Genomic DNA, 72,089 nt, shown 5'->3' with positions numbered 1-72,089 from the left:
TAACAATTGGAATTAGTTAAATATAGATACTATGCTTTTTCTTGTTAACAGACAGGATTATTAGAAGGTATTAACTATTCACTTAAGAAACATTGAAATGTTGGCTGTATTCAGATACAATTATTAGAGGAATCATTAGCTATGTATTTTATATTTAAATTCATTGAGATAACAGTTTGATGTTATTTTTGATGAAATGGATATTCCACAATACTAGTTACCTGAACAAGAAAGGATATTTGTTTACAAGTTGAAATTACCCTCAGTAATGCAATTAGTTTGGTTTTTAAAATATTGACTAGTCTCTTGGTAAGATCTTTAAAGTTGATTGTCAATAAACTGCAAAAAGCATCAATCAACATGAACACAGTAGAGTTTGCATCTTAAATAACTTAATACCTTGGGATTTAATATCATTTGGCCTACCAGTGATTAATTTATGCAAGTTGTGGAGCCATTCAAATAAAGAATGTAATAATTAGTCCTCCTATTCACTGAGATAATATGGCAGATAGGACAAGGGCCTCCAGAGATGTCCACATTCTAATCCCTGGGACATCTGCATATATTGCATCACAAGGCAAAGGGACCTTGCACAGGTGATCAAGGTTTTACATCCTGAGAAAGAGACATTATTCGGGTTTGGCAAATCTAATCACAAGAGCTCTTAAAAAAGAAAGAGAAGGAAAGATGGAATGTGTTCAAAGAACACATCTCCTGGCGGGACACAGGGGACATGCCTGTAATCCCCATTGCTCCAGAGGCTGAAACAGGAGAATCACGAGTTCAAAGCTGCCTTAGCAATGGGGAGGTGTTAAGCAGCTCAGTGGGACTTTGTCTCCTAGTTCAATACAAAATAAGACTCTGGATGTGGCACAGTGGTCCAGTGCCTCCAAGTTCAATATGGGACACACACACACACACACACACACACACACACATGCAAAAAAAAAAAAAAAAGACACTCTTAAGGTGGGAGATCTTATCCAGTCATTGGATGGAGCCCCACTGAGAAAGAGAGGACTCTCTTAGCCTGATTGGTTTCAAACTAGAGCATCAGTGTTTGGGTTGGAACCAAGACACAAGCTTCTCAGGGGTCTCAAGTCTGCTAAACTTTCAACAGAACTTCCATATCTGTTCTTTAGGTTCTGAGGTCTTCGTATTAATATCAGAATAAAATCATTTGTTCTTCTTATTCTCAAATTAACCAATACACCATGCAAAAGTTAGGATTTACTAGATTTATAATAACATAGACAATGTCCTATAAAAATGCAAGCAATTATTATTCATACACATGAATACCGAAATTTAGTGTATTTATATATGTATATAAATAACCTGATTCTATGTGTTCTGACAATCAGTGTGTTGATAAGACCTTTCCATGATTTGCTCATGCTGGATACTTTGATTCCCAATTACATTTCATTATTTTGCATGTATTCCAATTCCTTGGTAAATTCCTTCACTTAAATTCCACAATTAATTCTTCTTATCATTATTTATCTATTTCATATCATTTTCTTAAAATACTATTCTAGTTATTTTAAAGTCCTTGATTGTCATCCCCAATGAATAAATGTGTTTATTTTTACTGTCTTGTTTATTGATCAGAATGACTCACCCATTTCCATATGATGAATTTGTTTATTTTATGTAACATAGCTTTTTATATATAACTCTCTGATCTGAGTTTGTTTCTCAGTGTGGGCCAATTTGTCTAGCATGCATAAGGACAAATTGAGATCTTAGTTGTAAAGGATCGCTGTGTAAAATCACCAATACCAAAAACTATATGGAAAAAAAGCTTACATGCATGTAGGTCTCATTCTCATCCTAATAACTTGCCATGATAGCACATGATGTAACATAACACTACTGTCTTTAAAAACTGACTTTCTTTTGTGCATATATTTTCCTTCTTTGATGTCATGGTTCCATGATATCTTGAATAATTCTTTTTTTTGTCTTCCAACTTTTTTTTTTTTTTTTGCCTGAGGTGAATCCCCATCACTATGCAGAAGTAAAGAGAAAGTGAAGCTTTCCCTAAGTTCATACACCTAGTGGAAACATCAATAAATAGTCTTATGCTGTGAAAATAAGGAAGCATATGAAAATATTGGAGCTGCATAAATGAAAACTCACACTTAAATCTCATTGTTTTAGTGGAACTAAACAGAGTGTATTTTGGCATATTGTATATACATGAAGTATATGATGGTTGTACATGATGTGGAGTTAAATTGGTCATGTATTCACAAATGAACACAGGAAATTTATGTCTGATTCATTCTCCTATCTTTCATATTCTCCTTCCCCCTCTCTTCGCTTCATCTCTTTGTCTAATTCTTTTAAATTCTGTAGCCCCCTCCTTATTGTGTGTTAGCATCCACATAACATATAGAAGATTCAGCTTTGGTCTGAGGGACTGTACTATTTCACTTAGCATGATAGTCTCCATTTCCATCCATTTACTGGCAGATGCCATAATATCATCTTCTTTATGAGTAATATTCCATGTGTGTGTGCGCATGTGTGTGTGTATGTTGATATATATGTGATATATGTGTGTGTATCACATTTTAATTATCCATTCATCTGCTGAATGGCACCTAGTTGTGTTCCATTGCTTAGCTATTGTAAATTCAGCTGCTATAAATATTGATGTTTTTAGGTTACTGTGGTATGGAGATTTTAAGTCCTATTGAGGAGTGGGATAACTTGTCAAATGTTAGTTCAATTCCTACTTTCTTGAAGAATTTCCATACTGCTTTTCATATTGGTTGCACCAATTTGCTATCCCACCAACAATGTATGAGTGTACGTTTTTCTCTATGTGCTCGAAAAAATTTATTGTTACTTGTATTTGTGATAATTGACATTCTGAGTTCTTCTGTATCACTCATGGTTCAAAGTAATTTAGAGGTCAGAGAATATGTTGTGCTTACTCATCTTGAGTAAGAAAATTTACTCTTTGCTGATACATGTATCTGTGATTAAGAGATATAGTTTACAAAATTAAAAAATATTGCATTGAATTTCAATTTTTATTCCCTCCACTAGTTTATATTGAACCAGGAAAAAATGGCTTGTGTGTTGGCTTTCTGGACTATTCTGAGTGTGTATGGAACTATATTCTTGCAACCAGTCTATAGATCAGTAGGAATTAGTATGTTTTTTTCAATATGCACTTTATGTTTCTCATTCCTCAGTTATCTTTGTTGGATTTCTTTGTCATCTGTTCCATTATATAAAGAAAGTTAGTTATAGCTGAAACATTGTTTTTCTAGTATAATTTGCCATCAAAGTTATTATACAGTAACCTTTGAAAACATTTTATACTCAGTTCTAAGTAACACAAACCTCTCCCAATAGTGACAACAGAGAGCCAATAATGTTGGCATACACAACTTGGTAAATGTCCTGATCAATGTAGCTGAGAATAGATAATAGGTTTAGTCACATTCTAAAATTTACTGATTTTGAATGCTCTTATGGGTGTCAGTTTCATTTTCTGAAACACTTTACAATTTGCAATGGACCATAGATAATTTGCAAAATTTTGAAAACATGAGTGCAGTTGACAATTTTGTCCATCTTTATCATATTCTGAATTTTCACTAATCCATTGAGGAAATGTGGATAATTGAATTTTGACAATAATAGTATGAGTGGTTTTAATTGAATAAAGGCAATTTTTGTAAAACTTCATTTGGAAGAATTAAATCTTCACACACAGAAATGTAAACAAAAAATCAATCTAAAAATTTAGCTTTATGAAAAAAAGAAGAATAAAAACAAGCAATAGACTTAAATATAAAATCTAAACAGTGTAGAACTTCTAGAACTAAACACAGAGGCAGGTCGTTAAGACTTGGAATAGGCAAGAATTCTAAAGTACATTAGCAAAAGCACAATCCATAAAAACAACATTTTAAAAATAGACTGCTTTAAAATTGAAGTAGTTTTCTCTTGTATCATCATTGTTAAGATCCTAAAAATGAAAACTGGGAAAACATTTTCAAACCACTTATCTAACAAAGGAAACATTGGAGACTATTCAAAGAATGGCCAAAAAATAACAGCTTGAAAAGAAATAAACAAATGCAAATAAGTGTTAAATATTTAACATACTTGTGATATATAGAAGATAATGTTCACATAAATGATGTCCACTATCATTAACCATAATTAAAATTAAAATTAAGACCCTTAATAAATATTATTATGAATGTGTTCTAATAGCTAAATTTAAGATAAAATAAATTTCAAGATAACAAAATTCAAAATTGGTGACTTTTACCTTTGACTAGAGGTAGTTCAGTGCATAAGAATGATCTTTTTAAACCAAGTCTATCCCTCTATCAGTCTTTAAATGTGTATAAATCTATTCCTGTTTGCCATAGCTGTACCAAATTTTATTCTCTGTTGTGTTTGTTATTATGCATCTAAATAGGTTTGTTTCTCTGGGTATTACAGATTCTTGATCCATCATCTTACACTCATTACATGAGAGAAGTCAACATTAACCTGAGCTGGTCCTTTACTGTGAACTTCATGTACTCAATGCTTGGAATTTTATTTTTGATGATACAGGTCAGGTTCTGATCATAGAGTGTCTTACTGGTCACATGGGAGTTCAGTTTGAAATTAGATTTTAATTTCTAGGTTCCCATGATGAAATTTTACATAAAGAGTTTTATAAGAAAGTTCTGCATGCCTTTTTCCAGTTTATACACCTGAAAGGAACAGGGAAGACATTCTCTTGATAACTTTACTCCATGTCTCCCCATCTCTAAATTAGGGCATGATGTTACTTATCTGACCAAGGTAGATATGATGAAGAAGACCCATGTTCAAGATAACATAGGGGTTTGACTAGGTTTATAACTCTGTCATTTTAATTTTCAATGACAGAAAAATTTTCCAGCTCAACACATTACATAGTGGTATCTTTTTAAAGATATTTAAATTTATATGTTAAGTAAAGTCTTTATAGCCCTCTAGTGTTCTGATGTTTTTAAGCTCAGCTTTCTTAATGTTTAAAAAACAGGGGGGGGGGTAGGGAGGGGAGACTTTATGAAGAAATATATAAGCCATGTAGAATTTTGGTTGTACCAGAAGCCTTGATTGGCAACAGAATAGTTTAATTCAATTAGAGGTCTCCTTGGGAAAGAAGTTGATCCCTAGAGCAGAACATATTTACTACATAAAGAACATTATTAGTTCTGACAATGGACTACATTTGAGAAAGCAGTTGGCCTATTTTTCAAATAAAATAAATTACTGACATGAGAAAGCAACTTCTCTCTCATTTTGCTCTTACTTCTTAATCAGTCAATAAAGGTAAGCATTATACTTGACCATGATCCAAATAGGTAAAAATCAATACTGTTGTCTAACACAAGTTTATTTTTTTTATGTTTCTGTATATTTAACATTTAAATATAGAAAATTTTGAATATGTATTCTTTATTTGAAAACACTGATTCACGTTGATGTTGTACTTTTCTGGTTTTAGTAATTGTAACATCAAATGATATAAAAATGTAACATGCTTCTTAAACTAATGAGCCCATATCTTAATGACTATCATGATTTTCTGTATCATCATCATTTTATATGCAAACATTTAAGATGTTACTACGTGTTAAGAATGTATTTTGTATGCAATGAATCAAGGGATATTATGTTATAAAACAGAATTTTATACTATTAACAAACAAGTAGGTAAAAAGTATTATTGAAATGGCTTTGCATTTTATCCTGGCATTATCAAATGATAATATCATTATCATTATTATTATTTGCTTGCTATTTTTATCATTGTTCCTATATCACTCTCTAGACTAAATTTGAAATGAATAAGTGAATGAAATATCATTAATATGCAGGACAGTATAGTAAAACATTTCCTGAATAGTCTCAAACTGAATCATCTTTGAAATATTATTAAAGACAGATTACAGATTATTTTAAAAACTCAATTACAGTTGTTTTCTATATGGGGGTGCACCTATTTCTTTTTGTTTCCTTCGATTTAGTTGTAAGTAATGCACGTATTTGAACATTCAGATTTTTTCATACATATACACCTATGTCATGCTCAAATAAGAGTAAAGGTGTCTCCTCAAATATCTATCAGTCCTTTATGGCGAAAACCTCCAAATTATTTTATTTCACTTGAAATAACAATACAATTTTGTTATCTAGAGTCTCACTCCTTTCAATGGCATACCAAACCTCCCAGTGCAAATAAATAGGATTCATACACATTAAGCAACTCACTGATCCCTCCAGTGCCCAGTCCCCCCAGTTCATTAACTTCCATCATTCTAGTCTTCTTTGATGAGATCAACTTAGAGCATCTTTGCAGTGATCAAAATAAAAATACAAGAGGCTTGCTGAGGATGTGGCTCAGTGGTACAGTGCTTGCATATCAGATATAAAACCTCAGCTTTATTTGATAGCAATGCAAAATAAATGAACAAAATAAATAAATAATAGACTTATGCAATTGTGGAAGATAGTATTTTTATATATTTATACACATATACATATGCATTCATACATATATATGCATTCATATATATATAGTATAGGCTTTAAATAATTACTTTCATATAAAAGATGGTAAAGTTAATGTATATTTAACTTTCCTTCTTGAATTCACAGAAAATCCTTTGAATACTCAAGTTTTCTCACTGCATTGCTACTTTCACACTTCCCTCTAAACATTTTTGAAGTTAAAATCTGGTAACTGTCCACACTTAATGGGTCTCTGCATATCATTAGAGTTGTGTCTACCCTTTGCAGTGAATTAGTCTCTTTTAGCATTTGAATGACTTAATGCAGGAGGTAGATGTTATCTAGTGCCTCCCTAAAATAATGAGGAAAAAACGCTACTTTTGCAAAAGTAAATGAAACTACAAAAATGCCTACTCACTCTCGCTTCCAACTTTATCACACAGACATGAACCATGACATACATGTAAGACATGCTCAATCCATAGCTGAAGGTCTGCATTTTGTCTGGGAACAAGTCTAACACCTTTGGGACTGGTCCAATGAAGCAGTCAATGTGACATACATGCAATTTGTTCAGAAGGTAAGCAAATCAAATTTTCTGAAGCAACTATGCAATCCAATGCACATAAAATCTATAGGCAATCTTAAGAAATTTATAATCATGGACCAGAGATTAAATCAGAACATAGGAAATACAAATAATCACACTCCAATATAATTTTACACACCAATGCACTCCCACACACAAGGGAATTGACTTAATGAAACAAACAAGGTCAACAACAAACAGCAAAGAGAGCAATGAGTGATTTAAGATGACCTCAGAGATAAGTTGACATTACTGCTTTTTTTATACAATAAATAAGTAAAGTAAGTGTGCACAATCTAGTCAGAATTACTTTCTGGACATGGGTGTACATGTGTATACTTCTCCCTGTTGAGCTTTCCAGACAATAAAGACATATAGATTTCTTTTTTTTTCAAAACTACAAAATATGAATAAAGTGAATAATTACTCTTGTATATACCTTAAATTGAAATACAAATACATGATCCAGCAAGAAATAATGTTCAACAATTTATAATGGGCAGTTTATTATTATTTCTTCATAATAAAATCACCAAGAATCAGAAAGTCAAAGATGAACTGGAGGAAGAAAATGTGACAGAAAAAAAATATATAAAAATTGAATTTTTTCATTTATCAGAACAATGCCAAAGGTTACACAAAATATTTTTTTAAAGAAAGAGTGAGAGAGAGGGAGAGATAGAGAGAATTTTAATATTTATTCTTTTTAGTATTTGGAGGACACAATATCTTTGTCTGTATGTGGTGCTGAGGATCGAACCCGGGCCGCACGCATGCCAGACGAGTACACTACCCCTTGAGCCACATCCCCAGCCCTACACAAAATATTTATTACAAATTAAATAAACTTTGAATTGCTAATAAAGGAAAATAGATCTGAGACCCTTTCTCCTCAGAAAGGCAAGGCAACTGAACAATGAAATCATGGCTGTGTTTAATACAATTTTTGCCACGAGTGCATTTATGTAAAATAAAAAAAATATGCGAAGCTATAATCTTAGAACCCCTAAAAGTTTTTGTTCAAAAGTAAACACAGAAATCAGTAGTTTTGCCATCACTGCATTATACATGAGAACACAAAAGCCCAAGAAGCAAAATGATTTGTACTTCTGGTTCCTCTTTTCCACAGATGAAGTATGAAGAGATACAAGCTGAAGAAAATGTCTCCACAGTGACGCAATTTGTCCTTCTGGGATTTTCAGAACTTCCAAACCTCCAAGGCTTTCTATCTGGGGTGTTCTCCATCATTTACATGGCTATCCTCATTGGGAACAGTCTCATAGTCATAATAACCAGGCTGGACCCTGCACTGCACAAACCCATGTATTTTTTCCTGGGACATTTTTCTATACTGGAAATCTGTTATGTTTCAGTCACTCTCCCGAGGTATCTGGTCAGTCTTTGGATTTGGGATAGGAGCATCTCCCTACTGAGCTGTGCCGCCCAAATGTGCCTCTTCCTTGCAGTGGGAACTGCAGAATGTTTCCTTCTGGCTGTGATGGCCTATGATCGCTATCTGGCCATCTGCAACCCTCTGCACTATCCGGTAGTCATGACCCCAAAGAAGTGCCATCAACTGGCCATTGGCTCCTGGCTTGGGGGAATGTCAGTCCAGATAGGGCAAACATGCCGAATATTCACTCTGCATTTCTGTTATTCTAACCAAATCAACCACTTCTTCTGTGACATACTTCCCATTCTCAAGCTAGCCTGTGGGGACACCTCTATACAGGAGATATCTATCTATGTAGTAGTGATGTTGGTTGCTGCGATCCCTTTTCTGTTGATACTAGCCTCTTATAGCAAGATCATTGCCACCATTCTGAGGTTGCCAACAGCCCAAGGACGCAATAAGGCATTCTCCACTTGCTCCTCCCACCTGCTGGTTGTAGTTTTATTTTTTGGAACAGCTTCGATTACCTACTTCAGGCCCAAATACAATCATTCTGCAGGAACTGACAAATTACTCTCTCTTTTCTACACCATAGTGACTCCCACATTCAATCCTGTGATATACAGCCTCAGGAACCAGGACGTGATTGCTGCATTCAAAAGACTCTTGCTTAAAACATAGTGTTCAGAGTTTACTAGAGGAGTTTTACCATATTGTCACATTTATCAGAGAAATATTCCAACTCTCTGCATTATCCTTTTGGAGGATGTTTTTCCAGCTTATGATTTAATTTGTTATATTTAAATTTTAGCCTGAAATCTATTTTGTTCACCTTATTTATTTAGGGAACTTTATCTATCATTGTGATCACACCTAAAGAAAATAATTTCTCATGCATAAAATGTTAAAGTGCATCACATTTGCCCTAAAAATATATGAGCAGAATTTAAAATTTAAGATCTTATGCATTGAACTTAATGGAAATTTACTAAATTTAATTAAATGTCTGTACCTGTATAGACTGAAGAAACTTACATGCATGCAGATCTTACTTACCCTCTCCTCCTAACAACTTGCTATGAGAGCACATGAAACAATACAACACCTACTATCTCTCAAAACTGATTTCTTTTGCTCATATATTTTCCTTCTTTGATGTCATGGTCCCACAATACCTTTCATAATTATTTTTTTCATCCCCAACCTTTTTTAAATTTTTTTTTGGTGGTGCTAGGGATTGAACTCAGGACTTTATGCATACCAGGACTGTCCTCTACCCTGAGCCACATCCCCAGCCCTTATCAGTTTCTGTACTATACTCCATCAGTCAGGCCTAAAACCTTTCCTATTTTATGATGTATCTATAAGTGCAGATGTGCAAGGAAGTCTTGGAAGCTATTTTCAGTAACATGTAAAGTCCTCACAGCTGCACTGCATTTCCTCACCTTTGCTTTAATGCTTTGAAGTCACTCTAAATTGATTAAAAGTATTAAATCTGCGAGCTGACATTGAAGAAAGGAGCATTATTCTAGACAACCAGAAGTGCCCATCCATTCACTATTACACTCTAAAATAAGTTGTCTTTCTGTTTGTTTGTTTTGTGTATCTGAGCATCACTCCATCTGTTGCTTTAAATGTGATACTGCTTACAATGTATGAACATGCTAGCTCCTGTCCTGGAAATATAACATTTTTACTTTATCAATCTATATGCATCTTTCACCATCTGTAATAATATTTTACATTTATTCATTTGTGTATTTTATTCCTGAAAATATATATGCATATTTATTTAATGCTTTATATTGAATCTGGAATTTGGCATAAAGTTCCTGAGGAAGACCGTGCTAATATGACTGTGGTGATAAAGGTGAAGTTTATAGAGGAGATGCTTGTGGTAGTTGTTTATTTTCTGAAATTTGTTAAAGCAGGAATCACACTGGCGCTGGCACCAACTTTTCCCACAAGTTTGGATAACTGAGTTTTATGCTTCACATTCTCAGCAAAGTATTGATTAGTTAAATGTAATTTAACTACATTTTATAACAATTAAAATTAGTTAAATACAGATAAAGTTTTTTCTTGTTAACAACCAGGATTATTACAAGTTGTAACTATTCACCTAAGATAAAAAAAATAGTAGAGAATCATTATTAGGAAAACATTGAAATGTATGCTGCAATCAGATGATTCTTGAAGAAATCACTAGCTATGTATTTTATATTAAAATTTATTGAGATAACATACAATGTTGATCTCAAGCACAGAGCTCCTGGGAATAAAGAAACTCTCTTGTTAGACAACCACAATGTTTCACTGAGCCTAAACCTGTCCACATAACACTAAATTTTATAAAATGGACTTTCTTGAGAGCTTCACAAAGCTCCTAACTTTGCACATTGCAACTTAGTATGTAATTGAGGAATAAGCTGCATAATGTTGCTAAGCCTATAAGCTGCCTAGTAATACAATGAACAATAGGTACTAATGATGCCAATAACCTAAAGTAACCTACTCATAGAAATAAAGCTTGGCAGCTTGGCCCCCCTCTGCCATCCTGCCACCTTTTCTGCCTCTGTATCTTGTCTCTGTGTCTCCGTTTTATTTTCCATTTATTCAAAAATAACATTGTATGTAACTCTTTGAGTTACTAACAATGATATGAAAACATGTGTAGAAGTCCTCAGTTTTATTGGTAAAATAACCTACCTGGACAAATGGAAACAGGTCCTCACTGGGTAAGTAGTTCTGTGAAAATTGAACTGACTTTTGAGCAAAAATTCAGCTATTATGCATTCAAAGCAAAAAAAAAAAAAAAAAACACTAGTCTGTGTCCATATATACGGGAAACATATTGATACTCAGTATTCTATCTACAAAGTAATCCACCTTGTATTACTTCTGAGGTGACACAAGGTGTCTAAGAGGTCCATATTTAACAGGCTTTACTGTTACAGATAAGATAACTAAAGCATCGATACCTACTGAATAGTTTGAATTAATTCATTTTGTAGCTAGTGAAATGATGTTATGATTGGGAAGACTTTAACATGTCGCAGTAATTTGACCTTTCTCTTAATCTCACTTACAATGAACCCAGGTATTACATTTCCCCTACCTCAATCTTCCAGGTCTTCTCTTTCATATTTCTCTAAATAAAATCATTGGACTATCAGAGGGAATGATCAATGTAAGTTTCCCAAGGCTACATGGCATCTTTTCCAGTAAGTACATGGTTGGTTCTTTCCTTTCTGCCTTCAGAAACACTAGCACTTCATTCTGTCTCATGGTGGTCATACTGGTGATATTCTAACCAACCTTATGATCATATGCATGGCCACAGCTGGGCCACAGATGTACTACACATCTGTACTTGTGCAGTGCTGCAGTCTGGCTGGGCTCAAATCACGAGCCACTGAAGCAGGAACAAACTTTATTTTTGAACTGCAAGAAAACACTTCACACACACTCCCAGGGAATTCTCCCGAATGCCAAGCGGCTCGTCCAGAAACCCGCAGCCGGAAATATCTCTCCCGGAAATCCCTCCTCCTGCACTTCCCCAACCAATGGGAACTCTCAGGGAATCCCCGGGAATCCCCATGAGAACTCCAAAGTAGCTTGAGAACTCAAAAGTAGCTGCCAAGGTGGATAGTAATGCCTTGCCTGTCAACCAATACTGTTGGCAAAATGCCAAGGGCCATACAGACTTGGCCATGGCTCTCAGCATCTCCCCCCTTCTGTTTAATTAAACAACAAGCAATGTGGCTTAGGGACCGTGCCTGTTAGATTGTCCAATTCAACATATGGTTCTTACTCGTCATCAGACGAACTGACCTCTAGGCATCAGCCTCCTGTCTTAGGTTGGTACCACTGCATTTGGATCATACCCGTCACTGACTACCAGTCCAGCATACAGCCATACTTGTGGATAGGCCTTTGCACCAGTGGTGGGGGGGGAGGTTCTTTGCCTCACCTCTGTTGGCCCCCAAATTTGGCCTAGGTGCCAGTGGGGGGGTAAGGTTCTTTGCCTCACCTCTGTTGGCCCCCAAATTTTAGATCATCACTAGTAGAAGGGAGAAGGATGCAAAATGCCATGACACTAAGCCAATTGAGGGCTCCTTTGAAAAATTGTACCACCGGTGACACCATCAGCAAAAATACTCCAGCACTACCATAATTCGCTGCACCAACAGATAGTTCACAATGCATACAAGTGATACATAGTCCAGGCAAGTTCTGCAAGCAGTTCAAAGCAGAGGAATCTGTCAATATGTCCATTTCCTCCCAAAGTAAATTGACTCCTTGATTGAGCATTACTTGTTGAGTTATTATTCATTGATGCATCAGTTTATACAGTTTGTTGTGATAACTCTCGAAGAAGCTATAGTTTGGTTTTATCTTTGTCTTCACTGGCACTGGGATGAAGATAGGAATTCTGGCAATGATGATACAAAAAAATTAAGTAACATTCCAACAGGTACTAAGAAAATAATTTTCTGAACAATTTACATTATTCTGAACAGAATTATTAAATATAATGAGAAGGAAAGGTGAAAGTAAACAAACAGATCTGTTAACCTCCTTATTTGTTCACATATTAAAACAATCCTCAACAGCTGTTTACCCAATTAAAATTAATCCATTTAAATCACATGAATAATCAAAAATATTTGGATCCATTTTTTCATGAGCACTCTTCATATATGAGCTATGGACATATGCACATATAGACATACAACACAAAACAGAAGTGTGCACACATAACATACAACACATAAGACAATAGTAAAGGCCTTATAGCTTTACACAGGTGAAATCTCCATTGCAATGTTTAAGACTCCACAGTCAAAAAATAAAACTGATCAGAAAAACATTAACCTATGAGCTCAAAAAATAAAATAGAACTTTATGATGTGGGAAAAGGCAATAATAAAATAGATATTGAAAAAAGCATCCTGGCTAATCACTGTTGCAGATGTAAAAATAGCCAAACTGGAGCTCTGGATATCAGCTGTTATGGATTTGAGGCAAATCACCTTTTTTTTTGATCTGTAGAAATCGCTTTGGTTAGTTTCTCTGGAATCCAAATCGGCTGTTGTTCTCCCTGCGGAAACATACAAACAGAACCCCGACTCCAGACAATCACTGGGTCAGCACCTTTCCATTGTCCTGTTAGAATATCCTTCCAAAGTACCTTAGGCTTATGTACATTTTTTGGACACATATGCCTTTCCGCAGCACTAAGTCCTGATGAATCCATATTTAAAAATTTTAGAGTAAAAAGGGTTGTTTTAAGTTTATCTTTGGGCGATATATACCCCTTTCCAATTTCCTCTTTTTGCTTTAATGAGTACATTTTAATAGTTTGATGAGCTCTTTCAACTATGCCTTGTCCCTGAGGATTGTATGGGATTCCTGTTATATGAGTAATGCCAAATGATGAGCAAAATTGTTTAAAAGAGGTAGAAGTATAACCAGGACCATTATCTGTTTTTAACTGTTTTGGAACGTCCACAGTGGCAAAATTTTGTAAGCAATGAGCTATAACATCTTTAGTTTTTTCTCTGGCATGAAGGGAGCCCATCAAAATTCTGGAAGAAGTATCAACTGTAACATTCAAATATTTTAGTTTTCCAAATTCTGACAAGTGTGTGACGTCCATCTGCCAAATATGGTTAGGTATCACTCCTCTAGGATTGACTCCAAGATTAACTTCTGGTAAAAAGGTCACACAACTTTGATATTGTTTTATTATTTCTCTAGCTTGTTCCTTAGTTATTTTAAAACGCTTTTGTAAAGTATTAGCATTGACATGGAACCTTTTATGAAAATTTATTGCTTCTTCTAGTGTATAGAAAATATGTATGTCATGTGTAGTTTTATCTGCTAAATCGTTGCCCAAACTAAGGGCTCCAGGCAATCCTCTATGTGCTCTGATATGTCCTATAAAGAATGGGTCTTTTCTGTCCCAGATTAGACTTTGTATAGTGGAAAACAAAGAGAAAACAGTAGAGGAAGGGGAAATCCTACCAGCATCTTCAAGGGATACTATAGCATTAACTATATACTGACTATCAGAAAATAAATTAAATACAGAATCTTTAAACATAACAAAAGCTTGTAAAATTGCATTAAGCTCTACCTTTTGAGCTGATTGTTTGGGTACCAAAAATGTAAAAGTTTGATAAGGGGTAACTACTGCTGCTGTACCATTATTTGACCCATCAGTGAATACATTTGGAGCATTCATGATAGGGGTTTTTCTTGTCATTTTTGGAAAAACTACAGGATGCGAAGACCAAAAAGACAACAAAGGATTAGATGGTAAGTGATTATCAAATGAAACATTAGATTTACACATGATTATTGCCCAAGTATTTAACTCATTAGCTAACTCATCAATCTGATCCATAGTATATGGAGTAATAATTTTATTGGGAGAAATTCCAAACACTCCCTTTGCTGCTTTTATTCCTTTGAGTATTAATTGTCCTACAGCCTCAGGATACCTAGTAAGAATAGTGTTAGGAGAATAAGATAAATGTATCCACAATAATGGACCTCCTTGCCAAAATACCCCTGTAGGAATATTTTTTGTTGGTAGTACAATAAATAATAAAGGCAAACTTATATCAATTCTATCCAAATGCATATTTTCCATATATGTTTCAATAATTTTTAATGCCTTTCTTGCTTCAGGCATTAACATGCGGGGTGAATTTGGATCTGATGGACCTTTTAGGATATCAAATAAAGGTCCCAACTCTCCTGTTGGTATGCCTAGATAAGATCTTATCCAATTTATGTCTCCTAATAACTTTTGAAAGTCATTAAGTGATTTCAGTTGATCTACTCGTATTTGAATTTTTGGTGGACAGATCATGGTTGAGGATAATAGAACTCCTAAATAATTAATTGGAAAATTTAATTGTACTATATCTATTGCTATCTCTAGATTATAATTTTTTAATAAATTTGTAAGTGTGGCATAACATTCTAGCAATGTGTTTTTATCTTTGTGTGCTAACAATACATCATCCATATAGTGAAATATTTGTAGTTCAGGATTTTGATTTCTAAGTAGCTGGATTGCTTTGTTAACATAAATTTGACACATAGTTGGGCTGTTAGCCATCCCTTGAGGGAGTACTTTCCATTCATATCTCTGATCAGGACCTTCATGATTCAATGCAGGGATAGTAAATGCAAAACGTGGACTATCCTCAGGATGAATTGGAATTGAAAAAAAACAATCTTTACTATCTATAGCTAAAACGTACCAGGTTTTTGGCAAAGCAGACAAAGCAGACAATTGAGGAATCCCCGATTGAGCAGGTCCCATAATAACCATCTCGTTATTAATGGCTCTTAAATCTTGCAATAATCTCTATTTACCGGATTTCTTTTTAATGACCAAAATGGGAGTATTATAGGGAGATACGGAAGGTTGTATATGTCCCTCCACTAATTGTTGTTTGACCAGGTCATGAGCCGCTTGTATCTTTTCTTTAGTCAGGGGCCACTGAGGAACCCATGCTGGTCTATCTGATTTCCAAGTAATTTTTATTGCTTCAGTGACCCCTTCTGAACCCAGTCCATGTCTATTTATTCCTTGATCTATTTGAATTGGTGCTGCTATACCTTGTTCTCCTAATCTTTTTTTTTCTTTCCTGAAACCTTGTCTACCCCTAATAGAGGGCACATTTGGATTGATGTTATTTGTTAATGTCAAACCTAATTGATCTAGGACATCTCGTCCCCATAAATTTATAGGAAGATGATCCAATACATATGGCTGCATAGTTCCTTCACATCCTTCAGGATCCTTCCAATCTAATACCACTGCACTTCTATGGGGATTAGTTGCCACACCTAGGCCTCGAAGCGTTTGAGTGGCTTGTCGTAATGGCCAATGTTTTGGCCATTCTTGATGAGATATGATGCTAAGGTCAGCACCTGTGTCCAGTAGCCCATTAAATTCATGTCCTTGAATATTTAGTTTTAGCACTGGGCGAGAATCTAAATTCAAAGACAGCATAGACCAATCTATACCTGTGGAGCCTAATCCCCTGGAACCTCTTTCTATACTACTACTGGAAAATTTATCATGTAGGCTGGTTATTATTAATAACTGTGCTATTTTATCTCCTGGTGAAATTACTGATATACCCTTTGGAGAACCAGCTATAATTTTTATTTCACCTTCATAATCAGGATCAATTACCCCGGGACTTATCATAAGTCCTTTTAGAGTAGAAAAACTGAGTCCTAACAATAAGCCTATTTTTCCTTGGGGAAGAGGTCCTTTTACTCCAAAGTAGCTCGAGAACTCAAAAGTAGCGGCCAAGGCAGACAGTAATGCCTCGCCTTTCAACCGATACTGTTGGCAAAATGCCAGGGGGCATACAGACTCGGCCATGGCTCTCAGCAGTGCAGTATTAGCCAACTAAGTTACTAATGAAAGTGTGAGCCTGCGTGCCCTTATTTAATCACAGGGTTAATATAGAGAGTGTAGCATATCAAAAGCCAATTTATCACAAGGCATTGGAGTCAGCATGAAGGACTCCTATTATCTTTTCATCACACCCTGTAGGGCTCTCAAATTCTCTCTGCCTTATCAAAGGCAATGTTTAGGAGAATAGGCAACTGTGAAAGACCCTTTCTCAAAATGAAAAATAAAACATATTGAGGAAATAATTCATTTGCCATGAATTGCTGGATTAATCAAGAGGAAACTAAATAATAATAATAATAATAATAATAATAATAATAATAATAATTAATAATACCAGTTTCCTCAGACAGAATGCAGTAACTCAAGCCTGTCTTTCCAATCACACAGGCTTCTCCACCTCTCCTTGAAATAATGGAATTGAGCGCCACTGAACAAGAGCTGAGACAAAAATCCTCATTTTATCAGAGTGATACCTTTTTCTAGGGTGGGACCCTGCGTGGCCTGTGTCCTCCAGTCTCTTTCTTGATCTTACCAGTATGAACTTCAGACCTTTAAGGAAGCTCAGGAGAAACAAGCAGAGCTCAGGGGACCACACCCATTGCACCTGGAAAAGACCTCAGCCCAAGAATAAGGGCTGGAGTGAGGAAGGAAGCTCTGGCCCCTCAGGGTGTCTGCACTAACCACCATGTCTTCTTTCAGTGTCTTGCTGCTTTTAATCTTCTCTATACATGTCACACTTTTCTGTTTCTTTGCTTATATCATAAACTTTGATTAAAATTAAATAATCCATAAACACGTAATAGCTTTTGTGAATTCTAGTTTCCTCAAGGGATGGTTGTTATCACTCTTTGTATATTTTAGTAACTTGCTTTGTTGAATCATGTTTCCATTATGGTGTATAGTAGCCGATGTCTCTACACTCCCACACTTTATATAAATGCTTACATATTCATGCTTACTAGACTGACTTCCTTTCATCTTTTAAATTTCTCTTTTTTATTTGCTCTTTATAGATATACATGGCAATAGAGTGAATTTTGACATAATATACATAAATTGAGTGTAAATTTTCCATTCTTGAGATTGTACAAGATATGCAGTGTTTTTGGCTGCGTAGTCACACCTGAACAGAGTAAAGTTATATCTGATTCATCCTGCTGTTTTTGCTATTCTTATTCCCTCTACCTTCCCTTTATCCCTTTGTCTAACCCAATTAAATTCTACTTCGCGTTTCTTACTGTGTGTTAGCATCCAGTGAGGAACTGACTTACTGTTTCATTAACATTATAGTCACCAGTTCCATCCATTTATCTGCAAACACCATAAATTTATTCTTCTTTATAGCTGAGTAATATTCTATTGCACACACATATATAACATATATATATAATATACATATACATATATATAACACATTTATATAATATACATATATATCATATATATATGATATATATATAATTTTCATTGCCCATTCAAAATGGGCAATTTTGTCCAGCTTTATCATTTTCTGACTTTTCACTAAATCATTGAAAAAATGTGGGAATGTGGTTAAGTAACTTTTGACAATACTACAAATGATTTCAATTGAACAAAAGGTGTGTTTGCAAAACATCATTAGGGAAGAATGAATATCCACACACACCCACACAGATAGGACCCCAAAAAATCTAAAAATTTAGACTTCTGAAAAAAAAATGAATGAAAACAATGGACTTAAAGGTAAAATCTAAAAACTAGAGAATAGGTAGAAAAAGACATACAGTTAAATTTTTATGACTTAGACTAGGTGAGCGTTCGAAAGTATGTTATCAAAAACACAAAATTCCAAACAAACAACATTTTTTCATAACTTACTACATTAAAATTGGAATAGTTTCCTCTTGTACTGCCACTGATGAGATCATGAAAATGCACATGGGAACAGGGACATTTCCAATTGCTTATCTGACAAAGAAAACATAGTGAGAACATAGGAGATAAGAGCATGAAAAAAAAATCAAACAAATGCACAATTATTTGAATATACCATGTATGTGTGATATATAGAAGAAAAATGTTTGCATAAATAATGTCAACTATCATTATCCACCATTAAAATGAAAATTAAACATCTAATGAGATATTGCTACAAAGGTATTAAAATAGCTGGATTTAAGATAAAATAAATTTCAAAATGACAAAATTCAAAGTTCTTACCTTTGAATACTGGTAGATCAATACTTAGTACTTTAATCCTTTTAAAAAGTTTGTACCTATATCATTTTTCAAACATTTATACATCTGTTCCTGTTTGCTACAGCTATACCAAATGTTCTTCTTTGTTGTGTTTTGTAATCATGTGTCTAAATGGGTCAGTTTCTTTGGGTGTTACAGATTTCTGTTCAATCGTGTTATAATCATTTCATGAGAGAAGCCAACAGTAACCTGAGCTGGTTCTTTACAGTGAACTGAATGTAGTCACTGCTTGGAATTTTAGGTTTTGACAATGGAGGTCAGCTTCTGATCAGAGGGTGTCTTACTGGTCACATGGGAGTTGAGTTGAAAATTATATTTTGTAGCTTCTCTTTCAGGTTCTTGTGATGAAGATTTTACATGAGTTTTGTAAGGAAATTTCGAACACTGTTTCCAGTTTATACACCTGAAAGGAATAGAAAAGATATCCTCTTGATAACTTTACCCCATGTCTCCCCATCTGTAACCTGAGTCACAATGTGACCTGCCTGACCAGGGTGGATGTGGTGAGGGGAGACCAATATAATATAAGGGTCTGAATAGACCCATAACTCTGTCATCTCAATTTTCATTGACAGAAAGATGTTCCAGTGCAAGACAATGTATAATTGTATGTTTTTTAAAAATATCTAATTTATATGTAAAGTGTTTACAATACTGTGATGTTCTGATGTTTTCAAGGTTCAGCTTTCTTCGTAATCACGAGAGAGAGCGAGAGAGAGAGGGGCTGAGAATTTATAAATAAATAATAAATATATGGCTGGTAGATTTTTGGTTGTTGTACCAAACTCCTTGATTGGCAACAGAATGGTTTAGTTTACTTAGAAGGCTTCTTGGGAAAGAAGTTGATCCCTAGAGAAGAGAAGAGTTAGTACTTAAAGAACATTATTATTTTGACTGGACTACATCTGAGAAAGTATTTAGCCTCTTTATCAAATAAAATAAATAACTGACATGAGAAAGCAACTTCTCTCTCATTTTGCTCTTACTTCTTAATCAGGTAATAAAGGTAAGCATTATATTTGACCATGAATCAAATAGGTAAAAATCAATCTGTTGTCTAACACAAATTTATTTTATTTTCTGTATATTTAACATTTAAATATAGAAAATTTTGAAAAATGTATTTTTTACTTGAAAATACTGATTCACATGGATATTGTACTTTTCTGGCTTTAGTAATTGTAACATCAATGACTATCAAAACGTAAAGTGCTTTTTAAACTAATGAGCCCATATCTTAATGACTATCATCATTTTCAATATCTTCATCATTTTATATGCAAACATTTAAGTTGTTACTATGTGTTAAGGATATATTTTATATGCAGTGAGTCTGGAGATATTATGTTATAAAACAGAATTTTATACTATTAACAAACAAGATAGGTAACAGGTATTATTGAAATGGCTTTGCATTTTATCCTGGCATTATCAAAGGTATTTGCTCATTATTTTTATTATTGTTCCTGTATCAGTCTCTAAGCTGAATTTGAAATGAATAAGTGAATGATTAATATGCAGAACAATATAGTGAAACACTTTCTGGATAGTCTCAAACTGAATTCATATCTTTGAAATATCATTATTAGGGAGTGACTACTGATTATTTTAAAAACTCAATTATAGCTGTTTTCTATATGGAGGTGCACCTATTTTTTTGTTTCCTTCATTTTAGTGGTAATTAATGCACATAATAGTGCATTCTAATTTTTTTCATACATATCCACTTGTGTCATGCTCAAGTCAGGGTAAATATCTCTCCTCAGATATCTATCAGTACTTTATGGTGAAAAACCTTCCAACAATTTTATTTTATTTGAAATAACAATACAACTTTGTTTCCTGTAGTCACCCTCCTGTTAATGGCATTCCGAACCTACCAGTACAAGTAACTGGAACTTAGTACACAGTAACCAACCTCACTAATCCCTCCAGTGCCCAGTCCCCCCAGTTTTATTAACCATGACAATTTTACTCTCTTTTCTGTGAGATCAAGTTAGAGGATCTTAACAGTATCAAAAATTTAAAAATAAAAATAAAAAACACAAGAGGCTGGGCTGAGGATATAGCTCAGTGATAGAGTGCTTTTCCTACCAAGTGCAAGGCCCCCAGATGATCTCTGGCAGTGCAAAATAAGTAAATAAAAATTAAAAGGCTTATATACTTGTGAAAGATTGTGTGTGAATACATATGTGTAATACATATGTGTATATATATTACACATATATATGCACACATATATTTATAAATGTTATAGTCTTAAAATATTTAATATTTTGATGAAAATACTATAAAATATGGTAAAAATTAATGTATATTCAACTTTCTCTAAGTCACAGAAAGTCATTTTGGTGCTCAAATTTCATACACTTCATTGCTACATTCTATATTTCTAAGTTTGTCTACACATTTTTGAAGTTGAAATCTGGTAACTGTCCACACTTAAAAAATCTTTGGATATGTTTAGAAGTGCTTCCCTTTGCAATAAATTAGTCTCATTTAGCTTTGAAATGACCTAACACATGAGGTGGATATTATCTAGCACCTCCCCAAAACAATGAGAAAAAAATGCCACTTTGACAAGAAAAATAAAACTACAAAAATTACTTCTCACCCTCACTCCCATCTCTATTACATGGACATGAACCAAAACATACATGGAAGACATGCTCAATCTATAGCCGAAGGTCGGCATATTTTTGGGAACCAGTCTTACACCTTTGGGACTGATCCAATGAAGCAGTCAATGTGACTTCCATGCAATTTGTCCAGTAGGTAAGCAAATCAATTTATGAAACAATTATGCAATCCAATGCACACAAAATGTGTAGAAAATATTAACAAATTAATAATCTAGGACCAAAGATAAGGACAGAACAAAGGAAATGCAAAGAATCATACTACAATATAATCACACACATGAACTCAATCTCACACATGAGGGAATAGACTTAATGAAAGAGATGAGCTCAGCACATACAGCACAGGGAGCAAATGAGGAATTTAAGATGATCTTAGAGATGACTTGGGGTTGTGGCTTTTTTTTTTGTAAAATATTATATATATAAGTTATAATACATATATAATTATTTATATGTAAATAATTATATATATAATTCTATATATAATTTTATATATATATATATATATATATAAATTAAGTATGCAGGTGTTATTCTATTCAACATTTCTTTCTGAGCATAGGTATACATGTGCATAATTTTCCCTGTTGAGTTTTCCCAGACAATAAAGTCACTTAGATTTTTTAACACTAATCTGAATAAAATTTATAAATTATCATATTATATACCTAAAATTAAAACAAACCCCATGACTCAGTTACAAATAATTTTCCACAATATATAATAGGCAGTTTTACTATTATTTCTTAGTAACAAAATTACAAGAATGTGAAAGTCAAAGCTGAACAGGAATTGGGAAATAGTATAGAAAAACCACATCTTATAAAAATTGACTATATTCATTTCTCAGAATACTGTCAGAAGACAGCAAATATTTATTTAAAAATTAAATGAATTTCTAATTGATAATAGCAGAAAATATATTTGAAACCCTTCTTCTCAAAAAGACAAGGCAACTGAACTAGGCAATCATTGCAGTATTTAAAACAATATTTCCCGTGGGTGTATTTATTTATTTTTAAAAAATATGCTTAACTATAATCTTAGAGTCTCTAAAACTAAAAGTTTTTGCTTCCTCATAGTACAGAAAAACCAAATGCTTCGTGATCACTGTATTATACAGGAGAACCCAAAAGCCCAAAACAGTGAAATGACTTGTATTTTTGGTTCACTCTTTCCCACAGATGAAGTATGAAGAGATACAAACTGAAGACAATGTCTCCACAGTGGTGCAGTTTGTTCTGCTGGGATTTTCTGAACCTCCAAACCTCCAAGGCTTTCTACCTGGTGTGTTCTCAGTCATTTACATGGTTATCCTCATTGGGAACAGTCTCATAGTCATAATAACCAGGCTGGACCCTGCGCTGCACAAACCCATGTATTTTTTCCTGGCACATTTTTCTATACTGGAAATCTGTTACATTTCAGTCACTCTCCCAAGGATTCTGGTCAGCCTTTGGACCAAGGATAGAAGGATCTCCCTACTGAGCTGTGCCACCCAATTGTGCTTCTTCCTTGTACTGGGAACTGCAGAATGTTTCTTTCTGGCTGTGATGGCCTATGACTGCTATCTGGCCATCTGCAACCCTCTGCACTATCCTCTAGTCATGAACCCAAGGAAGTGCCATCAACTGGCCATTGGCTCCTGGCTTGGGGGAATGCCAGTCCAGATAGGGCAAACATGCCAGATATTCACTCTGCATTTCTGTTATTCTAACCAAATCAACCACTTCTTCTGTGACATACCCCCCATTTTCAAGCTAGCCTGTGGGGACACCTCAGTGCATGAGGTGTCTGTCTATGTAGTAGTGATGTTGGCTGCTGTAGTCCCTTTTGTCTTGATACTAGCTTCTTATATCAAGTTCATTGCCACCATTCTGAGGTTGCCAACAGCCCAAGGACGCACTAAGGCATTCTCCACTTGCTCCTCCCACCTGCTGGTTGTGGTTTTATTTTTTGGATTAGCTTCCATAACCTATTTCAGGCCCAAATCCAATCATTCTGCAGGAACTGACAAACTGCTCTCTCTTTTCTACACCATAGTGACTCCCATGTTCAATCTTGTGATATACACCCTCAGGAACCAGGACGTGATTGCTGCATTCAGAAGATTATTTCTTAAAACATAATGTCCTTAATTACTTGAGTATGTTACCATATTTTCACAGTTATCAGAGATACATTTCAACTCTCTGCATTCTCCTTTTAAGAAGGCAATGCCTTCAAACTTATGATATATTTTTGTTATATCTAAACTTTAGCCAGGAATTTACTTTGTTCACATATGTATAGGGAAATTTGTCTGTCTTTGTGATCCCCCATAAATAAAGTGATTTGTCATAGATAGTACTTTAAAATGCTTCATATTTGTCATATAAATGTGTGAGCAGAATTCAAAATGTTAGGTTTTACACATTATTTAAAGAAAGGTTGACCTTTACCTAAATGTCTATACCTGTATAGGCTGATATTCTTCTTTATTATATTGTAGTTGGGACACAGTTACTGAAGGTAGTTGTATTATGGATGTCTGTTCAAGAAATAGTAAAATGAATAAATGGATAAGTTGATATTACTTTGGCTTACCACAGAGTTCTGGCAAAATACTTATATTTATGCCATCAGTAAGAATTTGATAACTATACACCAAGATGGAACACTTCCTGAATAAAACCAAAATAAAGATTCATACACCAGGTGAAGTAGTGCATGCCTGTAATCCCAGAAAGTCATGTGGCTTATGTAGCATGATTTCAAGGTTGAACCTGAGTCTACAAGTTAGCAACATCCTCAACAAGATAGAAAGAACCTGTCTCAAAATAAAATAAAATAAAATAAAATAAAATAAAATAAAAAGAAAGGACTGGGATCTTAAGTTAGTTGTAAACACACTTGTACCTGTGTTCAATCACCAATACTAAAATGTGTACGGAAAATAGAAAAATGAGAAAAATCTTTCATGCATTCAGGTCTCATTCTCATCCTTATCACTTTCTGTGAGAGCACATAATGAAACACATTACTACTGTCTTTCAAAACTGATCTTCTTTTGATCATATGTTTTCCCCTTTCATGTCCTGGACCCAAAATACCTTGCATAATCATTTTTCATTCCTCCACATTTTATATATTTATTTATCTATTAGTGGTGCTGAAACCAGCACCTTTTGTACCTAGAACTGTCCTCTACCCTGAGCCACATTCCCAGCCCTCATCTCTTTCTCTACTGCATGCCAACAGCCAGTTCTAAACCTACTAATATTTTGTTTTTATTTATGAGTGCAAATATGCAAGGACGTCTTGGAAGCTATTTTCAGGAACATGTAAAACCCTCACAGCTGAACTGCATTAACTCACCTCTTCTTTCATGCTTTTAAACCGTTATGAATAATTTAAAATTATTAAGTCTGTGAGCTAACATTGAGGAAAAAATTGTAAATTAACAGAACCAGAATTGCTTATGCATCTACTATTATTAATACTTTTTTGGGGGGGTGCATCTGAGAATCATTCCATCCTGTAGCTTTAGCTGTGATGGAGCACATAGTGCATGAACATGTTAGTTCCTCTCTCAGAAGTACAATATTTTTCCTTTATTAACCTATATGCATCCTCCATCGTCTATACTGATGCTTTACATTTATTGACACGGGTATTTTATTCCTATATATATATACATATATATATGTATATGTATATATATATATATATATATATATATATATATATATATACATACATACACATATGTCTCTTACCATTTAATGCTTTATATTGAATCTGGAATTTGGCATGAAGTCCATGAGCAAGACCATGCTGGTATGACTGTGGTTATAAAGGAGGTGCTTCTGGTGGTTGTTTATTAAAGCAGATATCCCACTTTCCCTGGTACCAGGCTGTCCTAGAAATTCAGATAAGTGAATTCCGTGCTTCACATTCTTAGCAGTTGAGATATGTTCCTGTTATCCCTAGTTTTTCTAGTGTTTTGAACATGAAGGGGTGCTCTATTTTGTCAAATGCTTTTTCTGCATCTTTTGAGATGATCATATGGTTCTACTCTTTAAGTTTATTAATTTAAACGATGAATTACATTTATCAATTTCTGTATGTTGAACCAACCTTGCATCTCTGAGATGACTCCCCCTTGATTGTGGTATGCAATCTTTTGGATATGTTTTTGTATTCGATTTTTTCCAGAATTTTATTGAGAATTTTTGCCCCTATGGTTTTTAGAGGTATTGGTCTAAAGTTTTCTTTTTTTTGATATGTCTTTGCCTGGTTTTGAAACCAGGATGATATTGACCTTATAGAATGAATTTGGAAGTGCTCCCTTTTTTATATTTCCTGAAATAAACTGAAGAGTATTGATATTATTTCTTCTTTAAAGGTCTTGTAGAACTCAGCTGTGTATTTTGTGTAATTATGTAATTGTGTAATTGTGTAATTAATTTTGTCCTGAGCTTTTGTTGGTTGGTAGATTTCTGATGGTATCTTCACTTTTGTTGCTTGAAATTGATATTTTTAAATTTTGTGTATCATCCTGATTCAATTTGCACAAATCATATGACTAGAAATTTGTCAATGCCTTCAATATTTTCTATTTTATTGGAGTACAATTTTTCAAAATAATTTCCAACTATCTTCTGTATTTCTGTAGTGTCTGTTGTGATATTTCCCTTTTCATCATGTATGTTAATAATTTGATTTTTTTCTCTTTTTCTATTTGTTAGCATGGCTAAAGGTCTGTCAATTTTATTTATTTTTCAAAGAAACAACTTTTGTTCTGTCAAATTTTTAATTGTTTTTTTGTTTCAATTTCTTTGATTTCAGTTCTGATTTCAATTATTTCCTGTCTTTTACTGCTTTTGTTCTTTTTCTAGGGCTTTGAGATGTAATACTAAGGCATTTATTTGTTGACTTTTTCTTCTTTTAAGGAGTGAACTTCATGCACTGAACTTTCCTCTTAGAACTGTAAGTGTCATAGTGTCCCAGAGATTTTGAAATGTTGTACCTGTGTTCACATTCACCTCTAACAATTTTTTCATTTCCTCCTTGATGTCTTCTGTAACCCATTGTTCATTTAGTAGCATATTATTTAGTCTCCAGATGTTGGAGTAACTTTTATTTCTTATTTTATCATTGATTTCTAACTTTATTCCATTATGATCTGATAGAATGCAGGGTAATATCTCTCCTTTTTTATATTTGCCAAAAGTTACTATGTGGCATAATACATGGTCTATTTTAGAGAAGGATCCATGTGCTGCTGAGAAGAAAGTGTGTTCGCTCATTGAAGGATGAAATATTCTATATATGTCAGTTAAGTCTAAGTTATTGATTGTGTTATTGAGTTTTATAGTTTATTGGCTCAGTTTTGTTTGGAGATCTATCCAGTTGTGAAAGATGTATGTTAAAGTCTCCCAAAATTATTATGTTGTGTTCTATTTGACTCAAACATGAGAAGAGTTTGATGAACGTAGATGCTCCATTGTTTGGGGCATATATATTTATAATTGTTATGTGCTGTTGGTGTTTGGATCCCTTGAGCAGTATGTAGTGTCCTTCTTTATCTCTTTTGATTAACTTTAGCTTGAAGTCTACTTTATTTGATATGAGGATCGAAATCTTGACTTGTTGACTTGTTTCCACAGTCCATTTGAGTGGTATTATTTTTCCCAACCCTTTACCTTCAGTCTGTGGATGTCTTTTTCTACGAGATGAGTCTCTTGGAGGCAGCATATTGTTGGGTCTTTTTCTTTTTAATCCAATCTGCTAGCCTGTGTCTTTTGGATTGTTGAGTTGAGGCCACTAACACTCAGGGTTATTATTGAGATATAATTTGTATAATTTCCAGCCATTTATGTTTATTTTTGGTATTTAACTTGACTTGGTCTCTCCTCTGATTATTTTTTCCTTTAGTTTAATCCCTCCCTCTGCTGCTTTTCATCATTGTTTTTCATTTTCTCTTCATGGAATACTTTCCCAAGAATGTTCTGAAGTACAAGATTCATAGTTGTAAATTATTTTGACTGTTGTTTATCATGAAAGGTTTTTATTTCATTATCAAATCTAAAGCTTAATTTTGCTGAGCATAAGATTCTTGATTGGAATACATTTTCTTTCAGAGCTTGGTATATGTTGTTCCACCATTTCCTGGCTTTGAGGTTCTGAATTGAAAAATCTCTTGAGATACATATGCACATGTGAACATAAGAAAGTTATGTCTGATTCATTCTGCTGGCTTTCCTATTCCCTTCCCCCCATCTTCCCTTCATTCTTTTGTCTAACTCAGTGAAATTCTATGTCCCTCCTTATTGTATGTTAGCATTCACACATCAGAGAGAACATTCAGCCTTTGGTTTAAGGGACTATCTTATTTCACTTATCGTGACAGTCTCCAGTTTCATCCATTTGCAGGCAATGCCATAGCTACATTCTTCTTTATGACTGAGTAATTTTCCATTGTGTATAAATAGATACCACATTTTCATTTTCTGTTCATCTGTTGAATGGCACTTAGTTTGGTTCCATTGCTTACCTATTGTGAATTCAGATGCTGTAAACCTTGATTGGGTTGTGTCAATGTGGTATGGTTAGTTGAAGTCCTAAGGAGTGGGATGACTGGGTCAAATTGTGGTTCCATTCCTAGTTTGCTGAAGAATTTTCATATTGCTTCTCATAGGGATTGCACATATTTGCAGTTCCACAAGCAGTTATGAGTCCACCTTTTTCCCTACATTCTCACCAACATTTATTGCTACTTGTATTCTTGATAATTGTCATTCTGAATTCCTTTGTATCACTTATAACTCAGAGTAACCTAGTGGTCAGAGAATATGTTGTGCTTACTCATCTCAAGTGAGAAAGTCTATCCTTTGCTGATATATGTGTCTGTGTTTAGGAGATACAGTGTAAGAAATTTTAAATAAATGTGTTGGAATTCAATTTTTTCCCTAAATTTACAAGTTTATATTGAACCAGGAATTAATGCTTGATGGTAGATAATCTGGACCCTTGTGAGTGTATATGGTGTTTTGTTCAAACACCCAGCCTTTCAGATGAGTAGGAATAATTACTTTTTTGTCAATTCCCACTTTGTGTTTCTCATTCTTTAGTTATCTTTGTTGAATTATTTTTTCATCTATTCCAAGCTATAAAGCAAGTTAGGAATAGCTTTATTATAGTTTTCCTAGTAGCATTTGCCAATAAATTTGTTATAATTTTTAACAATAATCTCAGGAAAAAAAATTATACTCAGATCTAAATAATGTGAAACTCTTCTGTTAGTGACAACAGAGAGCCAATATTTTTGAGATTCACAGCCCTGGTAGATGTTGTAATCAATATAGCTGAGAACAGATGATGTATATAGTCACATTGTAAAATTTACTGATTTTAAATGCTCTTATTGAGGTCAGTTTTATTTTCTAAAACAGTTTACAATTTACTATAGGTCTTTGATAATGTCCAAGATTTTGAAGACCTGAGTGCAGTTGACAATTTTGTTCATCTTTGTAACTTTCTGATTTTTCACTAATCCATTGAGGAAATGTGGGTAACTAATATTTTACAATAGTACAAATGGTTTCAATTGAGAACAAAAGATGCTTTTTAAAAACATCACTTGGAAGAATTGAATATCCACACAAACCATACAGATATGAGCAAAAAAATTCAATCTAAAAATTTAGCTTTATTAAAAAAATGGAGGCTAAAAATAGATTTAAAGGTAATATCTATAAATTACTAGAAGAAAATGGTTAAATCTTTATGACTTAGACTAAGCAAGAGTTCTTAACTATGTTACCAAATAATAATTCATAAAGGAAATATAGGGAGAAAAATATGAAGAATCCCTAAAAGATAACAGCTTGAAAAAAACAAAAAAATGCACAAAATATTTTAATGTATAATGTACATGTGAAATATAGAAGGCAAGTAGTTACATAAATGTAGTACACTACCTTTAACCATAATTAAGCTAAAAATTAAACCCCTAATGAGATTTTGCTACAAATGTGTCCTAATAGCTAGATGTAAGATAAAATAAAATAAATTTCAAGATGACAAAATTCAAAATTGGTGAATAAAAATACTACATTTGAATAGTGGTAGTTCAGTATTTACATATAATTCTTTTAAACAAGTTTGTACTTCTATCAATCTTTAAAGATGTATAAATCTATTCTCGTTTGCTACAGTTATATCAAATGTTCTTCTCTGTTGTGTTTGTGATGATGTGTCTAAATGGGTTAGTTTCTTTGGGGTGTTACAGATTTCTGTTCCATTCTGTTATAATCATTACATGAGAGAGGCCAACAATAACCTGAGCTGGTCCTTTACAGTGAACTGAATGTAGTCACTACTTTGAATTTTAGATTTTTGACAATAGAGATCTGGTTGTTATTGTAGAGTATCTTACTGGACACATGAGAGTTTATGGACAATTATATTTTGTAGCTTCTCTTCCAGGTTCTTGTCTAATGATTAAATTTTACATGAGGAGTTTTGTAAGGAAATTCTGCATGCCTTTTTCCAGTCATATGCCTGAAAGGAATAGGGAAGTGATCCTCTTGATAACTTTACCCCATGTCTCCCCATGTGTAACCTGGAGTGTGATGTGACCTGCCTGACCAGGCTGGATGTGGTGAGGAAAGATTCATGTTCAAGATGACATAAGGGTGAGAACAGACGCATCTCAATTTTTAATGACAGAAAAACTTTCCAATGGTAGACACTGCATAATTCTATCTTTTTAAAAAATCTAAGTTTATATCTTAAATAAAGTGTTCATAGCACTCTGATGTTCAGATGTTCTCATGGCCCAGCTTTCTTAATAATCACACACACACACACACACACACACACACAGAGAAACACACATACACACACACAAACACACACATACATACACACACACGAACACACACACAAATAAAAGACAGGCTGAGAACTTATGAAGAAATATATGGCCGAACAGGTTTTGGGTTATTGTACCAAATTCCTTGATTGGCAATAGAATAGTTCAGTTCAGTTAGAAGTCTCCTTGGGAAAGGAGTTGATCCCTAGAGCAGGGAATATTTACTACATAAAGAGCATTAGTAGTTCTGACAATGGACTATATCTGAGAAAGTAATTACCCTCTTTTTCAAAGAAATAAATTACCTGACATGAGAAATAACCTTCTTTTTCATTTAGCTCTTACATTTTAATCAGAAAATAAAGGTAAGCATTATATATATATATGTGTGTGTGTGTGTGTGTGTGTGTGTGTGTGTGTGTAAATATAATGAATATATCAATACTGTTGTATAAAACAAATTTATTTTATGTTTCTGTATTTTTAACATTTAAATATAGAAATATTTGAACAAAAAATATTTTTTTTATAGGAAAACACTGACTTGGAAGGGCATTGTATTTTTCTGGCTTTAGTAATTGTATGATCAAGAAGATCAAAATGTAAAGTGCTTCTTAAACTAATGAGCCTGGATCTTAAAAACTATTATCATTTTCTTTAAAATAATCATTTTATATGCTAACATTGAAGTTGTTACTATGTGTTACGATTATTAACAAACAAGATAGGTAACAGGTATTATTTAAATGGGTTTGCATTTTATCCTGCCATTATCAAAGTTATTTCCTGCTTGTTTTGATCATTGCTCCTGTATCATTCTCTAGACTGAATTTGAAATGAATAAGTGAAAGAAATGTGATTAATACACAGAACACTATAGTGAAACACTTTGTGAAAATTATCACACTGAAATCCTCTCTTTGAAATGTCATTACTAGAGACTGATTACTGATTATCTCACAAACTCAATTTCATCTATTTTGTCTACTGCATGCACCTATTTGTTTTTGTTTCCTTCTTTGTAATTGTAATTAATGCACACAATTGTACATTTGGATTTTTCATACATACACACCTGTGTTATACTCAATCAGTAAGTAAACTTAACTCCTCAAATATCTATGAGTCCTTTATTTTGAATACTTTCAAATAATTTTATTTCTTTTTAAACTACAATAATTTTGTTTTCTAGAATATCCCTCTTTTCAATGGTGAACTATTAACTACATATAATTGACTGCATACAATTAACTAGGACTAGTACAAATTAATTAAACTCACCCATCTGTCCACTTTCTAGTCTCCACAGTTCTATTAACCACCAAAAAAAAAAAAAAAAAACCACGTTCTGGGCTGGCTGAAAATGTGGCTCAGTTATAGAATGCTTGCCTACCAAGTGCAAGGCCCCAGATTCAATCTCCAACAGAGCAAATTAATCAATTAATTAATTAAGAGACTTAAATTAAGCAAGACTATATACATATATTCTATATATTTATAGGCCTCAAATATTTACTTTAATATTTTGGTGAAATGTTATAAAAGATGGTAAATTTAATGTATATTTAATTTTTTTTCTCTGAGTCACAGAAAATCCTTTGGATACCCCAATTTCATGCCCTCCATTGCTACCTTCACAAATTTGTCTATACATTTTTGAAGTTGAAATCTGGTTACTGTCCACAGTTAACCAGTCTCTGCATATGAATAGAGATGTGCCTCCCCTTTGCAGTGAGTTATTCTCATTTAGCTTTGAAATGACTTAACACATGAGGTGGAGGTTTTCTAGCACTTCCCCAAAACAATGAGAAAAAAAATGCCACTTTTACAACATAAACAAAACTACAAAAAACCCTGCTCACTCTCACTCCCATCTCTATTACATGCACATGAACCAAAGCATACATGTAAGACATCCTCAATCCATAGCTGAAGGTCTGTATTTGGTCTGGGAACCAGTCTTACACCTTTGGGACTTGTCCAATGAAGCAGTCAATGTGACTTCCATGCAATTTGTCCAATAGCTAAGCAAATCAAATTTTCTAAAGCAATTATGCAATCCAATGCACATAAAATGTGTAGGCAATTGTGAGAGACTCATTATTTAGGACCAGAGATAGGGACAGAACATAGGAAATGCAAACAATCACATTCCAGGATAATCCCACACATGAATGCACTCCCACACATAAAAAAAAAATAGACTTAATGGAACAAAATAAGTCAGCAAAGTACAGCACAGTGAGCACTGATATAAAATCATCTCAGAGATGAGTTTGTGTTGCTGCTTTTTTAAAACAATAAATGTGTAAATCAAGAGAGCGCATTCTAGTCAGACTTGGATTCAGGAGCATAGATGAATGTGTGCACACTTCTCCCTATTGAGCTTTCCCTGACAAAAAGGACAATTAGATTTCTTTTTCTCAACATTATAAAATCTGAATAAAATTTATAAATTACCACTTAAAAAAATTCTAAGTAATTACAAATATGTGATAAAAAAATAATTTTCCATAATATATATAACAGAGAGTTTACTATTATTTTTAATAATAAAATTACCAAGAAATACAGAAATTCAAAGCTGAACTGGAGTTTGGAAATTCTCAACATATAAAACAAAACATATAAAAATTAACTTTATTCATTTCTGAGAACAATTTTAAAACTCAGACAAAAATATTTGAAGAATAAAATCGATTTGGGACTGATAAAAGTAGAAAATACTTTTGAGATCCCCCTCAAAAAAAGACAAGGCCACTGAACAATGCAATCATTACTATATTTAATAAAAATTGAGATATTGAGTTTTTGTGTTCAAGTGAATGTTAAAATTAAATTTAATATCTATTCTCATGTAGACTAAGAAGTGTAATATCAATAACAATGAAAAAAAAATACTAAAATTTTTCATATGGGTACATTCATCTATTCTAAAAAAAAATTGCTTAACTGTAATCTCAGAACACCAGGAAGTGGACTGGGGATGTGGCTCAAGCGGTAGCGCGCTCACCTGGCATGCGTGCGGCCCAGGTTCGATCCTCAGCACCACATACAAAGATGTTGTGTCCGCTGAAAACTAAAAAATAAATATGAAAATTCTCTCTCTCTCTCTCTCTCTCAAAACACCAAGAAGTCATAGTTTTTGTTCCCTCAGGGTCCAGGAAATTCAGAACGTTCATCATCACTGATTATACATGATAACACAAAAAGCTAACACAATGAAATGATTTGTACTTTGGTTAAATCTTTCCCACAGATGAAGCATGAAGAGAAAGAAGCAGATGACAATGTCTCCACAGTGGTGCAGTTTGTTCTGCTGGGATTTTCTGAACTCTCAAACCTCCAAGGCTTTCTACCTGGGGTGTTCTCCATCATTTACATGGCTATCCTCATTGGGAACAGTCTCATAGCCATAATAACCAGGCTGGACCCTGCGCTGCACAAACCCATGTATTTTTTCCTGGCACATTTTTCTATGCTGGAAATCTGTTATGTTTCAGTCACTCTCCCAAGGATTCTGGTCAGCCTTTGGACCAAGGATAGAAGGATCTCCCTACTGAGCTGTGCCACCCAATTGTGCTTCTTCCTTGTACTGGAAACTGCGGAAAGTTTCCTCCTGGCTGTGATGTCCTATGACGGCTATCTGGCCATCTGCAACCCTCTGCACTATCCTCTAATCATGAACCCAAAGAAGTGCCATCTACTGGCAGCTGGCTCCTGGCTCGGGGGAATGCCAGTCCAGATAGGGCAAACATGCCAGATATTCACTCTGCATTTCTGTCATTCTAACCAAATCAACCACTTCTTCTGTGACATACCCCCCATTCTCAAGCTAGCCTGTGGGGACACCTCAGTGCATGAGGTGTCTGTATATGTAGTAGTGATATTGGTTGGGGCAGTACCTTTCATGTTGATACTTGTCTCCTACACCAAGATCATTGCCACCATTCTGAGGTTACCAACAGCCCAAGGTCGCACTAAGGCATTCTCCACTTGCTCTTCCCACTTACTGGTTGTGGTTTTATTTTTTGGATCAGCTTCCATTACCTACTTCAGGCCCAAATCCAACCATGCTGCAGGAATTGACAAACTGCTCTCTCTGTTCTACACCATAGTGACTCCCATGTTCAATCCTGTGATATACACCCTCAGGAACCAGGATGTGATTGCTGCATTCAGAAGATTTTTACTAAAAACATAGTGTTTTTAAGTTTACTTGAGGTGATTTTACCATATTGTCACAGTTATCAGAGAAACACTTCACATCTTTACAGTATAAATTTGAGAGGTTAATGCCTTCTAGTTTAGGAGGTATTGTTGTTATATTTAAATTTTAGCCTGGAATTTACTTTGTTCCTAGATCTACATAGGGAAATTCATCTATCCTTGTGACCCCACCTAAACAAAGTACTTTCTCATATGCAAAATATTAATGTGCCTCACATTTTCTCTATAAATTTATTAAAATAATTAAAAGTGTTTTCTCTGGTCAAATTTACTAAAAAATTAAAATTCGCCTAAATGTTCATGCCTGTATCTATTGCCATTTTTTTTATACAACACATAGGACATATTGATCAAAGTTTGTTTGGTAATGACTGTGTATCCTAGAAATTATTAAATGAATGAATGGATAGGTGCATATTGCTTTGCCCTACTACAGAGATCTGTCAATTTCCAGAATTGTGTTTGTCATCAGTTAACATCAAAATACCTATGCACCTAAAAGTAATACCTGCAGTATAAGAGCTTTAAAAAGTTTATATTTATGTAAGTCTCTTCCTAAAATCTTACTGTCAGATGACATGATAAAACAGTTCTACCTTTCTCAAATGTTTTTTTTCATATATATTCCTCCTTTGCTATCATAGTCCCATATAATTTGCTTTTAATGATTTTCTTTCTTACTATACTTCAACAACCATTTTGCATTTATTATGCTACATATAAAATATTCATATTTTGCAAAATATCTATGAGTATAAAACTGAAGGGAAAATTTGAGTGTTATTTCATAAGTATATGAAGTCCACCCAGTTGAATTGCAGCAGTTTACTTCTACTTTCATCTTTACAACTCACTCTAAAGTATTTAAATCACTTAATGTTTGAGTTGGCATTATGGAGGAAATGGAGCATCAATCAACAGAAGGAGGAGTATCCATCCTCCTGATGCACAAATCAACAATTTCCTTAATGATTCATATTTTATTTCATCTGTCAATTATTTTATACTGTAACTTTAGCTATGGTTATACACACATGTACAAGACACTGCTAGTTACTCTTTATAAATAATTATTGTTCTCCTTTATGAAACTATTCGTATAATAATTATCATAATTTTAAATTTATTCTTGTATTTCATTTATACACACATACACATATATGTCCCTTACCATTTAATGTTTTATGTGTTTTAGGATTTTAGCAGGTGATGCATAAGGAAGACCTTGCTGATGTGACTGTGATAATGAAGATAAAGATTTGTTGGTGGTTTACTTTTTGAAATGTAGTAAGCAGGAAGACAATGCCAGGGATAGCATGCTGTCCCAGTATTTCATATAAATGCATTTAATTCTTTATTTTCTGAGAAAACTGTTAAATGGTTAAATATCATTTATCTACTTTTTCATAACATTTATACTTAATAAATGGTGACAATAGACTATTCTTATTAACACACAGGATTATTATAAGGTACAAATATCTACCTAGGAAAACAAAGATCCAAAAAGATTGTTAAGAAAAATTTGAAGTGTTAGCTGGATTTGGATATAATTCTTGGAGGACTCTCTAGTTGTGCTGTATTTCATGTTTAAATTCACTGAGATACTCATGCAATGCTGTTTTTGAACAAAAGGACATTCACAGGAACAATTATATATTCGAGTAAACCTACATGTTTACACAACAGACTTATTTACCTTGACTAATGCAATAAATTTAGTTCTTAGATTTTCAGTTATGTGTTATTCTTCTGGTCAGAAATTCTTTGAAATTAATACCTAAAAGCCATCAATTAACATCAAAATATTATTGTCTGAATCTTAAGTAGTTTAAACAGCCATATTACAATTGTAATGTCATATGCTTCATCATTTGAACAATTTATGTCCATTAGGGATGCAATCAAATGTCAACTGTAACAGTCAGTTCTTCTTTTTCACTGGGATATGGCAGAAGGACAAAAGTTCCCAGAAATGTCCACATCAACTCTCTTTAACACCTAAACGAGTTGCCTCACACGGCCAAGGGACATGGCACAGGTGATTAAGCTTTTAAATCCTGAGATAGATGGATCATACAGGTAGCCCAATCTAATCCTATGAGTCCTTAGAAGAGAAAAAAGAAAAGATGGATAATCTGAGTAAAGCACATCTCTTAATGTGGGAGACCTTGTCCAGTTACTTGAAGTAGGGCATAGAACTAAGGGCTCCCCCAAGTAAAAGAGGACTCTGCCCGCTGATCATCTTCAAACTGGAACATTAGACATTGTCAGTTTTTGGATTTGGACTGAGGTGTGAATTTCTACTGAGTCTCACGCCTGCTTACGTTTCATTGGAACACCACCTTCTGTTCTTTATGGTTATGAGTTATTTGGATTTATATTGGAATTAAAATGTTTGCTCTCAATGTACAATGTGTGTGTGTGTGTGTGTGTGTGTGTGTGTGTATCTTTTCAGGTTGTCTCTGTGTTCAGATAATCAGTGAACTGTTAAGTTTGGTCAATAATGTGTTGCTCATGTTTGATATTGTGCAATTTCATTTTCAGAGTTTTTTAAAAATAAATTTTGTTGTGGTTGTCTGTGTGCGTATGTGTGTGTTTGTGTGTGTGCGTGTGTGTTATTATTGGCACTGAACCCAGGAACATTCTACCACTGAGATATATCCTTTTTAAATATATATATTAAACGTTGATTTTATTCATTTGTTTATATGCAGTGCTGAGAATCAAACCCAGTGCCTCAAACATGCTAGGCAAACACTCTTCCACTGAGCCACAAATCAAATCCCTGAGCTATATCCTTTTACTTTTTATTTTTCATTTTGAGACAAAGTCTCATTAAGTCACTAAAGCTGACCCCAAGCTTGTGATCTTCTGTTGGGGATGCAAATCAAGTCAAGATGGAGCCTGATACTTTGCCAGGAGGAGTGGTTTTTGAAGCAATGCCAGCGAGCCATTAAGATGATGAGGATTCCTTAATGACTGACTGCTGTATCTAGATGATGTTAATTAAGTTAAGCTGTGTGTAACTAGTTGGGTATATGTACCTCTGCTGTCCCGCAGAGAAGTGGCTCCTGCTACCTTGGGTGCCTGCTACTTTGAGTTCTCAATTCCTGCTGAGATCACTCGCAATAAAGTAGTTCCCACTTCAACCTTTAAGTTGCTTGTCACCTCTTGGTTATTTTGCCAAGCTGGACTATGGCAATCTTCCTGCCTCAACCTCCAAAGCAGCTAGTATAATAAAAGTCAAATGCCATACTGCTAGGTTATTGAATAATTTTAAGGTATACAGTATGACGCATATAGATAGTAAAGTGAATAAAGGGGTAAGTTGACACATCCATCACCTCAACTTCATTTTTGAATCTGTTCATCTTTCATGGTTTTCTTTTGACACATAGTCAGAATCCTGTTCCACTGGGTTGCTTGCTTGGTTTTGCAGAATTTTATACACTGATTATTTATGATGAATGAATAGGCAAGAGAGAAATTGAATGGTGGTTACAGAATTCAAAGATAACAGATGATCAGTCAAGGAGTTGAGTTTAGCAAAGGCTTCCTTGTTTTCTATATATTCCATGTAGACAATAACATACTATAATTTGGTGAACATGAAGGTATTCACTAATGACCTTTTTGAACTTTCAGCTCTCTTTCTTCCATATTGCTTGGTTAACCAATAGCCCCAAGCAAATAATGTGTACATTAGTCACACCCCAAAATATCCTTGTGACACTTTTTAATTTTTCTTTTTCATCCCACCTCATGTAACCAGTGATAGGAACTTTGTTAATACAAGTTAGTTTTCATTTAATACACATTTGTACAAATAGAACTGTACTATATTAAATCTCATGTGTACTTTCTTCCACTCACCATAATTATTTTGAGCTTCATGCATGTGGTTGCATGTTTCTATAGAATATTCCTTCTGTTTATAGGTATGATTCCAGTGTATGAGTGCATCACAATTGGTGTAACAACTCACACATTAATAGATTTGAGTTGTTACTAGTCTGCTATAACCAACTCAATTGTTATAAATATTAATTTATAAACCATTGTATACACATATAATTCAAATTTCTTAAAAGAAATTACCAGCTTTTAGAATTGGAACATAAGATAAGTGTGTGTTCAACTTTCAGCTCTCTTTCTTAAAGAGAAATTGTCTAGTGGAATTCCAGATTGATTATAATATTTTAGATGCATACGCACAATTCAGGAGGGATTTGGCTGTAGGAAGTTAGTCTCTTGGGTATGTGTTTAGACTACATCCTGTCCCTGGCCCTTATCTTACACTCTTTTCTTCCTGGTTTCATGAGGAGAACAGCTTACCTCTGCCATGTGATTTCACCATGATGTTCTAATTCCCCTCAATGTCAGAACAATGGAGACAGCTGGCTATGGACTGAAACTCTCAAACTATGACTCCAAAATAAATTTTACCTACTTGAAATTATTCTATGAGATATTTTGGACATAGCTATAAAACATTGACTAACACAAAAGCTTTACTCATTTTTTATTGACTTGTTTTCTTTTTTAAAATTGGTTGTATCTTCTGTCAAATCTCAGTTTACAAATATTTTCTTCTTCTGCTTGTGGAGATCATATACATATATAGAAAGAATATATGCTATATAAATATAAATTATATATACTATATATATTTATATACAATATAACTATATTATCCCATATATGCTCACATGTTATTTAAAAATCCTTTCTCATGAAAATTTCTCTCACAGTATATTCTCTGTAGACTGTTCTAATTATCTTTTTCTATACAAACACTATCCTGGAATACATACATTTAACTGACAATGATTGGGCTATTTTTTTTTTTTTGTTGTTGTTGTTCTTTGTGTGGACTGTGGTCTTACTGTGGTCTGCAGCTGATAGTTAGGCTAGGTTGCAAATTGTCTTTTCCTAGCCATGTCACCTTCACATGACTAGAAAAACAGGGTCAGTACAATCTGTTTTCCTTCCCATGTTGTCAAAACAGCTTACATTGTTCACCCTGGATGTTAAACTTCTTTAATAGTCAGCAGTTCCTGATTTTCAGGTGATAATAATATGTTAAAGACTACAACTACCATGACATGGTATTTTTTGTGCCATTTTTTTTCCTTTTTTGGTTTAGGACATTGAACCAGGGGCACTTTACCACTGTGCTACATCCCTAGCTCTTTAAAAATTTTTTTTAGGGGGGACAGGGCAGGATCTCACTAAGTTGTTTAGGATTTCACTAAGTTGCTAAGGCTCTCCTTAAACTTGGGATCCTTCTGTCTCAGCTTCCAGAGTCACTGGGCATGTCTTTGTGCCATTTTATGTTGATCAAATAGTTAAATGACAGCAAAATGTCGAAAGAAGTATAAATAAGTACTGTGTTTCTAAAACATTTGTGTCCAAAAGTGTAGTCATCTTTAATCTGCCTAAATAATCATCAACCCATTGTATAATTCTGAAATTACTCATTCCAAATTTATTATTAGTTCTTGACCTTTCACAAATCATTGAGTTTGGATCTGATCTCTTTTCCTAACTTTTCTGTGGCTATCTCTGGCAAAGCCACCAAGTAAAGCAGCACTTGAACAGCAGACACACATAGGACAATGACTGTCATTGCCGTGTGGACATTGTGGATGCAGTGTTAGCTCTCAGGTCCATTCAAAGAAGCCTAATAAAACCAGATACCAGGGTGGCAGACTAAGATTCAAGTGATATGGAGAATTTTACCACAATCTTTCTTGCAGGATTTTTACAGAATATGAAAGTCAAAATTTTAGTAATTCTCAATTTTGTGAAGAACAAGTACAAATAGTAATAAGTAAAATTATTCTTGGAATAAATTCAGAACTCTCATTTTTATACAAATCATTCATGTTACTTGTTAAATGAATCATCATTACACACATGCATACAACTGGTATAAAAAAAATTCCCCCAAACCAATGTGCTTCTATTTATTCATTACACTGCATTATAAACAAGGTAAAATGGTTAACAGTAAATAAGTGGTAAGCAAATAACTTTACAAATCATTTTAGTAGGAATATAGGAAATATGAAAAAAATATAAAATCTTAAATGTAGTAGAGAAATTCTTGAATTAAACTTAATTCAAAATGACAGTGCTCAATGTAGAGAATGTGAATTAATTTTAAGGTCAGTGAAAAGTGGAAGGATGACATAAGGTAGGAAATATGGCAATACTTGGTGACAAAAATGACCTTTCATGAATGTCTATAACATCATTGTTTATAATGGACAAAAGTAGAAAAAAACCCTGATTGTCTTTTAATTGATTAATAATAATAATAATAATAATAATAGTAAAAAATAACATTATATCCACAAAATGTCATTGTCCAGAACAGATGAACATATAGAATCAGAGAGTTGATTTATGTTTGCTCAGCACTGCCATGAAGCATTAGTGGATTGGTACTAATGGGTATGAGTTTCTTACCGAGGGGTGAAAACTGTTCTGCAAGCAGAGTGTAAAGTATACACAATCTCCCAATACAATAAAAGTCAAGAAAATTTTTGCTTTAAAAATATTAATATTGCAATGTGTGAATTAATTGTCAATAAAGACTCAATTGAAATGTAATAATTCTCAATTAGAAAGTTGGAAATTCTGAAAAAGGGAAAGAAAACTGAACAATAGAATGGATCTTGAAATGACTTACAGGGAGTCAGTTAGATTCTGCCTCATCTGTTCAAGAATGATACAGATTAGGGTTTATAGCATAAATATGTTACTTTTTAAATGAATCTTCATTACACACATGCATACAACTGGTATTAAAAAAATCCCCCAAACCAGTGTGCTTCCATTTCTTCATTACACTGCATTATAAACAAGCTAAAATGGTTAACAGTAAATATGTGGTAAGCAAATAACTTTACAAATCATTTTAGTAGGAACTATATGAAATATGAAAAAATATTTTGTAACATAAAATTAATTTTCTATTTATATTCTGATATAGATCATTTGGTGAGTATGTTCAAGCTTTCAAATAAACATTTGCTAAACATGTTCATGCATCCATAGGGGACAGCACAGAACCAGAAATGCAATTAATCCTGTTTGCATAATTCCAAAACCTCAGGGAAATAACCTCAGAGAGTTTAAGTCCCAAGTGCAGCCTGTTATAATACAATGCTACCTGCTCAGTGCTCAGTTACTAAAGAACAGCTCATTTTAGGTAAGCTCCTGAGTTTACAAATTTAAAACAATAAGGTTAAAAAAAGAGAAAAGAAAACTCTTTGAAACAAATTAGAGTTTTGTAAATGAATCAGTTTATGCTTTCTTATGTAGTTGCAGGAATTCTGAATTTTAATAATAAAAAATAATGTATTCTGAGAACTAGAAGATTGAAATAGTATTGAATAGTATTAACAAAGTAACATTTACTTGTTTCTTTTTAAATATGGATTCAAAAACCAAGCTTTTACTAATTTTGTTATTATGTGGGGATATACATAAATTTAAGGGTTTTAGTATTTTTGTTGTTGTTTTATTAAAAGATAATATAAATGACACAAACAAATCCAATGTGTGAAAATTCAAGTTCATGTGAACTGAATACAACAGTTACTTGGTTTAAAAAAAAAAATCCACATATATTGAAACCTACTTTCTATTTCTATTTCAGTTGAGAATCATACACACATAGAAAATTATGTATGCATAAATACATACATACTTAATGAAAATAAGTCTGTTAATATCTTTATTATCGTTTCTCACCCTGTTTTTATTTGTAATATAAATTTTACTTAAATATGATATAATGCAGTTGTATTCATAAAATCATGGTGGTTCCACATCTATTTTAGCATTTCTCTTTGAATGATCAGGAGACTCATCCTTTGTCTCCAGAATACCCCTGTTAGTAGTCCATGAGCATTGTGGTAAAATCATAAAAACATTTCTAAAAAATATTTTTTTCATATCTAATTAGATAATAAAGACCACACAGCCCAAGGTGAGTAGAATAATGATTTTCCTGTTTAGAGGTTCGTGATATGACCATTGTTGTTAGAACCAGCAGTGGTTTTTAAAACCAATCATGAATTTTGAGGATTGTAACATTGCAATTTTTTTTTCTGTCTACATGAATGGTTTTAAGAACATAAAATGAGTTCTATAAGTTGCTCTCATCTAAGAGTTGGGTTTACTCTAGGACATTTTGAAGATTTACTCAGATTTCAGCCTATAAAAATATATTTCCTAAAGAAAAGGAGGGTAAGTGCCACCACACGGGACTAAATCAGTCTGGGTTACTCCTGATGAATAGGATTGGCGTTAAATAATCAGACACAGAGAAAATACCCCTTTCTTGGAGTTCATCGAGGGCTCCTCAGCTCCAGCTCCCACAAGGGAAGCAAGAGAGGCAGACAAAAAGAGAGAGCATTCCTGAAAACATCTTATTTATTGAGGATTGCTGTTCCATAGAACCTACTATCCATAAAAGGTAAGGGGTTCTATTACAAAAGAACAAGAAGGCAGCCCACTCCCATTGCTTCACTCCTGGCTGAGCAATGATGGAGATCCACCTGCTTCCTATAGCAGTCTCCACATTTCCATCACTCAAAGCTAGGGGGCGCTCAGCTGCTATGTGGCAGCTCCTGACGGGCAATACCCAGATAAAGTAAAAATCAGATCCCTCATAAAAGGCATCTTGATGGCAATCATTTATTCTCAGCTACACTTCAAGATTTTATTTTTAATTATTGTCAAAGCACATAACGTCTGTTTAAGGATTAACACATTGATCTTGATCTTGTTTGGAGGATATATCTTCCAAACAAGATATATATATTTGTGTTTGGCCTTACAGATATTTTCTGGTTGTATAAAAGGATTAAATATGTGTCTTTAATTTTTTAAATCATTTCTTTAAATTTAGACAAGAAAAAAGAAAAATGAACGTGGAAAATTGTTCGTCCTTGAATGAGTTCATTTTCTTGGGAATTACTAGTAATGCTGACCTCAAAGTGACCCTTTTTAGCATATTTCTACTGATTTACCTCATTAGCCTTCTGGGAAATCTCGGAATGATCTTTTTAATTAGAGTGGATCCGCAGCTTCACACTCCAATGTACTTTTTCCTCAGCCACCTCTCTTTCTGTGACCTCTGCTATTCCACAGCAGTTGGACCCAAGATGCTTGTCGACATATTCGCCAAGAACAGATCAATGTCTTTCCTTGGATGTGCTCTGCAGTTCTTGATCTTCTGTACTTTTGCAGATTCTGAGTGTGTACTTCTGGCAGTGATGGCCTTTGATAGGTACAAGGCCATTAGCAACCCCTTGCTCTATACAGTTAACATGTCTGGCAGGGTTTGTTACTTGCTTATGGCTGGGGTTTACTTCATAGGCCTGGCAGATGCCTTGATACATACAACATTGGCATTCCACTTATGTTTCTGTGGGTCTAATGAGATTAATCATTTCTTCTGTGATTTACCACCACTTTTCCTCCTTTCCTGTTCTGACACACAGCTCAATGAGCTGGTAGTATTCACCATTTTTGGATTCATTGAACTGAGTACCATTTCTGGAGTCCTTGTCTCTTATGGCTACATCATCTCATCTGTCTTAAAAATCCACTCTGCTGAGGGGAGGCTCAAAGCTTTCTCCACCTGTGCCTCCCACTTTACTGCTGTTGCAATTTTCCAGGGAGCTGTATTCTTTATATATTTTCGGCCAAGTTCTTCCTACTCTCTAGATCAAGACAAAATGACATCACTGTTTTACATCCTTGTCATTCCCATGTTGAATCCTCTGATTTATAGCCTACGCAACAAGGATGTGAAAGAGGCCCTGCAAAAGCTTAAAAATAGAATGTAGTTCTAAATATTTATGATGAACTTCCACCTTTTTCACTTGTATAATGATCTTTGTTATCTTAAAATTGTATGTCATTGTTCATGAAAAACAAGAATTTTCAAATTTGGAGTAATGAATGATACAAAAGTGTTTTATTCCCTAACCCATCATGTTCCATTATATGTCCTGAATTTATTTATGTTGTTATCTCCCTGTGGTATAAATTCCTGATCTAAGTTTGAAAGGTTTTATTAGCTCTTTCATTTACACATTATTTTAATCATATTAAAATCCATCAAATTTTCAATACGTGCGTTTGTGCATTTTAATGTTTTGTTTTCATGGAATATCTAGGTATTTTTAGAGCAAAGCATCTTATAAACTAGTGGAAGGATTGGCCATTAGTTAATACTCAATTCATAATAAGCATCAAAACTTTCATGAAACCAAAAGACTGGGGAAATGAACCCAGAACAAAATATCTAAATCCAGGAGAGAGACTGCCTTGGACAGAGATGCTAAATGTGAATTGCAAAGAAATGCAAATTGGAAAAAAGAAAAGGATGCCAGGAAGATAATGTGGCAATTAGAGAATGCTTGACAGGGTAAGTCTTGTTTTTAGAAATGAATGGTTCAAATGCCCCTTTTCTTGGTAGATCACAAATGACTCTCTCCTAAAGGTATCTATGAAAAGTTTGCTTCCCAAATGAGATTGTGAGGGTCCTTTGAGCAAGAACTAAGTGATCCCTCCCTGCCATCTAATACAACTGCATTGGGTTTGTGACAAGAATTAGGGAAAGAAACAATAAAATTGAAATACAACATACACTAGTATGGCAGTATGTAAAAAAGTGGATGTGAAACCGGTGTGATTCTGCAATCTGTATACGGGGTAAAAATGGAAGTTCATAATCCGCTTGAATCAAATGTATGAAATATGATATGTCAAGAGCTTTGTAATGTTTTGAACAACTAATAATAATAATAATTAAAAAAAGAAAAAGAAACACAAGACACTTTCAGTGCTTTTATATGTCAATAAAACAATAGAAATTTTCTAGGGTTTGTGCCTTGAACATATAAATTTTATAATTTTAATGAATTACATAAAACAGTTGAGACTACTGATGTAATAAATCTGTAAAAATATGAATAGAAAATACGTTGGAAGAAGATTGCATTCATCTGTGCATGTCCATGATACTTGTCTACTTCATCTTTGCCAACTTGAGGGTTTTTTTTGTTTGTTTGTTTGTTTGTTTGTTTGTTTTTGAGCTTGCTGAGAAAGTATAGATATGGCCTTGAAGTACCATGTATGAATTATTTATTACAATCTTCTTATATCTGTTACAACTACAGAAGCTAAAAGCTAATGAATGTCTTAGGTTTTCTAGATGATGCTTTAAAATGTTTCTGGTTTAAAATATTCTTGAAGGGCTGGAGATATAGCTCAGTTGACAGACTGCTTGCCTTGCATGCACAAGGCCCTGGGTTCAATCCCAAGCACAAAAAAAAAAAAAAAAAAATTCAAAGAAGTCCCTCTGTGTAATACGTTAGATTGTATCATAAAGGAGTAAACCGATGAAGAATGAAGAATACAAGTTTGTTTGTTTTTTTTAATATATTTTTTAGTTGTCAATGGACCTTAATTTTATTTATTTATATGTGGTGCTGAGAAACGAACCCAGTACCTCACGCTGTAGGTAAGCACTCTACCACTGAACTACAACCCCCCTTCTAGAATACAAGTTATTGATAAAAGGATTTAAATGTTTCCATCTGTATCATATTTTATTTAATCCATTTTGTTTAGAATTGATATTTATAAGCAGCATATGACTGAAAACTTTGAAATACATTAAACCTACAAGAACCAGGGGACATTAACAGATTGCTGCTAATATTGATGCTATTACAAGTCATTTAATTAACCCATCTTCCTCCAATATGACGGCACTGTACTGCAGCATCTAAATACTTATTTAAAGTATGTATTAGATCTATTATTGGATCTAGTGAATCTGAACAATAAAAAATATTCAAAGTTCTATAACTGAAGTTCAAAACTAGAATTTATTGATTTTATTAATTCTATCCTTGTTTCTCTCTCTGAATTTTTGAGAAAGAATAACAAATTGTTTAGAGATTTCTTAGGCGATCCTAAAGGTCAAAAATTTTAAAAATCAGCTTGTAGTTATGTCCCATAATACCTCTTTTATGATGGTATTGTACAAAAATGTCAACACAGCAATAAAGATTTGAGAATCACAGCCTACTTATTGAAATTCCTATTCTCTTCTCTTAATACCTTCAAATCACATCCTTCTCATATAAGTATCAATGACTTGTGAAAAATAACATTCACTAATAAAATATTACCAATGACTGTATGTAGTGGTTTAATATTCCAGTAAATCTTCTATCATTTGATGCCTTCCTTTGTTTTTGCTACTAAAATTCTTAAATCGAAAAATTGTCTGATGGTACTTTTTGGTATATTGACTGTGTAAGTATATTGAATAGAATTGAGCAGAAATAATGTCCAAAAACTTGGTAAAAAAATCAGGCATACAAATCAGGCAAACAAATCAAGTATTCAAATCAGGCACAGCAATGTTTTAATCTTCCTAGAAACTACCTGCCTCTCTCTAAAAGACCACTGTGAAGAGGATTTTCAATGCCCCTCTAAATCACTGTGGTGCTTGACAATGAATCTTCCTTTCTGGAACTCTGGCCCCCTCTCTGAAAAAGAGGAAATTAATCTAGATTATTTCTAAAGTCTCTTTCAACTGACTTTTCTATCTCTATGAATTATGATTCCAATCATATGCAGACCCTCCCCACTATTGAAAAAATATTTAGAAAATAGAAACGATGACCCACTATATCAGCTTCCAAAGTAGTTGCACTCATATTCATGGGCTGGTGTGGCCTGGAATAGTGTTGACAATGAGGCCAGATAAATGATATGGATTTCACAGGGCCAAATACTTTAAATATATCCCTGTTAGCTCTCAATCAGAATTTCATGGACATTACTTTAATGTGTTGTCTCCAACTTCAGTAGTGCTCAAGTAATTAAAATTTAAAATTTTAAAATTCAATGTCATTTAATGACTTACTTATGGAATGGATTACAGGATTGTGTGATCTTAGACTTTTCTTGGCTACATGCCTCTGTATTGCTAATAACGCTCTGATTGCCTTCCCTTTTATATATTGATATATTTTCAGTGGAGCTATCCAAACATATATTTTTACATTTTTAAATAACGTACAATAATTGGTGTTCATGAAGACCATTATTGTATTTTAAAACAAATTTTGGCCTGATTCTCTTCTTTACCAAATTAAATCAGTTTCTAACCAGGCAAAGTGACACATACCTATAATCTCAGTTATTTAGGAGGCTGAGGCAGAAGGATTGCAAGTTCAAGGCCAGCCTGAGCAACTTAGTGAAACTCCATTTCAAAATAAAACATACAAATACCGGGGGATGTAGCTCAGTGGTAGAATATCCCTGAGTTTAATCCCCAGGACCACACACATTCAACAAAGTTAAACCACTTTTCTCAGACAGAGTTAGAGTAAACTCTAATCTAAGGCCTTCTTTCTCACCTCCACCTGTCCCTGAGCTGGTGGAACTGAACACCACTGAACAAGGGCTGCTGACAGGGTCAGAAGCCTCCCTTTCTTAGAGTAATACCTTTTCTAGAATGGGATGCTGGATGGTCTGTATCCACCAGTCTCCTTTCTTGCTCTTTTCAACATAAACCTCAGAACTTTAAGCAAACTCAGGCAGAAACAGAACTCAAAGTACTACACCCATTGGACCGGGAGAAGACCTCAGTCCACAAACAAGGGCTGGAGTGAAGAAGGGAGCCCTGGCTCCTCAGGTTGTCCTCACTAACCACCGTGTCTACTCTCTGTGTCTTGCTGTTTTTATTTTTCTCTCTGTGAATTTCACACTTTCATGTTTCATTGCTTATATAAACTTTGATTGAAACTGAACAATCTGGAATAGACTTTGGGGATTCAAGTTGCCCACTTGGAAGGTGATTCTCACTCTTTCTCTGTAACTTGCTTAGACTGATTTTGTTGAGTCTGTTTTCCTTATGGAATGAAGTAGCTGATGTCTCTGCACTCCTCTCACTTTATTTTAAATTCTTCATGCTTGTATTTGTAAGACTGAGTTTCTCTGAATCACTTATGAGTGAGTATAATTTAGAGATCAGTTAATATGCATGTTTATTCATCTTGAGCAAGGAAGTCTTCCTTTTGCTCATACATATGTCTTTGATTAGAAGATGCCTCATAATTTCAGAAGCTTAACAATTTTGCATTGGGATTCAGTTTCTATTTCCTGCATTTATAAGTTCATATTCAACCAGGAATGAGTGATTTTCTCACTGATCTTTTGGAGTTTTCTGAATGTATATGGAACCTTCCTTGCACCCAGTCTTTAGATCAGTAGAAATTATTATTATTTTTATTTTTTGTGTGTGTGTGAATATTTGCTTTATATTTCCCATTCTCCTTCATCTTTGTTGAATTCCTTTCCCATGTATTTCAGATCACACAGGAACATAAAGACTGATGTAATATTGTTCTGTGTTACAATTTCCCACTAAACTTATTACAGTTTTAATAGTAATACTGGAATATATTTCCAAGTTTGCTCTAAGTCATATTAGCCTCTTCTAGTAGTGATAACAGAGCTGCCAGTCTCTTGGCATGTACCACTCCTGACAGATGTTTCATGGAGCTGAGAATGGTTGATGGGTCCAGCCACATACAAATTTTTGTTTTTATTTTTGTTTTGTTTTTAAATTTTTTATAGTGTTGGGGATCAGTCCCATGCCCCTTTCACATACTGGCCAAACTCTCCATCACTGAGCCATATCTCCAGCCCCACTTTCTAAAATTTACCCTATTTTAAAAATTCTTATGAAGTTAGTTTTATTTTCTGAAACATTTCAAATTGTTCTCTATGCCTCTTGTTACATACAAGATTTTTAAAAATGATTGTAGTTTAAAATTTTGCCCAGATTTTTCATTTTTCTGCATTCAAATTTACCATAAGAAAATTTGGATAATTAATTTTTGATAATAGTATAAATGGTTCAATTAAAAAGGGGTGTTTCTATTAAAATGCAATTTGTATGAATTAACTATGTATACACATCCAAACATGCATGCACTAAAAAATCTAAAATTCATCCTGTTGCAAAAAATGAATAAAACTAACATATTTAAATGTAAAATATTAAACTATAGAACTAGTTGAAGAAAACAAAGGTATAAATCTTTGTAAATTGGAATAGGCAAGAGTTCTACATTATGTTACCCAATGCATAATCCATAAAAGACAACATTTATAAAGTGGACATCATTATAATAGAAATAGTTTGTTCCCATATTGACATTGCTAAGGGAATAAAAATACAAACTAGGAAGAACATTTCAAATCACTTTCCTAACAAAGAAATAGACAAAATAGGATATTGCTACAAATGTGTTTCAATAGCTAGAACTAAGATAAAATTCATCACAAGATGATAAAATTCAAAATTGATAAATAATCCCTTTCAATAGTGATAGTTTAACTCAGACTATTGATACTTATGAATTAAGTTTGTCTATTAGTCTTTAACCATGAAGAAATGTATTCCTGTTTACTATAATTATACCAAAAGTTCAACTCTAGTGTGTTTTGTAATTAATTGTCTAAATGGGTTTCTTTTTCTGGGTGTTACAGATATCTACTCCATTATTTTATAACCTTTACATGAGGGAAGCAACAATTAACCTAAGCTGGTCCTTGACTGTGAACTTCATGCAGTCAGTACTTGGCATTTTTTTTATTTTGACAATCAAAATAAAATAAAACTCTATAATAATAGAGTTTCTTAGTTGGTCTCATGGCAGTTCAGTTGGAAATTTTATTTGTGTGGCTTCAATTGTGACTAAATTTTACATGAAGAATTGTATCAAGAAATTCTGCATGCCTTTTCCAGTCTGTCCACCTGGCAGGAATAGGTTATAGCTCTTATTCATTACTTTCCCCAGAGTTCCCCATCCATAATATGATGCATAATATGGGGCATTTTGTGACCTGTCTGGTAAAGGTGTATGTGCAGATGGAAAAATCAAGTTAAAGATGATGTAACTGCCTGCAGAGACCCACAACTCTCACATATCAATTTTCAATAATAGAAAGATAAACTTTTCGAGTTTAAGACACTTTAGATTTGCATATATATATGAGATTGAACTCCAGGCACTTAACCACTGAGCCACATCCCCAGCCCTTTTTTGTATTTTATTTAGAAGCAGAGTCTTGTTGATTTGCTCAGTAACTCCCCATTGCTAAGGCTGGCTTTGACTCACAATCTTCTTGCCTCAGCCTCCTGAGCCTCTGGGATAACAGGCATGCACCACTGCACCTAGTAGATTTGCATCATTGTAAGAACAGACAAGTTTTTGGTTATTGCACAAACACTTTTGATTGGCAGAGGAATGGTTAAAGTCAATTAGAAGGCTCCTTGGGAAAGGAACTGATCCCTAGAGCTGAGACTATTTACTACTTAATGAGAATTTTTACTTCTGAGAATGACTATATCTGAAAAGGCAGTAAGCCTCTTTTCAAATAAAATAAATTACCCAACATGTAAAATAATCTTCTTTTTCATTTTCTCTTATATTTTACTCAGTCAATAAAGGTAAGCATCATGTTTGACATTGAACAAAAAGGTAAAAACCCATACTCTTGTCTAAAATAAATTTATTTTTCAGGTATCTGTATGTTTAGAATTAGCAAAGAGCACTTGTAAAAAAAAATTGAAAAATGTATTTTTTATTTCACAACACTAATTCAGATGGGCTTTGTACTTTTCTGGCTTTGATAATTATAAGATCAAATAAGATCAAAATGTAAAGTGTGTTTTAACCTAATGAGGCCATATCTTAAAGACTATTGTCATTTTAAATGTTAACATTTAAGTGATTCCTATGTGGTATGTATTTAAACATTTTATATGTAATGTCTAGGAATATTGTCAATGAGATCAATTATATGTATCTAATAAACAAGCTAGGACATAGATATTGTTGAAACAGGTTGCATTTTATCCTGCCGCTATCAAAGGGGTTCCTTGAACATTTTGATCATTATCCTAATAGCTCTAGATTGAATTAATTTGAAATGACTAAGTAAATAAAATATGACCTAAATGTTCCAGGACAGAATAGTGAAACTCTTCTCATGTAGTCTTAACCTGAAATCAGACCCAAGAAATGTCAGTGTTAAGTACAGATTATTATCTAAAAATTTTGCTATAGCCCTTTTCATTTTGTGTCTGCATCTGTTTCTCTTTCCCCTTTTTTTTTATTTGTAACTGATGCCCATCATTGTACATACTTATGTGAGTCTTCAACATGTCTTTTTTTCCTGTGTAATATTCAAATGAGAGTAAACCTCTCTCAAACATTTATCATTCCTTTAAAACCTTCAAAATCTCTTTTGAGTAAAAATTCAATGGCGTTATCTATTGTCACTCTCCACCATGACTAACCTCACCCCATCCCTCATAGTCCCCAGTGTCCCAAGCCTCTGTGAACAACATTCTACTCTTGTCTCTATGAGATCAAATAAAGCAATTTTATAATCTCTTTAATATTTTGTCCAAATTATTATAAATGATAAAATAAATTCTCGTTAGCTTTCATTTTCTCAGTTATAGAAAATCCTTGGGATGCCCAAATTTTGTGTACAACATGGCTACTTCCTCACTTCTGCCTCTATATTTTTGAAGCTGAAATGAGGTCACTGTACAGACTGACCACTCTTAGCACACGGTTAGAGGTTTTTATATACTTTGAAATAAGTTACTCCTTTTCATCTTTAAATTTACTTAACACCTTATGTGTTAAGCAAATGCTATCTAATACACACCAAATCAGTGAGAAGAAATGTTACCTTTGTAAGAGTGAATACAACTACAATAATCCTTGTACACCTTCACACCCATCTCCACCACAAGGACATGAACAAGGAAGGACACACAGGTAAGACATGTTTAATATGCTGCTGGGCATCTGGTTTTATATTTTGCTACTAGTCAATCTTGTAGTTTTATAGGAGTCAAATAAAACCTGATTGGAATTACTTGTAATTCATACAGTAAGTAAGTGAATCAAATTTTGTGAAGCAAATATACAATGCAGTATACGTGAAATATGTAGACAGTACCAAGAAACTTATAATCTAGGTCTAGAAATAAGAACATAATATAACAAAGACAAATGATCATACTCTCTTATAATCATGGGCATGAATGCACCCACATATAGGTGTAAGGGAAAATGTTTAATGGAGCAGACAAGATCAGCACCAAATAACACAGTGTGGACTTAATAATTTACTATGATCTCAGGAATGAGATGAGGTTGATGTCTTTTCCATAAATAATTGTGTAAATCAAAGGTGTACATTGTAGTTAGATTGCTTTCTGGACCATACATGCATGTGTTCTTAATTTTATCTGTTAAGCTTTCCCAGAGAGGAAGAACACTTAGGATTTCCTTTTTTCAACACTATGAAACTGAACAATATGTATAAATAACAATTTCATGGATCTTACATGGAAATACAAATTTATTATCCAAAAGTAAATACTATAACAAAGTATCTGACTATAAATGTATTATTAATAATAAATTTACCAAAATATATAGAAAATCAATATACAGATCACAACTTGGGATACCAGAAAAAAACTATAACTCATATGAACAATCTACATTCATATAAGAAAATTATTTAGATGTAATTAAGAATATTTACTTGAAGAATAAAATATACTTTTGAATTGATAATAGTAGAAAATAGATATGATAATGTAGATATGAGAATAGATATGAGAATTTATGACAAAATATTGCAACTTAGAGAAATGAATCATTGGTATCATTTTTGTACATTCAGATTCTAAGATTCTGGATATTCAACCAAAATTAAAAATACCATTATTAAAGAAACTCTTACAATAAAAAGGCTAAAATTTTTCATATGCATTTATAATAAAATATGCAGAACAATAATCTTATTGTACCAGGAAGCGAGAGTTTTTGTTCTTCTGGGGAACAGGGATATCAGAATATTAACAATCATTGGATTATACTCAAGAACACAAAAGCCCAAGAAAGTGAAATGACTTGTACTTTGGTTAAATCTTTCCCACAGATGAAGCATGAGGAGATAGAAGCACATGACAATGTCTCCACAGTGGTGCACTTTGTCCTGCTGGGATTTTCTGAATTTCCAAACCTCCAAGGCTTTCTACCTGGGGTGTTCTCCATCATTTACATGGTTATCCTCATTGGGAACAGTCTCATAGTCATAATAACCAGGCTGGACCCTGCACTGCACAAACCCATGTATTTTTTTCTGTCACATTTTTCTATGCTGGAAATCTGTTATGTTTCAGTCATACTCCCCAGGTATCTGGTCAGTCTTTGGACTTGTGATAGGAGCATCTCCCTACTGAGCTGTGCCGCCCAAATGTGCATCTTCCTTGCACTGGGAACTGCAGAATGTTTCCTTCTGGCTGTGATGGCCTATGACCGCTATCTGGCCATCTGCAACCCTCTGCACTATCCTCTAGTCATGAACCCAAGGAAGTGCCATTTACTGGCTGCTGGCTCCTGGCTCGGGGGAATTACAGTCCAGATAGGGCACACATGCTGGATATTCTCACTGCATTTCTGTCATTCTAACCAAATCAATCACTTCTTTTGTGACCTACCCAATATTCTTAAGCTAGCCTGTGGTGACACTTCAGTGCATGAGGTGTCTGTCCATGTAGTAGTGATATTGGTTGCTACAGTACCTTTTATATTGATACTTGTCTCTTATATCAAGATCATTGCTACTATTCTGAGGTTGCCTACAGCCCAAGGACGTGCTAAGGCATTCTCCACTTGCTCCTCTCACCTGCTGGTTGTAGTTTTATTTTTTGGATCTGGTTCCATTACCTATTTCAGTCCCAAATCCAACCATTCTGCAGGAACTAACAAACTGCTCTCTCTTTTCTACACCATAGTGACTCCCATGTTCAATCCTGTGATATATAGCCTCAGGAATCAGGATGTGATTGCTGCACTCAAAAGATTATTTCTTAAAACATAGTTTTCTGAGATTACTTGAGGTTGTTTTATCTTATTGTCACAGTTATAAGAGAAACATTTTAACTCTCTGAATTCTCCTTTTGAGAGGATAATGATGCCTTCAACCTTGTGATGTATTTTTGTTATGCTGAAATTTTAGCTTGAAATTTACTCTGCACACAAATATAATTGACAGGATCATCTATCTTCAATTATCCTCACCTAGAGAAAATATTTTCTCCTATATAAAGTTTTCATTTGCACCACACTTACCCTATAAATATGTAAGCAGAATTAAAATGCATGTATGTTTTATAGTTAAATGTAATAGAAAATTAAATAGTTCTAAATGTCCATACCTATGTATGCTGACAATTGTCTTTGGTCGTGGAGCATGTAGACTAGTAGCTACCAATTGCTGTTGATAATGAATGCTTTTCATGAAATAATTAAATAAGTGAATTGATAAATGAATATTAACTTTTGTTTGCTATAGTGTTCTAGGGGAAAACACACACATACAAACACAGATATATATATATATGTATATATATATATATATATATATACACACACACACACACACACACACACACACACATATACATATACATATATATTGGCATCGTAAGCAATGGAATGATCATGTGCAAAAGTGAAATAAATACTTCCTGCATCATAACCTTCCAAAAGCTTACACGCATTTACATCTCTTCTTAGTAACTCTCTAAGAGAGTTTCTGATATAATACAATTTTCTTTGTCAAATAGTTTTATATCTTCACATATTTCTTCACATTTGATATAATTTCTACAAAATAATTTTCTTTAATTTTTTTTTGTTTTTATCTTATCCACTCTACAATTCCAATCCTATACCTCTGCATATTTTGTAAAGAATGCACTTTCATGAAAATGCAAAGGAAATGTTGGAAGCTATTTTTAGGATTTTGTGAAGTCCACACAGTTGCACTTCAATACTTTATCTAATCTTTCATACTTTTAATCAATTCTGAATTGTTTATGAACTATTTGAACTTATATTATAGAGAAAACTGTCTGTCAATAGAACTATAAGTGTTCATCTACCCAATACCCGATTCTCAATCAGCTCTTTTCATTGATTGTTCTTTAATGTTGCTTCACTTAACTGAAAATTATTCTATTCTATAACATTTGTATATTTGTAAACATGTATAAAAGTAGTGTTATCTCCTGTCCTCTACATAGTTATGTTTCTCCTCCATTGATTCTTATGCACTTGTAAATATCTGACATGATTTTTTACATATTGTTTTTTACTGTATTGATATAAATATGTATACATATATCACTTGCCAATTAATGTTTTATAGTAAGACAAGAATTTGGTACTTGGTTCATGAGAATGACCTTGCTGATATGTTTGTAATGATAAAAATGAAGATTATTACAGTGATTCATTTTTCAAAACTTAGTGAATCAGGATTAATAATGTCATGGATACACAGTTTTCCTCAGAGTTCAGAAAACTGAATTTTATTCTTCATTTTTGTGAGGAAGTGTTGACTCATTAAATTTCATGTAAGTATGTTTTCCATAACATTTATAATTAGCAAAATAGTGAAAATGTATTCTTTCTTAACTCCCAGGACTACTATAGGTACAGATATCTACCTGTAATGGAAGTAGCAAAAAAATATTCAAAAAACTTTATTAAAGAAAATAAACTTGTTGCCTGTATTTTGATAAAATTCTTGGAGGAATTATTAGCTATGTTGTATTTTATATTTGAATTCGTTGAGATAATCATTCAAAATAAAGAGATGTTACACATTATCAGTTACTCAGAATAGTAAGCCCACTCATTCACAACAATTAGAGTAATTACCTATTTTTCACTAATGCTATGAGTTTAGCATTGCAATATGTTCTTTGCCCCTAGTAAGATACTATTTGAAATCAATATGTAAAATCCATCAATTAACATGAACAGATTAGGTCTTGAGTCCTGAGGAACAAACAAATACAACAGGTGTAATGTTTTCCAGTACATCAGAGATCAAATGAAGACCCTAAATAAATAGTTCATCCTTTTCATTGGGATATTGTGATAGAAAAAGTGTTCCTAGAGATGCTCATGTCTTATATCTTACGACCTCTGAAAATACATTTTATGACAAGTGGCCTTTGCACAGATGATGAAGTTTTAAATCTTAAGATAGAGAAAGCATTCAGATTCAATCTAATCTCATGAGCTTTTAAAAGACAAAGGGAAAGCAAGAAGAGTTATTAAGAAAAAGAAAGAAGCAAGGCAAAAAAAAATACAATGCATATGATGACATTATAAGTAACAAGATGTATATATATTCATAATAATTTGTTCATTTGTGAAATAAACTTAGTTTTAGAGACTATCAATGTTATTAAAAGTTCTGTTAAGTCCCAAGATCTTCTGGATGTATTGGTGAGTCAGACAACCAGAAGGGCAAACGAATTTAGTTACACTGTAAATCCAAAGTCCTCAGAACAGAAAGAGCAGATGGATAAGTTCCACTCAAGGGTGAATAGACCAAAAACCCAGGAGAAGCTCACACCTCATTCAAATCCAACAGATGAAGAAAAGCTCTGGCTGTAGATTGCAGAGAGAACCTTTGCTATATGTCATCTTCAACTGACTGGAAATGGCTTTCCCACATTAGGGAGAATAATGTGCCTTGATCAACAGAACAATATAATGCTAATCTCATCCAAAAACATCCTCAAGGGAAAATATCTCAATAATGTTTTACCAAACATCTGGGCATCCAATAGCCAATTTCCAATTTAACATATAAAATTAACCTTTACAGTAAACAATTAGGTTTAGCATCAGTGTGTGTGAAATGTCTGTTTGTAACCAGATTCTTTGTGTCCTTTTAATCAGTGAGCTGGGAAACCTATTCAATGAGCTGTTTATACTGGATATCATATTTTCCAATGCCATATGATTATTTTCCATGAATTCCAATTTCTTTGTGAATTTCATCATCCTTTTATCATCATTTCTCTATTTTTTAAATCATTTCTTGAAGATATTATTTTGTGTTGTTTTAAAGCCCTTAATTGTGGAAACTTGTATTTGTTCTTAGCAAATTTCCTCTTGTTAATTGATCAGAAGGAGTTTCCTATTTTTATAATGAGAAATTTAATTAATTTATTATTTGTAATGTAGTTTTAGAAGTTCCTTTCAGTTCTGGGTACAACTGAGTGTAAGAACACTTGTCTAGCAGTTATAAGACCCAAGATTTGATCTTCAGTGCAAAGAAGAAAGGGGAAAAAAAGTTTCTAAGATTTGATACATGGAGGAAACATAAATAAACTGATATTATATTTTGAAAAATATGAGCTTATAAAAAATATTGGAATTCCACCAATGACACTTAGCACCTAAATTTTATTGTTTTAGTAGAGCTATGGATACAATTTGTATTTGAGCAATTCTGTTGATGGTAAAAACCTGCCTACACTAACTGTTGTGGTTTTGCTATCATCTCAGGATCTCTGACATAAGATGCTTCTCTCTGACTGTCCCCTTCTCACAAAACTTCTGTTGATGCAAAAATACTATAGAAACCTTTAATTGGTTCACCCCTTAAGGGCTGCAAAATACATAACATCTTCAGTATAGGGGATTATAAGTAACATTATTGAGCTTTCATAAGATGACTGATACAATTTAAATATAACAGACACATTTGAAAATATTTGATTCTTTTGAAACAGTCTCAGCAATCAAGAAAGTCTTTTGCAAAATTCCAAATTTTATTAAAAACACCACCAATAATGCCAAAAGTAAAAAGTAACCATTCAAGCTATCATGAACAACAAATGTATCACTGTCCCCAATACACTTTAGAGAAGAATCACAATGATATTAACCTATTACCTACGTGTCAGTTGAAAGAGTACATGCTTAAAATTCAATTATTAGCATTCCTATAAAATGCATGTAAAAGCCCCAGTTTTAATTGTAAAACAATTCGCCTGGGCAATCAGAAAGTTGTTCTTATCTGGACAAATTGTTTCTGTAACCATGGTGCTGGCCTGAATGCTGCAAAAATTCAACTTTTATGTATCTGAGAGCAAAAACTACCAAATTGTGTCCCAACAGGTGGGAAAATGTATTTACCACTTTTTCTTGTTTTTACAATGTAAACAATTTTGTGTCATTCTGTGGCATAGCTTCTGTAGGTGTCTGAAATAACTTTTGAGACAATAAGATGGCTGAGTGGTTGAGGTGATAGGCTGCTAAAATACTTTTTGTTTAAATTCACTTTTTTTTTTTTTTTTACAGATGAAAGAACAAATGCTTGATTGCCTACTTAGTAGTTTGTATTAATTTATTTTCTTACCAATGATATTCTTGTTATGGTATTGAGGAGATTTTATTGAATCTCAGTATTTTGATTGATCATTTTCTTAAATCCATTTAAATGTAAATACCCACAGTTTACTCTCATCCTCCACCTTTACTCACCTGCCTTTTATCTTCCCATTTACATTTCCCTAAAAGGAATTATTAGATTATTAAAAGAAATGATCAATGTAAGTTCTAAAGGCTACAAATCTGTTTCCAGTGATCCATTCTCACACCTGATATTTACTGATGTCTATTTTTCTCATTTTTTTTCTTTGTGCGTTTGGAGATGGATACTCATTATGTTGTCCAGTCTAGTCTCGAACCCAAGGGTCAATGATCCTTCTGCCTTAGCAATACCACATTGCTGCTGCCATTACACTTGGATTCCTCATTAGTTTTAATTCCAATTTATAGACATTTTAAAACACAATTAGCTAGAGTATTTTAATTATACCACTACATTCACAGTTTTAAAAGATGCATCATATTACTATCTATTGAATGAATTATGAAAAGAATAGAAAACTGTTCTATAATTAGTATTCTAATTCACACAATTTATTATATATATATATATATATATATATATATATATATATGTTTTATCCATACATTAATTTATATTTCCTTCAAATCTCTCAGCCAGCTCTTGTGTCATATTGAAATAAAAGTGTGAGCTAAATTATTTTTTAATTCTTTTTTTAATTTATTTTTTCATCTTCCATACATTTGATTCAAATGAGTTATGCATTTCCACTTTTACCCCAAATACAGATTGCAGAATCACATCAGTTACACATTCACAATGTTTACATAATACCATATTAGTGACTGTTGTATTCTGCTGACTTTCCTATCCCCTACTATCCCCCCTCCCCTCCCCTCTCATCTTCCCTCTCTACCTCATCTGTTGTTGTTCCATTCTCTCCCTTCCCCCCGTTTCCCCTCACAACCTTGTATATGTGATTTCGTATAAAAATGAGGGTGTCCTTCCGTTTCCATGCACTTTCCCTTCTCTCTCCCTTTCCCTCCTATCACTCGTCTCAGTTTAATGTTAATATTTTCCTCATGCTCTTTCCCTCTGTTCAGTTCTTAGTTGCTCTCCTTAAATCAAAGAAGACATTTGGCATTTGTTTTTTAAGGATTGGCTAGCTTCACTTAGCATAATCTGCTCTAATGCCATCCATTTCCCTGAAAATTCAATGATTTTGTCATTTTTTAGTGCTGCATAATACTCCATTGTGTATAGATGCCACATTTTTTTTATCCATTCATCTATTGAAGGGCATCTAGGTTGGTTCCACAGTCTGGCTATTGTGAATTGTGCTGCTATGAACATGGATGTGGCAGTATCCCTATAGCATGCTCTTTTAAGGTCCTCAGGAAATAGTCCGAGGAGGGCGATAGCTGGGTCAAATGGTGGTTCCATTCCCAGCTTTCCCAGGAATCTCCATACTGCTTTCCATATTGGCTGCACCATTTTGCAGTCCCACCAGCAATGTACAAGTGTACCCTTTTCCCCACATCCTCGCCAGCACTTATTGTTGTTTGACTTCCTAATGGCTGCCAATCTTACTGGAGTGAGATGGTATCTTAGGGTGGTTTTGATTTGCATTTCTCTGACTGCTAGAGATGGTGAGCATTTTTTCATGTACTTAGTGAGCTAAATTATTCACTAATCCCTGCACACAGGAAACCAAAACATCCAATGGTAAATATTGTTACTAATCATAAAAGTAAAATAAACATGCCTCCATTAAAATTTAACTACTAAATTTTGGTATATCTTTTAGAATTTCTGTTTGACAGAAGTTAGGATATGGTATCTTATTTGATTGTGTGTATCTTTGTTTTTATAAAATAATTTTATAAATGTATTAAATTATTTTTTCTCTTTCCATCAATATAACACTTCAGCATATTAGAATTACCATAAAAGGAAAGCAATAAAGAGATTGAAATTGACAGGTGAAAACTAGACCTTGGTCACTGGCTTTTCTAACTAACCCTGAACTATAGATTGTCTTATTTCTGGCATTTCTCATATTATTGGTATGATTTTAAAGGGGAACACTGGATTGATGCTGTCAATCAGGAGTGATACATACCTTCAAACCTTGTATTTTTTCCTAAGCAACTTGCCCTTTTTGTTATTCCTCAGTCATTGTGCCCAAAATGCTGATCGACTTCTTCTCAAAGACGAAATCTATTTCCTACTATGAGTGTGCCCTGCAGTTTTATTTTTCTGCACTTTTGCAAATATTGAATCCTTTATCTTAGCTGTCATGGCATATGACTGCTATCTTGTCATCTGCAACCCTTTACTCTACACATGCTTGTTGTCATGGGATGTCTGCATCTGGCCGATCATCTTGTGCTACATTGGAGGCAATATGAGCCTTTGTCTTTATTCTGAAGTACTCCCTCCCCGCTTAAGCTCTTCTGCACAGATACATCAGTTAAAGAGTGGCTCCTCTCTACATATGGAAGATCAGTGGAAATTATCTGCTTCATCATCATCATCATCATCTCCTACTTTTTCATTCTTCACTCAGTCTTAAAGATATGCTCTGCTGGTGGGAGGAAGAAAACCTTTTCTACCTGTGCCTCTCACCTGACACTGATAAAATTATCTGTGTTCTACACCATTATCATCAAAGTGCTGAATCTATTGGTTCTTAGTTTGAGGAATAACAATGTAAGAGATGCAGCTAAGAAAGTTTTAAAATCAAAGATTTAATCAAAGAGAAATCTAATTTAATCAAAATCAAATTTAATCATTTAATCAAAGGGAAATCTAACATATATTAAGATAATCTTTAGAGGAGCATCTTTTCTGCTCTTCCTCATGTTGACTGTGGTCACCCTGTGGTTCTCAGCTAACAGTCAGTCTAGGCTACTGCCTCATAACTGACACCCTGGTGGTAATGACTTGAGACTATATCAAACACCTTTTAGTTGGTGGTGGTTCTGTAATAGGACCCAGGGTCTCACAGATGCGAGGCAAGTGTTCTACCACTGAGCTACTCCTCTATTTGGATGTAGCTGGTTTAAAATTCAGTAAAATGCATTTTATAATTCCAAGTTATAAGTGAACATTAAAAAGTTTTTAAATTGCTTTTATGGAATAAACTGTTAAATCATTATTAGCTTGGGCTTTATGTTAAGATGAGTTATATCATGTTGCCTACATGAATAGAGTAAATTCTTCATAAACAGTGTGAATGGTGTTCAGGTGTGATGTATAGGACATCTCCTTCACAAGGGTAGATTACTAAGTGAGAGAACCAGCTTTCCTTGACTTGCATGCCTCTTGGTATCTGGCTACCCAATAGCATTTTTAGCAAGTTATTTAATAATTCTCTCCTTCAGTTAAAATACATGCAAAATGGTGATCATTAATTTTTACATGGTTCACTGAATTAACAGTTAATTGCTGCGAATAATATCCGGGTAACTTTAAGCACCTAATAATTGTTTCAACATATCTCACTCTAATGTAAATGCATGCATACCACAGGAATTCCACCTTTATGTATATCTATAAAGCACCAAATATCAAGGCAATTAATAAATAGAAGTAAGACAAGTTGAAGGGAAATAAGGGCAGCCAGAAGGACATGGAAAGAAGTCGTGGAGTTTGAAATGGAACAGATTATATTTCTTGCATGAATGTTTATATCAAAGTGAACCCCATAATTATGTATTACTATGATGTACTGATAAAAGCATTAAAATATTTTTGTCTGAATATATTCTATTTATGTCACTTCAGCTATCTTTTGTTATGTAATCACTTTCCTGGAATATGTGTTAAGATAACCAGGAGAGGGGTGACTTTTGTGCTCTTCCTCATGTTAACTGTGGTCACCTTGTGGTGTTCTGCTGACAGTCTACGCTACTACCCCAAAACTGACACCATGATGATATGGACAGAAAAACACCCTCATCTCATTCTCTTTCCCTCTCCCTGTAGTCTCAGAGCAGGTCGTGTGGTGTACACTGAACTTAGTTTGGCTCATTGTCAGTTAATGACTGAGAGAGCTAATTTGTTAAAAGATATAACTGGCAAGGCATAGAGCTATCATTTCCATTTTTGTTGATTGAGTCAGTTAAATGATAGCGAAATGCCAAAGGGAGAGTAAAGGGCCACATGTCTCTAAAAGAAATGTGTCCAAAGTGTACAACCATCTTAAATATGACAACACTGTGATTGACCCATGTAGAATTCTGAAAGTTCTCATTTTAAATCATTTTATTTTTAACTTTCAACATTTTTAGTCAAGGAACTCATGTGTGATTTTTTTTTCCATTTCTTTGCGGAACACATATCTACTGAAGCCAGTGAATAAAACAGTGCTTGAATAGCACATATATAGGAGAGCAACAGGTCAGTCAGACATTGTGAATGCAGGGCGAATTCTGGGACCTTTTGAAGTAGCCCAATCTAATTAGATACCACAGCGATAGACCAAGATTCAAGGTATGGAGAGAAGTTTATTACTTTTTTTTCTGGGAGGGTTCTTGCAAAATATCAAGATCAAACTATCAGTAAATCTTAACTTTGTGAAGAATGAATATGGATATCAGCAAGCTAAATTATTTGTAGAAAAATGCAGAACTCTGCTATATTTCAATAAATCATTATTCATGCATAATTCTTAAAGGAATTATTTTTACATGTATGTATACTGCTAGTATTAAAAAAAATCCTGCAAGGGCAGTGTGCTTCTACTCTTTTATACTATAGTCCATTATCAACAGGCTAAAATAGTTAATAGTAAATACTGGGTAAACAAATTATTTTATTAATGACTGTAGGGAACATGAAAAAAAGGAAACACAAATATTATTCTTAAAACTTTATTCTTAATTGAATACATTAAGCTTAGTTTAAAATTAAAATACTGGGTTTTTTTTTTTTTAGAGAGTGAGAGAGAGAGAGATTTTAATATTTATTTTTTTTTAATTTTCAGCAGACACAACACCTTTGTTTTTGTATGTGATGCTGAGGATCGAACCCAGGCTGCACGCATGCCAGGTGAGTGCGCTACCGCTTGAGCCACATCCCCAGCCCAAAATACTGTTTTAATCAGCTTTTTCACTGCTGAGAATTAAAGCCCTGACAAGAACAATTGTAGAGGAGGAAAAGCGTGTTTAAGTTAAGGGGTCAGGGTTTCAGAAGTGTCAGTCCATTGAAGGGTGGGTCCATTCTTTGGGGCTCAAGTGAGGCAGAACATCATGGAGAAGGAGTATGGCAGAGGGAAGCTGCTCACATGATGACCGGGACACAGAGAAAGAGAATTCACCGGCTAGATATAAAATGTGTACTCCAAACAGAGCTCCCAATGCCCACTTCCTCCAGTCATAACCTTCAGTTACCACTCAGTTAATCCCAACAGGGGTTTAATTCACTGATTACCCAATTATTTCCCCTATAAACCTTCTTGTAATGTCTCACATAAGAGCTTTGGGGAGACATTTTACATCCAAACTGTAGTAAGTAATAAAAGTAGAGAATGTGAATTATTCATACAATCAGAGAAAGGTGGATAGATGGCATGTGGATGGGAAATGGGATTATGACAATACTGGGTGAAAGTGACCCTTAAAGCTTCCACGAAAATGAATGTTTACACCATTATTCAAAATATCTTGAAATTGATGAAAGGGCAAATAAAATGTTCTATACACATAAAAGAAAAATTATTTAGCTATGAAAGGGAAGGAATTCTATTACTTGCTATGCAAAGGATAGATTTCAAAAACCTGGTAAAACAAGTGAAAAAGCAACACAAAAGGCCACATATTGTGAAGTTCTCCTTATAGTTGACATCTAGATTAGGGGAACACATGGGTTTAAAAAGTAGATAGAGGCTGCCAGGGACTGAGGAGAGGGACTAGTGGAGTGGGCCTGAATTCATAACTGAAACAGAAGTTTGGGCAGATGGTCTCCATTGACTCTTGTGCTTCAGGATTCTAATGATCTGTGAAATGCAGCACCAAAGACGTGGATCTATTACAGACTGTCTAGCCCAATCCTATCCTTCCCTTCTCCTCTTGATATCTCTAAAGCACCTCTTTCTTTCATGCCATCAAATTATTGGTGACAAATATTGTTGAAATAAACACAGTAATGGTTATTATATTCACAGGGTGAATAGTAGAGTTGTTTCTTAATACTATAACACTTAAATATAATAATGCAAAAGAGATGGTATAGTGGTATGTACCTAAAACACTGTCTACTTTACTCTCTTTTTACATAACAGAGACTTAATCTAGATTATTTGCAATGTCCTTTCTAGGTGCCACATTCTGTCTCTATAAATTATGATTCTATTATGTGTAAATCCATTTCACTGTTTAAATATATTTTTAAAAAATAACACTTACTTCATTGTTGTACAGAAGGATCAAGAACTGCATGGCACAGCTGAAGAATGGAGTTGACCATGTCTTGGCAATTGAGCCTACTAGTATCCTAGCTCCAATGGTTGTTCAGTTGCAGTTACTAGGAGAGAAGATGGTGCTTTTGAAAGTTAGAGTACTTTTACTGTGTATGTGAAGTTGTGAATCCAGACCAATTAAAATGACCATTACAAGGTTTGTAGTAAAATGAAGGAGATCAACAACAAGAAATATGCTAAGTGGTTTTTTTGATCCCTGGATGTTCAAATATTTCCTAGAAAGTGAATTCACTCAAGGAAAAGGAATTTCCCCTTCATTCTTATTTATTCTCCTGAAATGTTAGAGATGTGTTCCAGAAATTTCTAGACAAAATTTTACCTCTTCTTGACATTTGCAAACGGAGAATCTGTAAGTCAGAAAGGATTTATTCCAATATATTATATTCTCTGTTCTCAAAAAAGTGGCTGTGTAACTTAGTGTTTTTGTTATAGTAATAACATGGCTGAGGTACTTAATGTTAAGGGGGAAAATTTAACGTTGACTCATGGTTAAGGGGTTTTATTCCATTTGCTTTGGGCCGGTAGAGAAGCAATCATTTGTTGGGGGATGAGGATCAAAGGAAGTTGCTCACCTCTTGGAAGCTGGGAAGCCTAAAAGACAAGAAAGAAGAAGGGCTAGGGTCCCAATGTCCCCATCAATTGTACTTCCACTTACAGGAAAACATCCAAATAGGCCTCACCTCTTAAAGGATCCAGCACCTCCCAATAGCACCATGGGCTGAAGACCAAGTCTTTGCACATGGGCCTTGGAGGATTCTTACCCCAGCCACCGCAAGCACCAATAACCTTGTATATCCAGTAATGTGACAGGTCTATAAAATTCTGAACTTGAGTAAGAAACCCATTAATAGGGCAGTGTTTCAAAGTGTTCGGCCTCCTGAAACTCACACTACCTACTTGGCATCCTCACTACTCCTCTGTCAGGTTAAAAAAAAAAATGATGACATGAAGTGCGATCTTTCTGTACAATAATACACAAACATTTCTGAACCCTATTTCTGTACAAAAGATAAATTAACATATGTCTATACCCCAATAAATGCATGAGAATATTTATAATAATATTAATGAGATAATAACTCAACTCCTCTCAACAATACAGTAGATACATAAGTGATATATATATGTGTAAAGCAACACCTTACAATAATAAGAATGATGGTCATGGGCTCCTGCAGCTGAATAGTAGAAAGTTTTATGAATTTCACAGATATGGTGTCACATAAAACTGTGAAAACAGTGCACACTGTAGGCATCCACTTAGGCATGGTTCAAAAAAATATCAAACTAAAATTTAATGAGAAATTTCAAGAATAATTATTCCCCAGATAGAATATCATATTGGCTTAGGAGGGTGTTTTCAGAAGACTCTGAGGTTCTATTAGTGCTCTGGTAACTGATCTGGATAAGAAAGAAAAAGGGATATGGTCCCAATGTCTCCATCATTTGTACTCTCACATTACTGGAACACATCCAAATAGGCCTCACCTCACCATTACATCATAATAGTCCATGACTTATTGTCAGACAATGCTCTCTGAAGGAAAGAGCTCACATGCAGACAGCTGCCAATGTAATATTATACATATTTAAAGAGAACTATGGCCACCAAGGAAATAGTTTAGAAACAAATGCTTTTTCAATTGGCTTATTTCTGATCACTTATATTCTGTCATTTTCTTTCATCATTCAATAGAGTCATATTCAACGACCTACAAATCTCTTCATTCTGGGCTGGGGTTGTGGCTCAGAGGAAGAGCACTTGCCTAGCATGTGTGAGACACTGGGTTTGATCCCCAGCACCACATAAAAATAAAATTAATGGTATTGTGCCCACCTACAACTAAAAAAAATATTTGTCTATATGTCTATATATATATATATATATATATATATAATCATTCTATTATTAACAATTATCATGAGGCTGCTTTACTTAGGTTTTAAAGAAAGCATTGGAGAGAAGTTATATTTTCTGATGAGTACAACTTGGAAAAAAAATGTCATCCATTCCTAGAGACTGAGAATGCATCACCTGATAGGAAAATGGATCTAAATGAAGAATAATTTCCATTCTTTCAAATGTGCAACAGAAAAAAGAGGCATAGTAAACCTCTTGGGTAGCATAAATGTATCAGTGTCTTCAGATTAATGGGTGTATAAAAATACAATTTATTAATTAGGGCTTGGCTTCAACACTACCCCCTAAAGCAGTAGATTTAGTGTATTTGTATCAGCACCATCACTCAAAGAATAACAATGAAATTGGAAAATAGATTGAAATGGATCACTAAGCAACCATAACCCTTTTCCCAAATTAATGACATTTTAATGATTTTCGTTTTATTTGAACATCTTTGTGTGATCCATTAGGGTAATTCAATTGGTGTATACAATTAATGTATATTAATCAAATAAAGGGAATAAGCATTTTCATATGTTCAAAAATTAGACATTATTAGGTAGTGGGAAGTTTGTACATTTCTGCTCATTTTGAAATGCAGCATAGGGAGATTTATCCAATAAATACTGTGCTAAAGAATCAAGATTGATTCCTCTGTCAAACTATGCTTTGCTTAATATATAGACTAGGTTTCAGGAAATATTATTCCAGGCTACTACCCGGTAAGACTTGACACGGAAATTCTTTACAGTATCTGTGTACATACATGGTCTTTTATTTATCAGCTCTTATATTAATTTTGTACATTAAAAAATTATCATTTGTTTTAGTTAAAAAATAGAGTATTTCACTAAATGTGCTTTAAAATACATATATAATTATATTAACATATACTGTATATAATTGTACATTAGAGTCAACATCTTTAATCAACACATAGATATCTGTTTACACTAAAACCATTGACACATTATAAAATATCACTCAGATATGGCACAGACACTAGGGCACCATTTTTTAAAATGTTTTATTGTATTCATTGAATTGAGTGATGTGGAAGGCCTCTGCAAACCAAAATTTATGATATGGAAATATCCAGTTAAAATGAATAACACAAATTATACATCAATCTGGCAGCTTCTCCTACTATTTCCCTCTATACTTAATCTCTGGGAGAATCTATCTTAGATATAGAGATGAGACTTGGATGACAATTCCATTTCCTGAGAAATCTGAATTTCTGCACAAAGATTCTATAACTTTTCATGAAAGCAAACAAGATATTTTTTTCAGGGAGATCTCTATCTCTCTCTCTCTCTCTCTCTCTCTCTCTCTCTCACACACACACACACACACACACACACACACACACTCTATAGTGAGAAACCTAATGAAAATAGGAGTTCAAGTATGATGTTTATGGAACTCCAGAAGTTTACTAACCACTTATGTATCTCACTTTTAGAATCTGTATAATAAGGTTAATAAGAGGCAGAAAGACAAAATAGTATGTTAAATATTATATATAGAAATAAGTTGAATGATGGGCTGCAGCTGGAGCTCAGCAGTACAACCCTCACCGTGCACATGTGCAGACCTGAGTTTGATCCTCAGCACCACATAAAAATAAATAAATAAAATGAAGGTATTGTTTCGAACTACAAGTAAAAAATAAATTTTTAAAAAAGAAAATAAAACTAGAAATAAGTTGAATAAAATGTGAAAGCAAATGGCATTTTGTAAGATATCCTCAATGGTGTATAATTAAATTAATAACTTTGGTACTCATAAATTCAGGGCTGAATGAAAAGATACTAAAAGAACACAGTTACAGAAAGGACAATAGAGACCCTTTTATGGTGGGAAGAACGTAAAGCAAGATTAAGGTCTTTGTATCAACAAAGGAGTTAAATAAAGTCAAAAACAAGGATGATTGGCAAGACTGAAGGAGGAAGCACACTCATTGTTGGTTGTACAAGAAAAATGAGTCTTCACAATAAATTATACTTCCAGTACGTACTATAATTTAATATGCAAAAGTTATTTTGAAAAAAAAATAAATCATGGGTTTTTTTGAAAACATCATACCAATATGCATTGTTTAAAAAAATATCATTCAGAATATGGCACAGATCCTGGGGTTTTCTTAATGTTGTATGTGATTCTAGAATTTTGTGATGTGGAAGACTTATGCAAACCCATGTTAATAATATGGAAGTATCCAGTTAAAATAAATAACACAGATTATGCATCATCTGCTCCCTTCTGTGCTTAATTTCTGGGAGAATCTATCCTAGGTGTAGAGATGAGACTTGGATTACAATTTCCATCATCTTACAATTTCCAAAGTCTTAGAAATCTGAATCTCTGCACAGACTGTATAACTTTTCATGAAAGCAACCAAGATAATTTTATTCATGGGGATATCTGTTGTTTTTTTTTTTTTTTCCTAGTATACTGTAGTAAGTTACCTAATGAGAATAGGTGTTTTGGAATCCAAATAAAATTTTATGGGACTCCAGAAGTGTACTGATTTACTTGAGTATCTCACTTTTAGAATCTGTATAATGAGGTTGTTAAGAGGCAGAAAGACAAAGTAGTATGTGAAATACTATATATGAAAATAAGTTGAATAGTGTGTGCAAACAAATGGCATTTTTCAAGAAATTCAGAATGGCCTATATTTAAATTATAATTTTGGAGTTCATAAAATAAGTGCTGAATTAATTTTCTTAAAGAACACATTTACAGAAAGGAGAATAGAAACACTTATGGTGGGAAAAATGTAATGCAAGATTGAGATCTTCGTACCTACAAAGGAGTCAAATAAAGTCAAAGACAAGGATGATTTATCTCCCAACAGTCACTAGGTGAAAATAAAATGTGATCTACTTGTCACTCAGGCACCAGAGATAAGGACAGACAGACTTTTTCATCTTGGGTAAGTCTCTGAGTGGCCATGCTTAAAAGTAATATAAAAAATATGATTTGACTTACTAATGAGAAATTAATTTTGAAAGATATGTAAGTAAATGGTATTATACATTCTTATTCAAGTAAGAAAGAGGGAGAACATCCATTGGTGGCACACAGGAAAAAATGAGTGTGCACAAAAAATTATACTTCCAGTATCTAATATAAATAATAGTAATCAAAAGGTATTTTTGAAAACAAAAAATTAAATCATGAGGTTTTCTTTGAAAAAATCATGCCAATATGCATTATTAAAAAATAATAAGTCATTTTACATGTGAACTAAGTTAGCAGAAATAAATCTTGAAATATATTCATTGCTGGTTGTTGAATATATACAGTGTAACATTAGAGTATTTTAAAACACATACATTTACCTATTCATTACTCTGTGCTAATGACTGTGCTAATGTAGAGGCACTCACATAAGATGAAATACACAAACATTTGAAAGAGGACCAGCATGTAGTGAGAGACGGTGAGTTGAAATGAGGGCAGTTGGTGTGGAGGTGAGCTGGATCATACCATGATTAATGAAAGAAGTAGCCTGTAGACTACCATTTGTCTAAAATGTAGTGCAAGAAGCTGTCTCAGACATGAAGAAGCAGGACCTGGAACCCTCCAAAAAAGGAATAAATATTTGTGTTTCCGTAGATGTCTGATTTCATCAGACAGCTGGTTCGGTCGTGAGAGCCACGAAGCGGACTTTTAAATAAGTCTGGGTCCATTTCTGACATTGATTAATTTGTGTAGGGTCATGAGAGACAAGAAACAAGAATGTTAAATAAGTCCTGATTCATTTATCATATTGATTAATTTGTGACAAGGGCAAAGAAATAAAAGTTCAGTCTCTGCTGAATTTGTTTCAGTATTCTCAAGAGAAAATACTCAGAAAAATATCTAATTAATCATGTCTGAATAACACAAAGAAGTGACAGAAGTGGCTTAGGAGATTTAACTCCCAATGGTCACTAGGCGAAAATAAGATGTGATCTACTTATCATTCAGGCACCAGAGATAAGGACAGACAGACTTTCTCATCTTGGGTAAGTCTCTGAGTGGGTATGCTTAAAAGTAATGGGAAAATATGACTTGACTTACTAATGAGAAATTCTTGATAGATGTGTAAGTAACTGGTTTCATACCTTCTTACTCAAGTAAATAAACTCCTCTATATAATGACCAATGATGTTTTCCTGATAGACTTGTGGAAGTTTAACTGACTTCATTTGTCATTTGAATAAGGACTGTATCACTGTTACTAGTTCATAATTTAGAAATCCACTTCTTTACAAAATCTTTCTCCAAGGGATGTGGTACATGCAAATTTAAGTTTATTCTACTTTTATTCCAATGTAATAAAAGCAACACATTGCAAATGCCAATATATGCCAATTGCCCATCTAC

General features: G+C 33.8%; 5 protein-coding genes across 5 annotated transcripts; all 5 read left to right on the top strand.

The window, feature by feature from the left end:
• The first annotated feature begins 8,243 nt into the window (after positions 1-8,243).
• LOC143391738 (olfactory receptor 10AG1-like) lies at positions 8,244-9,194 on the top strand. The gene has a single exon (XM_076844486.2). It carries the CDS (start codon positions 8,250-8,252, stop codon positions 9,192-9,194), a length of 945 nt encoding a protein of 314 aa, XP_076700601.2. The 5' UTR covers positions 8,244-8,249.
• Positions 9,195-23,026: 13,832 nt separating this feature from the next.
• LOC143391737 (olfactory receptor 10AG1-like) lies at positions 23,027-23,977 on the top strand. Its single transcript, XM_077108720.1, has one exon. The coding sequence runs from the start codon at positions 23,033-23,035 to the stop codon at positions 23,975-23,977; it is 945 nt and encodes a 314-aa protein (XP_076964835.1). The 5' UTR covers positions 23,027-23,032.
• Positions 23,978-33,958: 9,981 nt separating this feature from the next.
• On the top strand, positions 33,959-34,912 carry LOC143391736 (olfactory receptor 10AG1-like). The gene has a single exon (XM_076844485.2). The coding sequence runs from the start codon at positions 33,968-33,970 to the stop codon at positions 34,910-34,912; it is 945 nt and encodes a 314-aa protein (XP_076700600.2). The 5' UTR covers positions 33,959-33,967.
• An 8,968-nt stretch (positions 34,913-43,880) lies between these two features.
• On the top strand, positions 43,881-44,810 carry LOC143391735 (olfactory receptor 5W2-like). Its single transcript, XM_076844484.2, has one exon. It carries the CDS (start codon positions 43,884-43,886, stop codon positions 44,808-44,810), a length of 927 nt encoding a protein of 308 aa, XP_076700599.2. The 5' UTR covers positions 43,881-43,883.
• A 9,190-nt stretch (positions 44,811-54,000) lies between these two features.
• On the top strand, positions 54,001-54,978 carry LOC143391734 (olfactory receptor 10AG1-like). The gene has a single exon (XM_076844483.2). The coding sequence runs from the start codon at positions 54,001-54,003 to the stop codon at positions 54,976-54,978; it is 978 nt and encodes a 325-aa protein (XP_076700598.1).
• The last annotated feature ends 17,111 nt before the right edge of the window (positions 54,979-72,089 follow it).

Source organism: Callospermophilus lateralis, chromosome 2 (genome assembly GCF_048772815.1).
Source record: "Callospermophilus lateralis isolate mCalLat2 chromosome 2, mCalLat2.hap1, whole genome shotgun sequence".
NCBI lineage: Eukaryota > Metazoa > Chordata > Mammalia > Rodentia > Sciuridae > Callospermophilus > Callospermophilus lateralis.
Note: the sequence above shows the minus strand (reverse complement) of the source record. Positions and strands in the feature narration are given on the sequence as shown.

Excerpts from the sequence above, each read along its gene's own strand:
- LOC143391735 (XM_076844484.2), top strand. The coding sequence starts at position 43,884 with ATGAACGTGGAAAATTGTTCGTCCTTGAATGAGTTCATTTTCTTGGGA.
- LOC143391738 (XM_076844486.2), top strand. The coding sequence starts at position 8,250 with ATGAAGTATGAAGAGATACAAGCTGAAGAAAATGTCTCCACAGTGACG.
- LOC143391734 (XM_076844483.2), top strand. The coding sequence starts at position 54,001 with ATGACTTGTACTTTGGTTAAATCTTTCCCACAGATGAAGCATGAGGAG.
- LOC143391737 (XM_077108720.1), top strand. The coding sequence starts at position 23,033 with ATGAAGTATGAAGAGATACAAACTGAAGACAATGTCTCCACAGTGGTG.
- LOC143391736 (XM_076844485.2), top strand. The coding sequence starts at position 33,968 with ATGAAGCATGAAGAGAAAGAAGCAGATGACAATGTCTCCACAGTGGTG.